The sequence below is a fragment of the Caretta caretta genome, chromosome 9 (assembly GCF_965140235.1).
Source record: "Caretta caretta isolate rCarCar2 chromosome 9, rCarCar1.hap1, whole genome shotgun sequence".
Taxonomy (NCBI): Eukaryota; Metazoa; Chordata; order Testudines; family Cheloniidae; genus Caretta; species Caretta caretta.
Window position 1 is genome coordinate 61,287,842 of NC_134214.1, and position 60,948 is coordinate 61,348,789.

The window sequence follows — 60,948 nt, forward strand, 5'->3', positions numbered from 1 at the left end:
CAAGCTGACGGGTTCAGGTTCTGCCCAGGGACAGCCTGTGCAGGACAAAGTTCACAAGGCACTGCTGGCTCAAAAACTGCATCTGACATTTCCCCATTCCAGGGATTCCAAAGATTTGTTTACCTCCCAGCTAAGATGTGACCAAACAAATGCTTCAGCTGAATGAAACAAACATTCAAAACATACACACCCCTCATTAGAGTGGGTCTGATCAGGAGATACTAGAAAAGCCACTTCCGCCCATGACATTCATCCCCTCTCTTCAAAAACAATCAGTTGTAACAGATGGAATTTCCTTCAGAAGCTATGGCATTAAGAGAGAAACTCCAAACTACTGCAGAAAAAGAAAAATGCCCCCAGCATCTCTCCAGAGCACAGGAAAGGTTAACGCTGCTAGACTGCCCTGAGCCTCTCACACAAGAGAAAAGGAGTACTAGTGGCACCTTAGAGACTAACCAATTTATTTGAGCATAAGCTTTCGTGAGCTACAGCTCACTTCATCACTTGCATCCAATGAAGTGAGCTGTAGCTCATGAAAGCTTATGCTCAAATAAATTGGTTAGTCTCTAATGTGCCACTAGTACTCCTTTTCTTTTTGCGAATACAGACTAACACGGCTGCTACTCTGAAACGTCACACAAGAGAGATTATATCTTTAGATAGAGAGAGATTTCTCTCTCTTCCCCCCTTGAGAGGTGTGTCTCATGGATTCTCTTGACAGGGAGGGATTGAAGGGAGCCCTCCAGAGGCCTTTGCTCACCTGAGTGCATGGAGGGGAGATAATCACACATCTTACACATTTAAAAGTCAAACGCAAGCTTGGTTCAATCGGCCTCAATACACCATCACCAATAATAATGACTGCCTGCAGACTGTGTGAGGCAGAGTGACATGGCTTGCTCTTCCACTGCTGGCCAGACTCTGTAGGGATCCATCATAATAAGCACTTACACAACAGCAGCACTTTATACACATTCATTCATCCTCACAACACCTTGCGAGGCAGGAAGTCTTAGCCCATTTTACAGGGGAGGAAATGAATAAAGAGAGGTAAGTATCGTTGCCTAGGGACACAGACTGAGTCAGCGACAGAGCCAATATTAGTACTCAGAAGTCCCGATTCCCAATGTCATGCTTACACTACACCCCTTATACAGAAACAGACAGTGTCAATGAAGCAGAGAAGCCAGTTTCACATAGGGTGACTAGATACCAAGTGTGAGAAATCGGAACAGAGGTGGGGGGGTAATAGGTGCCTATATAAGACAAAGCTCTGAATATCAGAACTATCCCTACAAAATTGGGACATCTGGTCACCCTAGTTTCACAGGTCCAAGCTTGTCTATGATCTGACAGTCCCTTCATTGCTACTGCTAAGACACATGAGATCTGGCAAATCTCTCTATAGGATGTTCCAGAAAGGCCATTCAACACTGAAGGGGTTTCAGCCATATCCTTTATCTAGACAAGCAAGCCAGGTTCAGATAAAATTTTGAGGAAGACGTCAAGAAGATACCTAACTGGGGTGACATTTCTAGAAGGCCAGTGAATGAGCAAGCCATAAATTCCTGGGTTACCAGAGTGGCAATTTTGTTTGCCAAACACCATACATCATCTGCAGCAAACAAGCAGGTTTTAGAAGTGGCAACAGTTGGTTTAGTTTGCAGAAAATGGTCTCAAGAGAGGTCCCCTTCCTCTGCTTTCTAATGCATGTACTGGCCCATCAGCTCAGAGATATCTGGAAAGCCCATCATGTTACCCAGAGTATCATTCAGGACAATCAGATACCTGCCAGCATCACAAATGCCCTGAAGGAGGCAAGGCTCAGCAGAGCTGGTCCCCCAGAAAGCAGCTGTAAATCAGCCTTCAAGAGATGGCAGAGTTGTAACAATCTTGAGACAGTCACAGGCCATTCACAAACTGAGCCCTGTTTCATTAAGTCTCCTTCCCCTGAAGCAGGCCACATAAGATCAACTAACTTTCACTCCATTCACAGTAACCGTGACACAGTACACCACACTGGCCAAAGAGGTGGCACCTCCAGCAACCTTCTTCACACCAGACCAGAGTGCCAGTCCACTCCCAACTTGGGAGAGGAGGGAGAAATGCAATGACAACAAATCAAGGCCATGTCTACACTTGAAAGTTACACTGGTTTAACCAAGAGACATTTTTAAACCAGCAAAACTTTTGTGCCTATACTAATCATAAGAGGAGTAGCACAGTAATATGGTGTCATGCACGACCAAAGACACAACCCTGATGAGCCCAAAACCTCACATACTTATTGGTTCTCTCTCTCCAATGAATGGTCTCATGTCACAGGTTGAGACTCCCTAAGAGATTTCTAGCTTCCAGAAAGGATTGAGCCGAACCCAGCAGGTTCCCTGCAAAAACTGGATTTTAATCTGGTGAGCTACACCAAAGATCCCAATATACTAGCTAGCCCTAATAAGAACCTGAGGCTAGCAGGAAATTCCTTCTTTCCTTAACCCAAATCCCAACCCACATGCCCCCAGGATGGGGGTCAAATTCCTTCTCTCACCCTCAAGTTATGGCAATTAGTTCAGCCCCATAAACCCCTCCAAAAGCAGTGATCTCAGCCCACCACGAACTCACTCAAAAGCAAAGAAGAGGGCACAGGTGCCAAGAATTAAGAAGAGTGTCAGGTAGAAGATGCCCTTCTGGCGGGCCATCATGATCCGACCATCGCAACAGAAGGTGTTCCTGCCTGGCAGCTTCTCCCATTTCCGCATCGCCTTCTTCCTCACCACCATCACCGACATGACTGCTCCTTCAGAGGGCGTAGGGCAACCAAGTGAAGTCCAGCTTCTGCTCCACCCTCATTGAAAAACACGGCATCATCAAGAGTCCAGCCACGGCCACTAAAGAGATCAGAGACAAGGACATTACCATGGGCTTGGATGCTATGCAGCAGTGCCCTCCAACAGCACATGGATCAAGGGAGCTGTCCAATTTACAATTAGAGGCACAACATTCTTCCCACCACCTCAAATCCAGCTCCTCCACACACAACCAGCTCTCACAGCTTAAGTCATTCTATGCAGGATATCTGCAGCTAACAGGAGTTGTCAGCCTTGCCTAATGGGGAGAGGACAGCCTTTGTAGCTCTGGAGTTCCGCCTTTATATCCACCCTCATGAGGTCATGGCACACAACAGCATATCTTTGCAGAGAAATCTTAATATCTTGCACTTTGTCTGGGTACTTATATTGCCCCATCACTAGAATACACGTGTCACACAAACATTAGTGAAGTTATATCCAACATCCCTGGGAGGTAGGGATGTATTATCCCCATTTTGCAAAGGGGACTGAGTCACAGACTAATTAAGTGACTTGCCCATGGCCATCCAGGAAATTTGTGACAGAGCCAGGAATAGAAACCAGGTCTCCTGAGTCCAAGTCCCATGCCCCTAAACATCAAACCATCCCTTCTCTCTCTTCCCTCTTTCAGCCATGGAACTCACATTACTTAACAAAAGTCACACATATAGTTAGGCTTTTGCAGATGCAGGATTAGAACCCAGGCCTCCTGACTCCCACCTTCTGGACCCTTGACAGCAGACCACAGTACTTACACTTTACAGTCTGGGATGGGGTTTCCTGGTAACATGGGTCCATTATGGCCCCTCTAAGATGACTCAGACCCTGTATCCCCATGCAACATGTTAGACCTAAATTATGTGTTAGAAACCCTAGATTCATGCAGCAAAGACCCTCCCCAAGTTCTCTTCCCATCACAACTATCCTCCTCAACTGCTAAAGATGGAGGGTGCATAGAGGGAATAAAGACAAGCATGTGCCCCATAGCTAAAGCTACTTTAGTCACAAAGATTTACACAGTGAACTCATAAGGGGTGGAACTGTGGGATTTTCTTTGGTCTATCCATTCTTCCCTCATCTACTGCTTTTCTAATTCTCTGCCAACTACAGCACTGCAGACCTCCTGAAGTTTGCAGGAGAGGAGCCTCACATCCAACCACCTTAGAAACACGGCCCCTTGGTTTGCAGGGCAGACTGGCGTTGCACCCTGGACACTCTGGGGCAGATTCATACAAATGTACAACTGAGGTTTCTAGTTAATTCAATATGAAAATACAATCAGTATAGCATCCTCCTCCTGTTTCTTAAAAATATATTACTATTTTACATCACCACCAAGTTTTTAGTTTGCAGCATTATTTTGATATTACCAATAAAAACTGCTTTGTAAAACATGTTTGGGGATGCCTCTAGCATGTGGGAGGAGATGCAGCCCTTCATTCCCTGCCTCTTGTGAGAAAGGTCTGAAAGGAGTAACTCTGAGGGGTTGCAACTTCTAGTTTCTCATCTCAATAATAAGCAGTTTCTGCACTAGACTCCTCCCTACCCAAATATCTTTCACTGCAGCAGACAATCTCTCTAAGTACATTAAGTGGCAGAGAAACAGTTAACAATGTTTACATTTAAGCTGCCATCACTAGGTTTCAGGTCCATCCCCCACCCAGATAAGGGAAGGGAACACTTCACACCTCTCCTATAGCATCAGAATAACTGTGGGCTGAGGCAGATGTCACTCGCTCATCTTGGGTTGAGAATTTGTTTTTAAATGAAAGCTAAAGATAGAGCACAATTATGTAGCTACATTACACATGGACTCGGACGTGTGCAAATCCAGGATCTGCACAAAGCCCCTTCAGCAAAGAAAAACAGAGAAAGGGAACAAACAAAAACAGCAAAACAAAAACCACAGATTTGGTGGGTGAGACAACAGAGATAGGAGCTCATGAACAGAGGAGAAGAATGTTATCCCTAGCTCACAAGGAGAGACAACCCACCATCCCACAGGGATCTCTGGACTTTTCTTCTGCACAGCCAGACAGGGTAGTACAGAGGCATCTATAGATACCGCATGCCAGGCAAGCTAGATCCAAAGGAGAGCGGCAGCACACACCTCAGCCCTCGCAGAGCCCTTCACCTGAGAAAAGGAGCACAATGGGTGGGGAGCGGAGAGTGGGGGTGGGAGCTAAATATCTTCTCCACTGGAACGGGGAACTCTAGGCCTCACACTAATGGCCTCTAAGCCCTGAGCCAAGGAGTCCGGGGACTGGGGCTCTACTGCACCCCAGGCCAGGCTGCTCCGTCTAAGGAGCCAAATCGGAACTCCCAGACCCAGCCACACCCAACTGGGTACACTTGGCTATGACCCCCCCCCACCCCACGCCTCTCCCCCCCCGAGCTAAGACCCCCCCACGCCTCTCCCCTCCCCCCCAAGCCGTGATCCCCGACTCTGTTTCTCCCCGAGCCGTGACCCCCCCACATCTTTCCCCTCCCCCCCGACCCAAGACCCCCCCACGCCTCTCCCCTCCTCCCCCGAGCCGTGATCCCCCGACTCTGCTTCCCCCCGAGCCGTGACCCCCCCACACCTTTCCCCTCCCCCCAACCCCGCCCCTCCCCTCCCCCCCGAGCCGTGACCCCCCCACACACCGCTTCCCCCCGAGCCGTGACCCCCCCACAGCTTTCCCCTCCGCCCGACCCAAGACCCCTCCCACGCCTCTCCCCTCCCCCCCGAGCCGTGATCCCCCGACTCTGCTTCCTCCCGAGACTTGACCCCCCAACTTCTCCCCCGCGAGCCGTGACCCGCCCCACGCCTCTCCCCTCCCCCCAGAGCTGTGACACCCCCCCCCCCCCCCGCGACTCCGCTCCTCCCCCGAGCCATGACGCCCCCCGCCTCCCCCTACTCCGCTCCCCGCGAGCCGTGACACCTCCCCAGGCACCAGGAGCCGCCCCACCCCGCTGCCGTCCTTCCGGCCCGCTCGGCCCCAGGGTCCCCTCACCTGGCGGCCGGTCACGCTACCGGCTCCGCAAGCCAGGCCAGGCCGAGCCGAGCCGGGCCGGGCCGCTCACTCCCTCCGGCGTCCGGACTCGGGAGAGGCCACCTCGGTGAGGTGGGGCACGACAGCGGCTACCATTGGCCCGACTCGACATGTCGCTCCGCCCCCAACCACTGGAACGCATTCCTATTGGCTGAGATGTGTGTCACTCTCTCCTCCGACCCGCTCCTACATTACTGGGTCCTAGAGAGAGAAATGCCTAGAGACGGGGGTGCGGCCCAGGGACTAGGGAGCCTGTGTACGCGGCCTAAGGGATGGGGGAGCCCAGGACACGGGTCCGGGGGTGCGACCTAGGGACTAGGAAATCGGGGGCACGGGCCCAGGGCCTGCACCCCAGGTGGTACAGCACAGGGATGGGGCCACGGGCCCAGGGGTTCAGGGATGGGGGGCACGGGGCTAGGGGGCACAGGGTCAGGGAGGCACAGCCTAGGGGATGGGGGGTGGCACAGGACTGGGCAGTGCAGCATAGGGCCTGGCAGGACGGGCCTGGTAGGGTAACCAGATGTCCTGATTTTATAGGGACAGTCCCAATACTTGAGGCTTTGTCTTATATAGGCACCTATTATCCCCCACGCCCATCCCAATTTTTCATACTTGCTGTCTGGTCACCCTAGGCCTGGGTATAGGGGCAAGTGGATGGGGGGCAGGAGTCTAGGGGTGGGGCATGGGGTCTAAGGACGGGGGCAGGCCTGGGGGCAGAGATTTTGGTCTGCATCTTCAAGGTGCCCAAAAGCCTGGGCCCAAGTTACCTATCAGGCCCCCAAAGCTGTGGGCTGAGCACCATGCCATGCCTCAGGCCCCATGCAGTCCAGAGCCATCAACTCCAGGGCCTGCAGGGAACCCCTGTCTGATAGGCTACCTTTCCCCATTGCCCTGCCTTATGAAAACAAACAGCCAATCAGAGCTGCTGCCCAGGCTGATGGACAGTCCATTCCCCCAGCAGTTGTAGCAGGCTGAGCTCCCAGCCTTTTCTGGTTCCTCCCGCTTTCCCCATCCCCATGTGTGAGGGGTGGAGATGTTGCCATTCTGTCCCTTCACCGGAGTGCTCAGGGCCTGGCCACTGAGGCTCCTACACAACCCAGCTCCCCTGGGATGGCTGATGTCCCCATTCTCCCATGTGCCCCTGCCTGATGTACTGCCCCCTTTCCCACCTCCCTTCCTTTAGGTGTTGCTGCCACCCTGCCCTTCATCAAACCCCCTGATTCCAGCTGTGTCTTACCCTATGAATCTTCTGGTGGAGCCAGTGGGCTCCTTTCTCCCATCCCCCTGTCTTCAGCACACAGTGAGATTGGAAAGGCTAAGATATGGGATCCCTGCCCACTGTGGAAAGGACCAAACACCAAGACCACCCTCCTGTATAAGACTGGCATGGGGGCAAGGATTCTACTACCCAGCTGAAGTCATACCCTGGCACCTGTGAAAACTCAGCCATAGGGCCTGAAGCTTGGTGACCGTTACAAAAAGGTTGCTGCCAAGCAGTCCTCCCCCAGCACATTCAGGACATCCATCAGTAAGCCTGAGTGACACAAACAAAAAAAGAAAGCCCATTTTCCCCTTTCTGCTTCAGAATTGTCCCCAGTGCCACAGAGAATTTAATAGATCTGAGCTAGCTTATCCACAGAGCAGACGGAAATAAAACCTCACTCTGAGCTGTGCTCACTCAACTGCTCACCACTTGGTATAGGTCACTGGTCCAGATTTTTCAGGAAATGAAGTAACCTTTGTTCTCTGCAAGATGAAACATTGCAGTTTATTCTGCTTACAGCTTCCTTGGGAGAAAATGCAGAAGCTGCAACTAGTGCCAAATGTCCACGTAGGGTTAAAATGAGTGCGGTGGCCATGAGCGCACAACTCCTGGGCTCTTTCCTCTGGTTTCCCATCTAGTTCCAGGTGTAGTTCCAGGAGCTGATAATTATCTAGAAAGCCCAAAATGGCTTTTTGGGACCTGGCTACCTCGGAGACTGCCTCACTCTCTGTGCATTAATTCCACTCAGCTTATAGACTTTAAGGCCAGAAGGAACCATCATGATCATGGAGTCTGACCTCCTGCACAGAACGTCACCCAGCCACTCTCATAATAAACCCCTAACCCCTGGCTGAGTTACTCTGAAGTCCTCAAATCATGATTTAAAGACTTCAAGTTACAGAGAATCCACCATTTACTCTAGTTCAAACCAGCAAGTGATCCCTGCCCATGTTGCAGAGGAAGACACAAACCCCAGGGTCTCTGCCAATCTGACCTGGGAGAAAATTCCTTCATGACCCCAAATATAGCAATGAGTTAGACGCTGAGCATGTGGGCAAGACCCTGCAGTCAGCCTCCTGGGAAAGAATTATCTGTAGTAACTCAGAGCCCTCTCCATCTAGTATCCCATCAGCAGCTGTTGGAGATCTTTGCCGCTAGCTGTTGCAGATTGGCTACACACCATTGTAGGCAGTCTAGTCATACCAATCCCTCCATAAACTTATCACGCTCAGTCCTGAAGCCAATTAAGGTTTTTGTCCCCACTGCTCCCCAGCTGCAGTGCTCTTGACGTCTGTGCCCCAGCTAGATGTTATGGGGTGGGCAGCAGAGCATTCTCTGTGGCAGCTCCTCAAGCGTGGGATTCATTTGCCTTTCTGATCTGCAAGGATCCTCTTTGGCAGATTTTTCAAATGTGAGGAGAAGTATTTGTTCCCTCTGACATTGTCATAAATTCAGTCTGTACCCACAATGTCCCTACCTTCGGGCTAGGGGGAGGTTTAGCACTGAGGTTAGCTTCAGGGTGGGGGGAATGGTAAGCTTTGGGGTAGGGTTAGCAATAGCTGGTAGGGGATATGGTTGAGAGCTAGTTTAGGAAATTAGAGTCAGGTTAAGGAGTATGGTGAAGGGGAGTGATGGGGTTACTGTCAGGGTTAGAGTTATGGGATTGAGTTAGATTAAATTTAGGGTTAGATTTAAGCCTAGGGCAAGATGTAATGACAGGATGAGAGTTAGGCTACAGTTTAGAGTTAGCATCAAGGGTATAGTGAGGATTAGAATTAGCATCAATATTTAGGGTTAGGGCAATTTGCGAGGCAAGAGGCAACAGGTGGGCCATGGGCTGCTGTACAGAGCTTCCGGACTAGGACAGGAGAGAGAGCGGCTGGGCTCAGGACTAACCCAAATTAACTTTGCTGTAACTTCCTGCTTTCTGTGCTAACAAAGAATTTTCTACACTGTGTTCCAAACAACTCATAAACCCTTTTGTTTTTACAATGCTGGCTGAGAGTTGCTGCTGACTGAGGAAGGGGGGGTGCATTGCTCCCCTTTGGGGGTGTGCAAGGCTTTCCCAGGTATCCTATTCAGATGGACTCACTGCAGGGAGCTCCCAGCGTGACAGCGTGAAACGGGTGCTAAAGGCTCTGAGGTTGTTCCCAGGAGGTGTTGAAGTCAAGGAGATTTGTCCCACTGAGAGTGAACCTGAGGGAGTTTCAGAGTAACAGCCGTGTTAGTCTGTATTCGCAAAAAGAAAAGGAGTACTTGTGGCACCTTAGAGACTAACCAATTTATTTGAGCATGAGCTTTAGTGAGCTACAGCTCACTTCATCGGATGCGAGGTTCCTGCCAGGGATTACCTCTATGCCAGCTTCACTGTTGGCTATGCTGTCAATGATGTATTGTGATCAGTGGAACTGCTGTTGGAGGGCTAGGATTCCCTGGAAGGACTGTTATCAAGGGGCACCCCTGGAACAGGGAGAGTTAGGCTGGGAGCAGCTCAGCCACATGGACAGATCGGTGCATTGGCACTTATCTCTTGTGTACTTCCCCATTAGCCTTAGAAGCAAAGTGATCCTGGAATGACTTCCTGTTCCTTGTCCTTTTCTGTCACTTTCAATCCAATTGCTGCTTAAATCGCTGAAACTTACACTGTTTGTTACACATTGTAACTTCTGCTCACTGTTTGCCATTCCTTATACTTGTCCATATTGTAACTCAAACTCCATTTTAAAATGCTCATTCCATTTTGTAAACCCTGCTGCAGCCTTCATTTTGCAAAACCCTGATGTAATCTTATTAGTATAGTTTAGATGTGTGAATGAGGTATGTATAGATGATGGAATCAACCTCCAGCCCCAGCCTGTCCTGATGAAATAAAGTGTAAACACCAACAGCTGAAGATGCAGACAACAGCCCTGACAAAGTAAGAGGAGTCCACCCTCAAAAGAAAAGGACAAAAGTACAATTGAAGAAACATCAAAGCCGGGTCCTAGGCTGAAAGTCATGTCTGCAATTGATAGGTGATCAATCACACTGAACGCAGAGGCAGCGTGACAAAGCAAGACCTATAGACTCTGGATTCAAACTAAAGCCTACGAAAAGGATGGATGAGATGGAAGACTTTGGAGGGTAACATTCTGCTGCCAACATGGAAGGGCATTGGTGCATGCCCAACAGAGACCCAGCTCTTCCTTGTGCCTGGCTTTCTTGGACAGTTAGCTGCAACAAGCTACGAACCCAAGCCACGAACTCAAGCTACATTCAGGACTGGTAACTATCTAGCTGCTGCAGAACATTGGATGTGTGTGTATATACATTGGTATTAGATATTAGTTATTGGTCATAAATTAAATTGTGTTATAATAAATGTGATATCTTGTCTTGTGCCCTGAAACGATCCTGTGTGGCTTTGTCTGCATAACAATTGCTGGCATATGATGGCATATATCACATTAGTAGATGTGCAGGTGAATGAGTCCCTGATGGTGTGGCTGTTGTGGTTGGGTCCTATGATGGTGTCGCTAGAGTAGATATGGGGACAGAGTAGGCAACGAGGTTTGTTACAGGGGTTGGTTTCTGAGTTAGTGTTTCTGTGGTGTGGTGTGTAGTTGCTGGTGAATATTTGCTTCAGGTTTGGGGGTGTCTGTAAACGAGGACTGGCCTGCCTCCCAAGGACTGTGAGAGTGACGGATCGTTTTCCAAGATAGGTTGTAGATCATTGATGATGTACTGGAGAGGTTTTAGCTGGGGGCTGTACGTGATGGCCAGTGGTGTTCTGTTATTTTCCTTGTTGGGCCTGTCCTGTAGTAGGTGACTTCTGGGTACCCGTCTCACTCTCTCAATCTGTTTTCTCACTTCCCCAGGTGCCTATTGTTGTTTTAAGAATGCTTGATAAAGATCCTGTAGGTGTTTATCTCTGTCTGAGGGATTGGAGCAAATGCAGTTGTATCTCAGGGCTTGGCTGTAGACAATGGATCATGTGAAGTGTCTTGGATGGAAGCTGGAGACATGTAGGTAAGTATAGAAGTCAGTAGACTTCCGGTATAGGGTGGTGTTTATGTGACCATCACTTATTTGCACTGTCGTGTCCAGAAAGTGGATCTCTTGTGTGGACTGGTCCAGGCTGAGGTTGATGGTGGGGTGGAAATTGTTGAAATCCAGGTGGAATTCTTCAAGGGCCTCCTTCCCGTGGGTCCATATAATGAAGATGTCATCAATGTAGTGCAAGTAGAGGAGGGGTGCTAGGGGACGAGAGCTGAGGAAGCGTTGTTCTAAGTTAGTCATAAAAATGTTGGCATACTGTGGGGCCATGTGGGTACCCACAGAAGTGCCACTGACTTGAAGGTATAAGTTGTCCCCAAATCTGAAATGGTTGTGGGTGTGGACAAAGTCACAAAGCTCAGCCACCAGGTGTGCTGTTGCCTCATCAGGGATACTGTTCTTGACAGCTTGTCAAGATTGTGTGGTATCCAGTGCAAAGTTTGTCATGTTGGGTGTCTTCGGAAGGCTCATGATGCACTGAACATGGTTGTTATAGTGATGTTATAGTAATTGTTACGGTAATGTTACAGTAAGGTTATAATTTCATGTATATAGTTATGAGGCTGAAAATGTATCCTCATGGCTTAAAGCAAGCCCATGCAAAAACTCTCCAAAAACAGAGGCAGTTCACACCTCATCAGGGCATGGATGGGACAAACCCAGCTCAGCCTCACAGGAACAATGGACACTGGCTTAGGCAGCAGCAAAAGAATCTGTTAGACCCTCGAGGGAGTAACCCCCTTCCTTTGGGCAGTTTGGGACTGTGATGAGGTAATGCTCACCTGATTCTGAAGCGGGCGGCAAAGCCAAGAGGAAAGAGAGGACATGATAAAAGGGAGAGACATTTTGCCATGCTCTCTCTCTTGCACCTACATCTACAGACATCACCACCACCAAGCGACTGAAACGCTGATCAAAGGGGAGACCCTGACTGAAAAGTAACCAGCCAGCCTCTGGTGAGAAGCATCTAAGTTTGTAAGGGCACTGAACATGTTAAGATCAGTTTAGAATGCATTTTGCTTTTATTTCATTTGACCAAATCTGACTTCTTGTGCTTTGACTTATAATCACTTATATCTACCTTTATAGTTAATGAATCTGTTTGTTTATTCTACGTGAAGCAGTGCATTTGGTTTGCAGTGTGTCAGAGGGTCCCCTTGGGAGAACAAGCCTGGTACAGATCAATTTCTTTGTTAAATTGATGAACTTATAGAAGCTTGCAGGGTCCAGCGGGCACAACCGGACACTGCAAGACGGAGGTTCCTAGGGTTGTTTCTGGGCCCGGAGATATTGGCTAGTGTCATTCGCTTGCAGGTAGCTGGGAGCAGCTTACATGCCAGAGGTTGTGCGTGAACAGCCCAGGAGTGGGGGCTCTCACAACAGAGCAGGGTAAGGCTGGCTCCCAGAGTCAAGGATTGGAGAGGCCTAGCAGACCACGGGTCCAGATAACACCAGAGGGGAATGTCACAACCTCGGCTTGATGACTTTAAGTGGTCTCAAGAATACTTAAGAAGGTCTCAGACTCTTTGCAGATTTCTGGGGAAGAGTCCAGGAACGCACCCCAGGCATCTAATTTACACACATCCTATATCACCCTTGCTAGTAGTGACAGCTGCTAATGAAAAGTTGCAGCAATACAATAAGACCATACCAATGGAAGAGAAGCCTCAAATGTTGGATTTATTTGGCCATAAATCATGCTCATCAGCTAAATTTGTCATGCTAAAATTGCAAGTTGTCAGGCTCCCTTGGCCAGGTACGATTTTGAGAGCTCTGAAAAAAATCAGTGTTTGCGGATAAGGTGCCTCCAGTCCGTGATGTGCTGCCATAAACCTTAACAACCGATTCCCTCCTCACCCCACGAGGTGGTCGTGGCCCACCCCTTCCCCCGGGGACTCCTGCCCCATCCAACCCCCCGCGTTCCTTGATGCCGTCCCTCCCGGAACCCCTGCCCTGTCCACCCCCCTCTGCTGACTGCCCCCAGAACCGAGCAGGAGGGTCTCGTGGGCCACCGTAGTGGGTGCCCACCCCACCTCTAAGAGCCAGAGGCACCTGCCGGGGGGCGAGGTGGGGAGTCCCAGAGGTGCTTACCTGGAACGGCTCCCGGGAAGCATCCGGCAGGTCCCTCTGGCTCCTAGGGGTGGGGGAGCATAGCTGGGGGGGAGCAGGGGGAGCGGCCACTCCCCCCACTGATCACATCAAAAGTGGCGCCTAAGGCACCGATTGGACCCCCCACGGGGAAAATTTAGTGGGTACAGAGCACCCACCAGCAGCTCCCCGCCCTGCACCCAGCCCCAGCTCACCTCCGCACCGCCTCCGGGGAGGGCTGACGCCCAGGGAGGCAGAGGCGAGCTGGGGTGGGGAGCAGTTCCCCTGCGCACCCCCTGGGTTACCTGCTGCGGCACGGGCGGCCCTCCTCGCACCCCCCTGTCCGCCCCAGTTCACCTCCGCTCCGCCTCCGCCTCCCTGGGCCTTAGCGTGAAGCCACCACCTTGCTTCTCAGCCCCCCCCCAGCTTCCCGCGCAAATAGCTGATTCGTGGGAAGGCGGGGGTGGGGGGGCGGAGAAGCAGAGCGGGGTGGCACGTTCGGGGTGGGGGCGGAGCAGAGGTGAGGTGAGCTGGGGCCAGGCGGGGAGCAGCCACTGGGTGCTCTGCACCCACCAAATTTTCCCCGGGGTGCTCCAGCCCCGGAGCACCCACGGAGTTGGCACCTAAGGCACCACTTTTGGCCGGTTGTTAAATTTAGAAGCCCTTTTAGAACCGGCTGCAAGGGACAACTGGTTCTAAAAGGGCTTCTAAATTTAACAACTGGTTCCAACAAACTGGTGCAAATCGGCTCCAGCTCACCACTGCCTCCAGTGAGGGAAGAGTTCTGTTCACCGGTGGCTGAAGGATAGATGGTCACCAAGACCAGCCTACAAGCCGCTCTAAATGTGGCAGACACCTCTTCAAGATCAGTGGCTACAGCAGTGGTGAGAAGGGCCTTGTGGCTTCAGGGATCTGGTTTCACATGGTTGAGGACTTGCCCATTGAAAGGTCAGAATTATTCAGCTCCCAGACAGATTAGAATCCTTCAACATATGAAAGGTTTAAATCCACACTTTCTCCATCCGAGGTCAACCTGTCCAGCTAATGACTGACAATACAACCTTTGACCCCCAGTGCCTAGGGTAGCCCACACTGAAAATGCCAAGGTCAGGACAGGCTGCAAAAAGGAGAGCAGATTCTCCCCAAATGGGTAGTTAACTCTGTAGTTAGATTCACCAAACAGTCACAAACTGTGCTTCTGATCCCCCACACTGGTAATCAAGAAGCTGAAAAAAAGAAAGCACACAGCCCCTTTATTGGGAGCCAGAGACTGGAATGCAATCAGCAAATAGGTCCAGTAAAGTGAGAAGTTATTTAAAAACTCTGCTCACTGTACAAAATCTTCTTCTGATCCCCAAAAGGCCAGCCACATTACCAGATCAATACTAGTTTGGATCTTACCCAAAATACTATGCTGCCAGCCAATCCTTTAGTATCTAAATTTCATGGGGTGTTTGCCCCACACTGGCCCATAAGGGGTTAATAGAGCTCTAGGGAGGCTGTGCAGGAGGCAGCCAATTAGAGATGGGCTGCAAGGAGCAGCCAATCAGGGCTGGGCTTGCCCATATAAGAAGGGATGCAGAGCAGCTTTGGTAGTTCCCTGGAGCTCAAGGAGAGAGAACTGACTGCCTTGCAGGAGGAAAAATGCTAGCGGAGAAGGTGCTGGGAAGTAGACTGAGGGGTTGGAGGGGACACAGCATGTGGCTACTGTCTACAGGGTCCCTGGGCTGGAATGCTGAGTAGTGGGTAGGCCTGGATCCCTCCATCCCCACACGCCACTGAGGAAGTGGCTGAACCGTGGACTGCTGTTCCTGCAGAAGGGGGGAGCACAGACTGTAGCACAGCCAGAGGGCTGTGTCCTGAAGAGGTTGCCATGGTCCTTGGGGTGACATGCGTCTAGGAGCAGAGATGATGGTGGGTGAGACATGCCAAGAAGAGGGTGTAGAGTTAATTTTCACGAGAGCCAGCAGGAGATGCCACAGTGGTGAGTTGCACCCCGTCACACCAATTAAAAGGATTATTAGAAAAGAATAGAATAAGATTAGTTCAATGGCCAAAGCAATCAGATACATACATATGACTTTAGAGTCCATATATCAGGTTCTTAATAGCATTGGAGAGTTTGCTGGCTTGGAAAGTCCCTCTAGAACACATCTAAAGCTTGGATGGGTCTAAGTCCTTTCTTCAAAGCTTCAGTTTGCAGAGAAGTTTCTCCAGAGGCGAGAAGCAGGATTGAAGACAAAATGGAGAAGATGCAGCTGCCTTTTTATATCCTTTGCCCCACACACAAGCTCACAGCACAGCGACATGGAAAAACTCTTGGAGTCCCCTGTCCACAGGCATGTCCTGGCATAGCCTGCTGACTCCTAGGCATAGCCCTTGGCTTCTCTCAATGAGTTCATTGTACAGCTAATTGGCATCAGCACTGTCTAGCCTGTTTGATGGCCCATCAAGGGCAATCTGTCTTGGGGTGCCACCTAGAAACACAGCACAGATGTGATAAATGGAGGGGTAGCTCCCTTTTATGTACACCCAGTCAGTTAGCTATAAAATCCCTCTTGGTAGCTGTTCTCTACTTGCTTTACCTGTAAGGGTTAACAAGTCCACTACCCACCCTCCATCCCCTCTACCTCAGAGTCCTTTACCACCAGGTTTCTGGAATGGAAACTGTGGCAGTTGGCCCTGTAAGATGTACAGACATGAAAATATTCCTTGAAATTATGTTGTTGACAACGTCTTTCTCTCCCTGTAACCAAATCTTTAAAAAAGGGAAGAAGGAGGATCCTGGGAACTACAGGCCAGTCAGCCTCACTTCAGTCCCTGGAAAAATCATGGAGCAGGTCCTCAAAGAATCAATCCTGAAGCACTTGTATGAGAGGAAAGTGATCAGGAACAGCCAGCATGGATTCACCAAGGGAAGGTCATGCCTGACTAATCTAATCGCCTTCTATGATGAGATTACTGGTTCTGTGGATGAAGGGAAAGCAGTGGATGTATTGTTTCTTGACTTTAGCAAAGCTTTTGACACGGTCTCCCACAGTATTCTTGTCAGCAAGTTAAGGAAGTATGGGCTGGATGAATGCACTACAAGGTGGGTAGAAAGCTGGCTAGATTGTCGGGCTCAACGGGTAGTTATCAATGGCTCCATGTCTAGTTGGCAGCCGGTATCAAGTGGAGTGCCCCAAGGGTCGGTCCTGGGGCCGGTTTTGTTCAATATCTTCATAAATGATCTGGAGGATGGTGTGGATTGCACTCTCAGCAAATTTGCGGATGATACTAAACTAGGAGGAGTGGTAGATACGCTGGAGGGGAGGGATAGGATACAGAAGGACCTAGACAAATTGGAGGATTGGGCCAAAAGAAATCTGATGAGGTTCAATAAGGATAAGTGCAGGGTCCTGCACTTAGGACGGAAGAACCCAATGCACAGCTACAGACTAGGGACCGAATGGCTAGGCAGCAGTTCTGCGGAAAAGGACCTAGGGGTGACAGTGGACGAGAAGCTGGATATGAGTCAGCAGTGTGCCCTTGTTGCCAAGAAGGCCAATGGCATTTTGGGATGCATAAGTAGGGGCATAGCGAGCAGATCGAGGGACGTGATCGTTCCCCTCTATTCGACATTGGTGAGGCCTCATCTGGAGTACTGTGTCCAGTTTTGGGCCCCACACTACAAGAAGGATGTGGATAAATTGGAGAGAGTCCAGCGAAGGGCAACAAAAATGATTAGGGGTCTGGAACACATGACTTATGAGGAGAGGCTGAGGGAGCTGGGATTGTTTAGCCTGCAGAAGAGAAGAATGAGGGGGGATTTGATAGCTGCTTTCAACTACCTGAAAGGGGGTTCCAAAGAGGATGGCTCTAGACTGTTCTCAATGGTATCAGATGACAGAACAAGGAGTAATGGTCTCAAGCTGCAGTGGGGGAGGTTTAGATTGGATATTAGGAAAAACTTTTTCACTAAGAGGGTGGTGAAACACTGGAATGCATTACCTAGGGAGGTGGTAGAATCTCCTTCCTTAGAAGTTTTTAAGGTCAGGCTTGACAAAGCCCTGGCTGGGATGATTTAACTGGGAATTGGTCCTGCTTCGAGCAGGGGGTTGGACTAGATGACCTTCTGGGGTCCCTTCCAACCCTTATATTCTATGATTCTATGATCTACTCACTGCTAGGTGCCCCCTCAGGGCTGGGCATGGCCTCACAGATCTCTTGCTGGGCTAGCGCCCCCAACCAACAGTCACTCCAGCAGTGTCTGCCTGGGAATTCAGCCCTCTGGCCAGGTCACTATCTTTAGTCCACCCCTGCTGGGCTCCCAACTGTCCCAAATTAAGAGTCCAAAAATGTCATCAACAGAAACAAAAATCCTTCCACCCTCTCTGGGGCTCTTCCTCAACCAACCTTCACCTCCACCTGCTGCCCCCTTGCTGGACTCAATAATGCTTGTGCACCCCCTTCCTGGGGACAGCAGGGGACCCCAGTACCACCCTGGACTCCATATTTTGCCCCAGGGCCCTGCACTGCATAACTAAGGTTGTATTGGCCTCATTAGCACTACAAAAGTAACTGTTGAGACTAGGCCACTTCCACCTTAATTGAATTAGCCTTGTTAGCACTGACCCCCCACTTGGTAAGGCAACTCCCATTTTTTCATGTGCTGTATATATCTACATTGCTTACTGTATTCTTCACTCCATGCATCTGATGAAGTGGCTTCTGCCCAAATAAAGTTGTTAGTCTCTAAGGTGCCACAAGGACTCCTCATTGTTTTTCCTTTACCCATATAACCCTGAAGCCAGGTGGAAGCTAATACAGACCCTGCTTATACCTCTATTGCAGTTTTCCCTGGGCCACTTCCTATCTCACCTTTCCTTCCCTGTGGGTCTCCCAGGCTCTTCCCCATTTTATCAGGGCTTCTCCCAGTCCTCCCTGCCTGGAGAGCTTTCCTTTTTCACTCTCTTCCCTGTCAGCTTCCTGTCCTGCTCTGAGCTTCTCCCTGTAGACTCAGGACCCTGCAGAAGCCTTCTTGCTCCCTGCCTAGTGTGACGAGTTTGGTCACAGAGACCCCCTGGGACTCTCACCTAATGTGCTGAGATTACCTCTAAGCCCGTATTCTTTGATGGCTTGGGACTCCAGAACCCTGCCTTGTTAAGCCAGACAGGCTAGCCTGCTGTAACACAGACCCAGGGTCTGAACCATACCCCCAAAGCTGCAGACTAAACTGAAAACAGGTCAGCAAGTACTCCTGTCTCCAGGACCCAGCTCCCAATGGGATCCAAACCCCAAATAAATCCATTTTACTCTGTATAAAGCTTATACAGGGTAAACTCATAAACTGTCCACCCTCTTATAACACTGATAGAGAGATATGCACAGCTGTTTGCTCCCCCAGGTATTAATCACTTACTCTGGGTTAATTAATAAGCAAAAGTGACTTTATTAAGTGTAAAAAGTAGGATTTAAGTGGTTTCAAGTAATAACAGACAGACCAAAGTAAGTTACCAAGCAAAATAAAACAAAACAGGCAAGTCTAAGCCTAATACATTTAAGAAACTGAATACAGGTAAATCTCACCCTCAGAGATGTTCCAATAAGCTTCTTTCACAGACTAGACCCCTTCTTAGTCTGGGCCCAATCCTTTCCCCTGGTACAGTTCTTCTTAGTTCCAGCTTAGGTGGTAACTAGGGGATTTCTCATGACTGGCAGCCCCCTTTGTTCTGTTCTACCCCCTTTTATAGCTTTGTCACAAGGCAGGAATCCTTTGTCTCTCTGAATCCCCAGCCCTCCTTCTAAATGGAAAAGCACCAGGTTTAAGATGGATTCCAGTTCAGGTGACATGATCACATGTCACTGTAAGACCACCTTCTTCATTACTAGTAGCTGGAAGGCCTGCAGGTAAACAAGCCCATTCACAGTTCATTGATTCTGAAGCACCCTTAATGGCTTCCACTTAACATGTTTACATCAGTAACACAAGTTTGTATGGGAGTAACAGCCATGTTAATTTGTATTTGCAAAAAGAAAAGGAGTACTTGTGGCACCTTAGAGACTAACCAATTTATTTGAGCATAAGCTTTTGTGAGCTACAGCTCACTTCATCGGATGCACCTTAGAGACTAACCAATTTATTTGAGCATAAGCTTTCGTGAGCTACAGCTCACTTCATCGGATGCATCCGATGAAGTGAGCTGTAGCTCACGAAAGCTTATGCTCAAATAAATTGGTTAGTCTCTAAGGTGCCACAAGTACTCCTTTTCTTTTTACAAGTTTGTATCTTATTCTCCTAACTCCAGACATAGAAATAATACATGCAAACAAATGGGGAGAACACACTCAGTAGATCATAAGCTTTGTAATAATACCTTACAAGAGACCTTTTGCATAAAGCAGATTTCAGTTACATTATATTCACACTCATAAGCATATTTCCATAAAGCATTATGGAGTGCAGCATCACTCCTAGCTCTCTCCCCGGCTGGGCAGTGGGCCTTACCAGCACTTGACTTAAACCTGGCTCCTTGTATACAGGAATCACCTGCTTCCTCTCAGGTGGGACTTATCCTGTCATCAGGATACACAAGTTTGTATCGGAGTAACAGCCATGTTAGTCTGTATTTGCAAAAAGAAAAGGAGTACTTGTGGCACCTTAGAGACTAACCAATTTATTTGAGCATAAGCTTTCGTGAGCTACAGCTCACTTCATCGAATGCATATGCATCCGATGAAGTGAGCTGTAGCTCACGAAAGCTCATGCTCAAATAAATTGGTTAGTCTCTAAAGTGCCACAAGTACTCCTTTTCTTTTTGCAACATTTTTATGGCTGACTTAGAACAATGCTTCCTCAGCTCTTCCCCTAGCACCCCTCCTCTACTTGTGCTACATTGATGATATCTTCATCATATGGACCTATGGGAAGAAGAAGAATTCCACCTGGATTTCAACAATTTCCACCCCACCATCAACCTCAGACTGGACCAGTCCACACAAGAGATCCACGTCCTGGACACTACGGTGTGAATAAATGATGGTCACATAAACACCACCCTATACGGAAAACCTACTGACCGCTATACTTACCTCAAGTTTCCATTCAGGACACATCACATGATCCATTGTCTACAGCCAAGCCCTAAGATACAACTGCATTTGCTCCAATCCCTCAGACAGAGACAAACATCTACAAGTTCTTTATCAAGCATTCTTAAAACTACAATACCCACCTGGAGAAGTGAAGAAACAGATTGACAGAGCGAGATGGGTACCAGAAGTCACCTACTACAGGACAGGCCCAACAAGTTAAATAACAGAACACCACCAGCCATCACGTACAGCCCCCAGCTAAAACCTCTCCAGCACATCATCAACGATCTACAACCGATCCTGGAAAATGATTCCTCACTCTCACAGACCTTGGGAGGCAGGCCAGTCCTCGCTTACAGACAGCCACCCACACCTAAAGCAAATACTCATCAGCAACTAGACACCACACCACAGAAACACTAACCCAGGAACCAATCTCTGTAATAAACCCCATTGCCCACTCTGTCCCCATAGCTACTCTAGTGACACCATCATAGGACCCAACCACATCAGCCACACCATCAGGGGCTCATTCACCTGCACATCTACTAATGCGATATATGCCATCATGTGCCAGCAATGCCCCTCTGCCATGTACATTCGCCAAACTCGACAGTCTCCACTTAAAAGGATAAATGGACACAAATCAGATCTCAGGAATGGTGACATACAAAAGCCAGTAGGAGAACACTTCAATTCCCCTGGACATACAATAGCAGATTTAAAAGTAGCCATCCTTCAACAAAAAAAAACTTCAAAAATGACTTCAAAGAGAAACTGCAGAATAAACCTGCAGAACTACAGTTCATTTGCAAACTTAACACCATTAATTTGGGTTATAATAGGGACTGAGAGTGGCTGGCTCACTTCAAAAGCAATTTTCCCTCTCTTGGTATTGATACCTCCTCATGAGTTATTGGGAGTGGACAACATCCACCCTGACTGAATTGGCCTTATCATCACTGGTTCTCCACTTGTAAGGTAACTCCCTTCTCTTCATGTGCCAGTATATTTATGCCTGTATTTGTAATTTTCACTCCATGCATCTGAAGAAGTGGGTTTTTTTACCCATGAAAGCTTATGCCCAAATAAATCTGTTAGTCTTTAAGGTGCCACCGGACTCCTCATTGTTTTTGTGGATACAGGCTAACACGGCTACCCCTCTGATACTTGTATTTTATATGTTAATTAAGAATAAGAAGAGAGGAAAACAAAATGTAGGTTTAAACAGCTTGGTTGGTGCCCCAAAAACCGGAACGTTCCAGAGGTCCTCCTGCTACCACAAAAAGAATATATATTATTCACCCCAACTTAGAAATTGTGCATTTGTTTGTGTTATGAACCAGATATACATCTCTTTATGTAAATAATCTATCTTGTTCCTAATGTAATGTCTCATATCCTATGATAAGCCTTGAAAGGTGTGATGAAGCGGGACTGTTCTTAATGTTTTCTCTGAATATTGTGGGGGTGCCTCAGTTTCCCCTATGCAGTTCTTAAGTATCTAGGTGGTGGGATAAGGGTGTATGATCATTGCAGAGCCCTAGAGGGCAGGTGTGTGCAGGGGTCTGGACACAGAGAATGGCCAACACCCTGTTTCCTGGCAAGTGATGGCCTGGCCCTTCCCCCCTGCAAGGTGAGAGCTAAAGGGTTGGAGAACAAAGGAATCAGGTGCCCTCCTGGCCCGGGAAAGGGACAAAGCCCTGAGGAGGAGGGGCTGGAGAGAGTTTCAGCTGGGGGCTGGGTGGGGACATGGAGTGAAGCACAGATGTGGTTGTCTGGCTCACTGTCCCCCAAAATGGACCCAGCTGAGGGGTCCTGTTCTCTGCACCTACAAGCTCTGTGTTTGACCATGTTCCTGTCATCTAATAAACCTTCTGTTTTATTGGCTGGCTGAGAGTCATGTCTGACTGCAAAGTTGGGGTGCAGGACCCTCTGGCTTCCCCAGGAGCCTGCCTGGGTGGACTCGCTGTGGGAAGCGCACGGAGGGGCAAAGGATGCTGAATGCTCCGAGGTCAGACCCAGGAAGGTGGAAGTTGTGTGAGCTGTTTGTCTTGCAGACAGTCTGCTCACAGAAAGGAGACTTCCCCAGAGTCCTGACTGGCTTCGTAGGGAGCAGTTCCAGAGCATTGCCCGGGAACTCCGTGACAAAAGGTATGAAATGAAAATTATTAGATATAATCAAAGAAGGTGTGGGTCGTGTCCACTAGATTTAGAAGACTTTAAGGGAGTTTGTTTTCTTGGGAAATGGTGTTGTATTCTAGAAGTTAGATATTGTATTGTATATTGTATTCTTAGAAGGAATGTTAAAAGATATAATCATCTAACTACAGGATTGTGACGGAGTGGGAATTTTCTGCAATATTTTGTATGAATACTGTGTGTGCCTCATTTTCTCCTATATGCTGTGTTGTTAATTTGGTGGTTGGGAAAAGCTGTTTATTCTCAGGCAGGCTCTGACATAGGTGTGAATGGCATCTCCCCGTCTCGGTCTGGCCCCAATGTAAATGGAGAATCCATTCAGACAATGGCAAATCCAATCACTGGGACTTTGGTACCTAGCAACCAAGGACCATGGATGGCCCACCCCTCCCCAGGAAGCCAGCTGTGTTGGATCAGCTGGATAGGGTGACCAGACAACAATGTAAAACATTGGGACAGGGGGTGAGGGGTAATAGGAGCCAATATAAGGAAAAGACCCCAAAATTGGGACTGTCCCTATAAAATCGGGACATCTGGTCACCCTACAGCTGGACAACATGGGCCTGAGGAGGGGCCAGGTGGGACTGGCCCCTGGACCTTGAACAAAGAGGACACAGAGGGACAGAGTAGGAGCCAAGGGGGGCACAGTGCTTGGCTAAGGCTCTGGACTAACCAGAATGGACCATGCTGTAACTTTCTTTTCTCCCTGCTAAGCAAGGACTTTCTATGCTGTGCTAATAAACCCGACTGTCTTTACAATGCTGGCTGAGAGTTGCTGTGAATGCTGAAGTAGGAGGAGCTTCCCCCTAGGGGTGTACATGTCTCTTTCAGGTCTTCATCCCAGTAGGACTCACTGAACAGAGCTCACGGCGGGAAGCAGGGGTGCTGAAGGTTCCGAGGTTCAGTCCAAGGAGGCAGTGAAGCCGAGTGGCTTACCCTGGAGGAAGAGCAAGACCCCTAGGGGATCTGGCACACTAAAGGGGTTCTCCCAGAGACTGTTCCAAGGCTGGGGTACAAGCACTAGTCCTGTGGCTCTGTGACTGGTATGAGTTTGGAATAATAAATGAAATTACTTTAAAAGGGAATCCCAAATTAATAGAGCAAATTATTAAATACAGTCCATTAAACAAATTAAACCCTCCGACTAAAGGAAGCACTGAAGAAATTTCTTACACGCTGACGTCATCTACTGGATATCGATGGAAGCAGCAGAAACACAGAGATGGCTGAAAGCAATTTGGCAAATGGCCACAAGAAATCAGAGGGTTAATCTCTCCAACAAGCCCTGAAATATATAAACCTGAAGTCACCATGTGAGACCCCAGAGTTGACTCAACCCATAAAGAAGCTGCAGAATTCTCCGTGCACAGGTGCCTGGAGCAGCCCTGTAGAAAGGGCTTTCCTCCATTCCAGGGTTAAGAGGATAAGATTTCATCTCAAAGATCATATTTCCCCTTCTTTCTTTAACATCAACAAATGAACGTTCTCTTGAGTAAGTCGACACTCTCTACTGAGTCCTTTCGGGGTTACCCCAGTGGTACAGGGGGAATCATTACCACCTATTTACAGTGCAAGGGAGCCTTGTCTGTGTCCACTGGGGAAACTTGCCCAAAACTACTGGTTGCTGGCACAAGTGCCCCACTCCGGGCTCTGCAAGCCGCACTCCTTCCCTCTGCAGGCTGCCAATTTGCACACCCCAGGCCTGAGTGAGTCCTTGGGGCAGAGCAGAGAGAACCTGTGGCTAAATCTATGGAGATAGTTACCGCCAGAGTTCTGCTCTGAATTGAGCACAGGTCCCTCCCAGCTGCCTGTATACCCCACTTCGTTACACACAAGCACCTGGTCTCATGACTTCTAGGCACCCACAAAGCACACAGATTGCTGCCTCCATGGAAGCAGTGTCCCGCCCCCCAGCTCACTAGCTTCCCTTCAGCACTCTCCTCAACACATAGCACTGAGTTGTGTCTATTTATTTGACAAAGCTCGCAGTAAAGATTCAAAGAGAAGCCAGTAAAAGGATTCAACACATGACTACTGATAAAAGAAAAATGTAAAATGCAATCTAAAGCCTGCGCCTATTAACAAGGCCCTTTCCCGTCTAATAAGGTATTTCTTACCCAATGGCCAGTCCATACAGCACTTGTCCAGCCAAGAGAGCTGGGATCCACTTTTCATGAGACACTCCCACTGGCAGAGCATTGCCTCTGTAATGGACACCATCTTGTCAGTTGGGGCAGTTGTGGGGAGCTGCGGACCCTCCACCTCCCCGGCGGGGGGAGGGGCCAAGAGCAGCCCCTGGCTCATATCCCGCCATTCAGGCAGATGGAGGGTCCACTGCTCCCCATAGCTTCCCAGGCTCCCTGTCCAGGATCCAGCTGCTGGCCGGGCTGTGGGGTGTTGACATAACGCTAGTGTAGACCAGGGCTCAGAGATGACTCAATCAACACTGAAAATAATCAACATCCATGGAGCAGCCAGCCCTGTGTTTACTGTCTGAACCAGGTGCAGGTATGAACATTTACAAAGACAAAGGATCCCAAGAAAAGTCTCTGATCAGGGGAAGCCCTGGGCTAAGAGACAATAGTCTGTAACTAGATGAAGGAAGAAGAAAGGGTACAAGATGTTATCCATTACAGAGGAAAGACTCTGCCAGCTGGAATGTCTCATGAAAAGTGGATCCCAGCTCTCTGGACCTGACAAGAGCTGTAGGAACTGACCATTGGGTGAAAAATCCTTGATTAGACAGGCAAGTAACTTGTTAATAAGTATAGGCTACACATTGCATTTCGTTTTCTTTTACCTGTAACCTTGCGTTTCAAATCCTTATACTGGCTTTTATTTTTAACCTTTATCTCAAGCTCTGTTAAATGCATTTCAGTTTGATTTGGACATGTTTAAGTGCCTTGTGCTAGGATGGGTGTTGAACTGAGATGAAACCCATAAGCTGGGGTGCACTGCTTCTATGAGGGACAGTGGATCAGTGTACTCTCCTGGCATCCAGAAACAAGGAGCTGGGCACTCAAGTGTAAAACAAAGTGGGGTTTGTAAATTGCTAACCTGCAGAGAGGAAGAATGGAGCTAGCAGAGCCCAGAGCAGAGTTGGGATTTCCCCTGGTGGTCACAGACAAGGTTCTCTTGTGCTGTAAGCAGTTGGTAGTAAATCACCCTGGACACCTCGGATAACCCCAAAAAGTGTCACACCCACACCTGGCCTAGATTGTAAACCCTTGTCTGGGCTGGGTCAGATGTCAATTGTTCTCACTCTCAGTTAGCTCTGAGAAACACCCACTCCCGGTAACCAATTCCATCTCTAGCATCTTCGGAACACAATATTCTATGTATCACAGAACTCTTAAAGTATGTTCCATGCATAGATCCCACAATATCCATGACAACCAGCGAGTTCTTAGCTTTCCGCAGACACCAGGCATGGCCCCTTTGGTGAAGTATTGTGAAGACCGCGATCACAGGGTAAACATGCCCATCTGGGCATGTCTAGGCAAGTCCTTGGGTATAGATTGCAACTGTGTACCCTCACCTACTGCCAATACAGTGTGCTCGGTTCACACCCTCCTTTATAAGTTTAAACAAATTGGCTTAAGAGAGACCTGAACCATAACTTTAAGCAATTGCTTTTGATATACTAAACTACTCCATTTTGAACCAATCTTTTCTAATATTTGAATATGGGCTATAACTCTAATCTCATTGGCAAATCTAGTTTGTTAGACTTCAGCTGTAAATTTAACTGGGAACTCTGCAAATCTGTATAATTAACCCCCTTTCATGCTTACAGCCAGCTCTACCCTTGTACGCGCTTGGTGGAGGGCATGAGGACACTCAGGGCATATGTGTGGCCACAATGGACACTGCTGGGAAAAAAGACCCTGGACTCAGGTGCCTAGTGGAATGTGCATATGGACAACACATGCTGAAGAACTCCAGTCACTGTCCAGGTAAGGAATTTTCCTTTCTGAAAACCAAGAAATACAGAGTTAAGGTAAATGCCCATGTAACCTTAACTTTTCCCCCTGGAGCTGGCAATAGTGACTGGGAATTATCTGCCTGCACTCCAGCTGCATTCACAGTGTTACGTGTAGCTGTACTGAATGTGGGAGGGATTAGTTTGGAGCATTTTGTCAGAGCTGTGATTATGATCTGAGGTGATCTTTGAGGGGCTGTGCCCGTCTGGGGGGAGGAGGGGTGACAGAAGGAAAGAGGTGCACATGTACCTTGGGAGATCCAGGATGCCTCATGTCAGCGCTGAGTTGTGTAGGCTGTGTCAGTAGCAGGGCACTGGGGATGGTCCCCAGTAAGGTGGGAGATGAGTGTGGACTGTGGGTTTAATGATAGGTTAATGAATGTACAGTGTTTGGCATCATGTGCATAAGGGTGAAGGGGCTGTAAAATTTAGCAGATGTGGTTTTTTTTCTGTGGAGGGTGCTAAGTGTTTGAGAGCAAGGCAGGAGTAGATTGTTTCTGTTTAGTACAATACAAAGGCAGAGTGTGAGAATGTGTGATGGGTGTATTGAGGCATCACCCAAAGGGGGCAGAGTTATGGTTGTGTGGGCATGTACCTTAAGTCTATTTTTCCTGGTGTTCATAAGTCTGAGATTTACTGAACTTGAATTCTGGAAGGGCACGAGATACAACCAGACAGACAGCTGTCACTCTGGTTAATGAATTTTTTTCCATTGAATTTCCTAGTTTGTTTTTTTTTAATGAAAGAGGAATGTTGTTTGTAGGAGTTAGCATTTAGGCAGTTGTAATTATCAGGTAGGCTTGCAGTTCAGGCATTACTATGGCTATGTGTGAGGATCCCTGGGGGCTGGAATCTGGGTCTGCTGGTCCCTGATAGACTGCTGCATCCATGACACCACCCAATACCTCTGGCACCACAGTGATCTGCAGGCTGTGAACCTTATGTCACCAAGCACCATAGGATGTGCCACCTACAGAGGACCTGATTGGTGGTGCTCCCAGGATCCCTAATTGGACCAGGTGTACTATTTAAGCCTGGCAGGGACACCAGGAAGCTGTCTGTGCAACCAGGTGGATTCCCAACCATGACAATAAAGGTTCCTTACCTATAACCAAGGCTCTTTGAGATCGATGCTGAGTATGCACGCTCATGGGATGCTCTGAATGGTAGAATTCTGATTAGCAGTAGCCACTGGAGCACTCACCCAGCTCCCTGGCCCCTCTCTTCAGTGAATGTTAAACATTCCCCAGTGAGGGTCTAAAAGAGGCGTGGAGCTCCAGCTTTCTAAGGTCCTTTCCCAGTGAGGAGGATGCTAAGGTTATGGGGAGAGGCAGACTGGGAGTCTAATTATGCAGAGTCCATCTCGAAGAGCCTCGGTTACAGATAAATAACCTTCATTTCTCCTTTGAGTGTCCTCTGCACATGACCACTCATGGGATAGATTAATAAGGAGCATTCTGGCCCAGGATGGTGGGACCACAGAGTTCTAATTAAACAAGGACTGCCTTGTCAAATTTTGCATCAGATCTAGCTTCCAAATCTAAGGAGTAATGTTTAGAAAGGTGTGAACAGAACTCCATGGTGCTATTCTACATGTCTCTACCAGAAGAACGTGTCTATAGAAAGCCATAAAGGCTGACTTTAATCTAGTCGAATGCATTCTCATCCCTTGAGGAATGGGTACCGTACCTCCTTTGATTTATAAGCTTCATAAACAGATAATCTAACCCATTGACAAAATGTTTGTACAAAAATAGCTTTCCCCTTGTCCTTCGTTCCATAACCTATAAACAATTCTGGGGACTGCCTAAATTGTTTAGTCCTGTCTAAATAAAAGGATAGAGTTCTTCTCACATCTAGCATGTGTAATTTAGTCTCCCTATTATGAGTACGAGGTTTGGGAAAGAAAACCAATAAAATTATAGACTGATTTATATGAAAATTGGAAACCACTTTTCCAATTGGAAACTCACTTTTAGGGTGAGTAAGGGACCAGGGCGTCGGCAGTCTAGCCTAGTGGAATGGCATAAGGCAGTAGTAAGTAAGCAGGGATTGGAGTAATTACCAGAACTGGGCTTGATAAGCAAGAGTCAGGGTCAGAGTCAGGCTGGGTCAGAGACCAGAGATAGCACCAGGCTGGAACCAAACACTGGAGATCAGAAAGCAAGGTGTGGTCTGGAGTCGCAGCAGGCCAGAAATCTGTGTGGTTGCCCAGACAACTTCCTGGGGAACCCTCCAGGGTTAAATAGTGGACAAGGTCAATCAGAGGACTGCAAGGTGCTGTCACTCTAGACCTTTTGGATGGTATTTCCTGTAGTGCCTAATCTCCCCAGTGCTCATTGGAAGTGCCTCTGCATGCTGCCATAATGGTGATGTGGGAACATCTGCTGTGCTGGCCCCTCTGCAGAGCTGGGTTCTGGTCCCATAGATCCTTAAAACCCATATGTCTTTATGAAAAACGGTGAATGGTGAATAGCCATTCATGTCTGTAATTCACTTATACCCCTTGCAGACATGATCACTATCAAAAATACTCTTTTGAGAGACAGATGGAATAAAGAACAGCCCCCAAAAGGTACAAAAGGAGGATTCATTAAATGGGACAGAACTAATTCAGATCCCAAGAGGGCAAAGAGTTTCTTATGGGGTGGGGGAGTATGAGTTATTAAAGCTTTTAAAAAATGTCTTAACTGTATCATTAGTAAAAATTGATTTACTCTCCACAGGTACATGGCATGCTGATATGTCTGAGAGAATAACCTTAACTGAAGATAAAGAAAGACATGCATTCTCAGGATACAACAAATACTCTACAATTAAGTGGTGCTGTAAATGGATCTTGATCACATGTAGAAATCCACAGCAAAACCCTTTTCCATTTATGAGTATAGCATTTATTTGTGGACTCTTTTCCAGAATGTAACAGTACATTCTGCACCTTTAATGAACAACTTTTCTCTAGCCCTCCCACAGTTCTATTTCCCACACAGTTAAATGAAGGGACTGAGGATCTGGACAATAGACCATCCCAGTCTGTTGTGACAAGTGCGGTAGCAGTGGCAGAGGCTCCATTAATCCTTCTGGCAGATGAATCAAGTCCAGATACCATAGTTTTCTCAGACATGCTGGCACTATTAAAAGCACTCTGGCCTTATCCTGTTGTTTGTTTATCACTCTCTGTATGAGGGGAAATGGTTACATTAAGCCCTGACACCAGTGTGTCAGAAACTCATCCAATGTTGATTCCTTGTCTCTGCCTGCTCTGGAGCAAAATTGTTGACGTTTCCTGTTGCTGCTGGAGGCAAACAGATATATTATCAGATTCCCCCATAAACTGGAGAGGTGTGTTATTACTTCTTCCTTCACAGACCATTTGTGCATTTGACATGTTAATCTGCAAGCATGTTTTGTTCCCCCATGTGATAGGGTATAAAACCCTTCATTGGACAGCAGAGGATTAAAGAGCAACTCTGGGCACAGGAGGCTCCACCCCTCCGCCCTTGCCAAGCATGCTCCAACTGGAGGTGGGGTTGAAAAGGAAGCCAACCAGCCACTGGCTCCGTTGGGCCAGACAGGGTAGGGAGAAGGACCTGGTCTGGGAGCTCTGGACCAGGATGTAGCCAGTCCCAGGCTAGGAGAAGGAATGTTGTTGAGCAGCAGCTCCTATGGGTTGGAGATGGGTAGGCAGCCTGCAAACTGGTGCTTATGTGAACACCTTGCAGCCCCCAGTGCAGGAAAAGGGGAGGTAAGAAGTAACCCCAAGAGGCTGATTTGAGGCCCCTCAGGGTGCAAGGCACCAGACAAGTCTCACAGGGCCCTGGGTCGGAACCTAGTGGAGCAGGAGGGTCCAGGTTCCCCTACCTCCCCTTTGGCTGCAACCGCTGGACGGAGCAACTGCCAGAGACTGTGACCACTACAGAGCGAATCACAAACCCATTCACATACCCCTACACCAATTTATCCTGGGTGAATGTCATGCTCTGTACACCATTTCCAAAGCCTCTTTGCCTCTAGGCATAATTTTATAGAATAAGTTCCCCCTCGCTTGTTCAGATAACATAGCACCATTGCATTGTCTGTTACTACCTGAAGTACTTTGTATTTGACTTGAGATAGGAAGGACTTTAGAGCTAGTCTTGTGGCTCTCAGTTCTACAATACTGATATGTACTTTTTTTTTTTTTTGGGTAACCAGTGAGCCCTGACTAATATTGTTTTTCAGATGAGCTCCTCAACCTAGTGTAGCTGCATCTGAGGTTTGTATCAGAGGGGTAGCCATGTTAGTCTGTATCCACAAAAACAATGAGGAGTCCGGTGGCACCTTAAAGACTAACATGTGCCAGTACATTTATGCCTGTGGTCTATAATTTTCACTCCATGTATCTGAAGAAGTGGGGGTTTTTACCCACAAAAGCTTATGCTCAAATAAATCTGTTAGTCCTTAAGGTGCCACCAGACTCCTTGTTGTTTTTCTGAGGTTTGTGTTACTGATGGTGGAGGAAAATTGAAAAGTGTACATTTCATTGCATTTTTGAGTCTGTCCCCCCCCTCCCCCCATGAGTGACATTAACACCTGCTGTGGAATTACTATTTGTGATGCATGCTACGCAAACCTGGTCTGTAATTTGTTCCTAACCAGTGCTGAAGATATCTCAGCTGAAGATGAGCATATGGTGGCACTGCTGTGTTTGACAGACCCAGCAACTGAAGAAAATGGGGAACTGACTGCTATAGAAACTGGAGGATATATAAATATTTTTATATACCTCTCCTCTGGGAGAAAAGCTCTTCCCGAAGTAGAATCTACTATGGCCCCAAAAAGTGGCTCCTCTGAGTAGGGTTTAAACACAATTTTTTCCATTTTATTTCTAATCCCAGACTGGCAAAGAGAGAACATATTTGATTTACATATATTAAAATGTCTTCCCTGATGATGCTTTTATTACCCAGTCATCTAGGAATGGGTACACATACATCCCCTGCCTTTTTAGGTACACTGCCACTACCAACAGGCATTCTGTAAACACCTGAGGAGCTATGGATAAACAAAAAAGGAGGACCTTGTACTGAAAATGAAACTCTCATACCATGAAAAGCGGGTATTTCAGATGACACTGTTTTATGGAAACATTCATCTTTTAAATCCAGAGCAACAACCCCATCCTCAAGATAAAGTGAAAGAATTACAGAAGTTATCTCTAACATGCAGAAACAAAATTTCTTTATATAAGTATTTCATTTCCTTAAATCCAAAATAGGGCAAAAGCCCCATATTTTTTTAAATTAGAAAACACCAGTAAAAACCCTCCCTCTGTGATCTTGCAGAACTGTCTCTATGGCTCCTAACTGCAGCAGAGATTGAACCTAGTTCTTTAAAAAAATGAAATGACTTTGATCTCTGCCCAGAGATGAAATGGGTGAGATGTTGTAGGCAAGGATCTTGATTGAATTGTGTAACCACATGCAATAACTTCCAGGATCCACCTGTCTAGTATTAACTCCCAGTGATAAAAACAGGGCAAACAATCCCCAAATATCTGTATCCTTTGGATCAGACAACTGAATGTCCTCCTGGTATGGAATTGGTGAACGTCTAGTCCCATGCATAGATCCTTCTTGATAAGGTGCAGAAGATGGCCACTGGGATTATCTAACCCTGTGAGGGTAACATGCCGTTCAGGCCAAAAAAAAAACAGTGATGGATTTGGTTGGAAATACTTCTGTGCATCTGGATCCAGTGGGTATGAATGAAACTGTCCAAACTTTTTCTTGGAATCCACTCTCCGATCTGCATCTCTCGTCCACTCCCAACCCTTACATGGTTCAGATAGAACTGGAGACAATAACCCCTTTCAAAAAGAAAGTTGAGAGAAGTTCTTCTCTGGAGATCCAGAAGGGATCTTAGGTGAAGGAAGTAGCAGAGAAATCCTGATCTCTTCTTCCTTCCATCTTCTGCAACAAACGAAGCAGAGGTCCTACAGACAATAGCCTCCTAACTACACAACTCCACTAAGCGTGTCCGTCAGACAAACCAATGAAATGTCAAACAGTGGTCATTTTGGAACTCTTTATTCTTTTCAATGTATCAACCCATTTTCCATGAAAAATTTAAATAGTACCCAAAGCTTACAAACCATGTTTGTTCATTGACATGTATGAGGTTTTTACAAAAGAAAGGTTTGACTAGGGTGACCAGACAACAAGTGTGAAAAATCAGGACAGAGGGTGGGGCAGTAATAGGTGTCTGTATAAGACAAAGCCCCAGATATTGGGATTGTCCCTATAAAATGGGGACATCTGGTCACCCTAGGTTTGGCACCCTGTTAAAGTGACCCTCCTCTGCTACAGCCCTACCCAGGCTGGTTGCTATGTGCACCCCGTGAAAGCAGAAATCTCATCTCAGCAGGAGAGGCTCGCAGAGCATTGATTTAGGTCACTGGAAATTCAGTTGACACAATTTGGATTCCATTAGCATCTTGCTTTTAGCCAGTTCTCCAAGCCGGACGGGGCCTTCTGGCCCCCAGTGTTTTCTCCGAGATGGGTGCAGCCTGAACGAGATGCCTGGGCCCCAAGAAATACAAAATAAGGTGGGTTTCAGAGTAGCAGCCCTGTTAGTCTGTATCCGCAAAAAGAACAGGAGGGCTTGTGGCACCTTAGAGACTAACAAATATATTAGGGCATAAGCTTTCGCGAGCTACAGCTCACTTCTGCCTGGGCCCAGAGAGGTCCCCCCAGTAGGGGCAGTTCAGCCGAGCGACCGATGCAGAGACGGTTTGCCCTTGTCCATAGGGTGCGCTGGTCCGGGGCTTCCTGGTCGGGGCTTGCCGGTCAGCGCTCCCCGGCCACAGCAGCAGCAGCGCCGCCGCCAGCTCGGCCAGCACCAGGCCCACCGCCAGCAGCCCGTCCCGGCCACACGGGGCGCACCGCGGGCAGCCGGCCGAGTCCAGGGGCGGCGGGGCTGGGAGAGGAGGGGTCACCCCGGGCCGGGGCCGCGCGCCGGCTCCCCGGGGCCTGGTCCGAGCGGTCACCGCCGGCCAGCGGAAGAGCCCGCCCAGCCGGGCCTCCCGCGCCCCCACTGCCATGGCAACAGCCAGAGCCCGCCTGCGCAGCACGGGGCGGAAGTGCCCCGGCTCGCGGCGACGGCCGGCTCCGTGAGGGGCGGAAGTGCCGCGCTTTACGACCTGCGCGCTGGTGCAGGGCCGGCTCGCGGAGCGGCCAGTACTTGTTCCTACCCACGTGTGCTGGCCGGGCGGGGAGCCGGGCTGGGCGCGCGGCGGAGGTGAGGGGCCTGGGGGGGATGGGCCCTGGTCGTCGTCCCCCCCCCCCCCCCCCCGACTTGCGCGCGGTGTCTGGGGCCAGCCCGTCCCCGCCGGGCTCTGCCGGCTCCGCCCTGCCGCGGGGAGGATGGGGAAGCCGGACTACCGGGGCCCGCCTTTGGGGGGCGGAGGGGGGAAGCCAGGCGCCCCGGGCCCTGCCTTGGGGTGGGGGGAGCCGGGCCCTAGTCCCAGCTCTGACGGAAGCATCCTTGGCAGGCCTGTGCTGTCTGTTCGGTGCCGGTTTCCCAGGTAGCTCGTCCCGCAGGACCTGGCTGTGCGATCTACACCCGTAGCCTGTGCGATCCTGTGCCAAGGAGCCCAAGCCTGAGCCCGGCTCGTGTCTCCCCAGCAGCAGCTTCCGGGCGCTGCCGATGGCCGAGGAGGATTTGTTCCGGAGCGACCACCCCGTGAGCGCCAGCGAGGATGAGGTAGGAGAGGCTCTTGCGGCCCCAGCACTGGGGCAGTGACCTCAAGGCATGGCTGCGTTTGGGTCGCTTACCCCGAGCCAGTGCCAGGCTGCTGCTGACAGGAGGGCTCAGGCTCCCCAGGCCTCCCACGGGGGGCGTTGTCCTGCCCTGAGGGGTAAATACAGCGAGCTTTATTGTCTTCTAGTGTTGTAGTAAAATTAGTGAGGTGGAATAGGGGCAGGAAGTGAGACCGCCTTGCGGGGCAGGTCACGGTGGGTATATGAAGGTGGCCGTGCAGTGCAATGGAAGAGGGTCCTGGGGGGACTTGAGAGGCAGTGGGGGCAAGGCATATGGTGGTGGTGGGGCCTCAGGCTGAGCTGAAATTTGTGTTTGGTGATGTGGGCACTGCACTGCAGGGGTCAGGCCTGTAACTGAAGGGCAGCTCTGAAGGTGCCCAGCCCGCTGCCCCCCTTGCAGCTGCTGTAGGGGCAGGGCAGAGCTCCTCTGGTGATTGAAGGGACTCCTTGTGTCCAGATGCTGAAGGCCTGTGCCACTGCCAGCTGCATTAATTTTGTCTCCTGTGTGCCAGGGGGATGACAATGCGGAGAGGCGGCATTGTCAGCTCTTGGAGGCGGTCAGCTCCCTCGCTGGAAAGAAGCGGTGAGTGTTGGGATCACACTTACCCATCACCCAGGGGCTCAGTTGTTTTGTGGGGGCTCTTAGACACTCGTGTCCAGGCTGCCATGGTTCCTACGCTGTGCTCAGGGCAACTGAAGCAGCAGTGAAGGCCCCTCGGCTCCTGAGGTGTCTGGGAGGTAGCTAGCCCCACGTGCCCCCATCACAACCGTAGACCAAGAGGGTCAGAAGGGACCGCAAGGGTCATCAAGTCTAACCCCCTGCCAAGATGCAGAAATGGGCTCCTCTCAGTGGCGCAGGAACCGGGGGGATGTGGAGCCAGGCCAGGGAGTCCAGGCAGTTGAAGGGAGCTGTGATGGTCCTTCCACCTGCCCGGAGTGTGGGGGGATCTGCCAGCAGCCCCTGGCCCGTGTCCCCACCTGGCCCAGGGCAGGTGGAGGGTCCACATCTCGGCGCCGACTCCCCACAGCTGCCTGCGCTGCTCTCGTGGACCCAGCTCGCTGGGGGCCTCGGAGCCGCAGCCGGCCATGGTAAGAGCTGGGCGAGCAACTGTGAGGAGTCGCGGGCTGGGCGGGGACACAGGCTGGGGACTGCTCGGGCTCCACACACTGCAGGGCAGGTGGAGGGTCCACTGCAGCTCCCCACAGCTGCCTGCCCAGCTCTTATCATGGGCAGGCTGTGGCTCTGAGGTAGAACCCCTGGCCAGAGGGCAGTCTGGGTCCGTCCACCTGCCCTGGGCAGGGAGCCCAGGACACAGACAGGGGGCTTCTTTTGCCTCTTACTCCCCCAGGCAGTGGGAGGGGGCTCCCTGGCCCCATTCAGGCTTCTGGCTTGGCCGGGGTGGAGCCTCAGGGGGGCCCCCTAGGCTAATTTCCCTCTAAGCTGCACCGCTGTGCAGCAGACTATCAAGGGCCACACCAGGGAAAGAGGCACCCCTCCCCCGGCTGCTGTGGCAAGAGAGGACTGCGGGGGGAGTCCTCTCTCCCCTGGGCAGCCTGTACCCCAAACCCCTCATCCTCAGCCCCATCCTAGAGCCCGCACCCTCAGCCAGAGCCCTCACCTCCTCAGCCCCAGCCCTGAGCCCCCTCCAACACTCCGAACCCCTCAGCCCTTCCCCCGCCACACATCACCTCCATATTGGTACACCTAACAAAATTAATTCTGCACATGGAACATTGCCCACACGCACACGCTTTTGGGAGAGGCATTGCATGGGCAGGGGTGCTGGTGGACTGCACTCAAGAGGTCCCTAAACATTCTGCCTCCTCTCTTCTAGGCGGAAGCTGGCTGAACGCACAGAGGCGAGCGTGCAGGTGTCCGAGTTCAACCTCAGCTGTGAAGGTAAGCTCCTTCTCGGGAGGGGAGGGGAAGAGAGGGGATGGGATGAGCCTTTCTCCAAGCTGTTTCTGCAGCTCCCAGACAGGGGCTCCCCCTGCATAACTGGGTCACTTCATCCCTACTCCAGGGTGGTAGTGTGGGAAGCTGCAATGGGCTGTGTGGGGGGAGGGTGTAGGAACCCAGCAGGTGGTTCCCTGTTGGCGCCCTCTGCTGGGAGCTCCGTGACATCCTGCCTGCATTGACTGCACTGGTTCCTGCAGGCATCGGGGAGAAGCTGGTCCTGCCTGAGCTGCTGGGGTCCATCCGGGCTTCGTCCTCCCTGGGCATCGTGAAGAAGCAATTGAATAGAGTCAAGCAGAAAAAGTCCCTGGAGCTGCCACTCAGCAAAGAGGAGTCAGAGCGGGTAAGACTCTGTCTGTCCGTCCATCCATCAGGGCTCGTGGGAGGTCACTGATGGACCTGAGCCGGGAGTGCCTGAGGTGATGGGGGTAGGTCAAGGGCAGAGCAGGGTGGGAGCGAGTTGGGAGTGGAGCAGGGAGCAGCCATGGAGATAAGCACTGATGTTTGGTCTCAGTCCTGTGTGACTGAGCTGTGAGTGCCTCTCCCTATCTGGGTTACTTGCTGGGTTTCCTTGCTATCCAGACCTTGGGGTCTGGTGTCTTTGTAGACCTGGGGCCTATTGTGTCCTCACAGACTGTCTCTTGGGACTGCAGGTTGTGAGGGAAGCTGCCTACAATAAGACCTCGAAGGCTGTTGCCAAGTGGGAGCAGGTGGTTCAGCAGAACCGACGAGCGGAACAGTTGGTTTTCCCCCTGAAGCAGGAGCAGATGGGGGTTGCACCCATCGAGGAGGTGTTGACCGGCTGGAAGGTGGGTGCTTTTGCATGGCATGTATGGGAGGGGCGGAGGGGGGTGCAGCATTGGCACAGGTGTCTAGGCCCCTTTGGGGGTGGTTTGTGCCTGATCCCAACCCGAGGACGCTGGTGGAGCAGGAGTGCATCAGGCTTCTGAGCACTGGGCGAGCCCAGGCCCAGCCTTGTTGTGGCAGGCGGGGCTGAGCTTCACACCAGGTAGCTGAGAGCCACGGTGAGAATGAGGGGCAGTGCCTGCTCCGGCACGCAGGGGGTGTGTGTCTGTGCTCTCACGTTAGCTCGGCGGGGCCATGGCAAGCCATGCAGCTTCCGGGGGAAGGTTCAGCGTGAGGCTGGGCGCACACAGAGCTGGGCTACTTGGAGCTGACCTCCCCGTGTCCTGCCCTGCATTCCACACTGGTAGCCAATGCACAGCACTTTGCGGTGAGGACAGACACGCATGGTGAAGGGTGCGGGGGAGTGGTGTGTGGCCATCCCGAGCTCTGCTGGCTTGCTCTTTGCCCCCAGATCTGAGTAGTCCCCTTCCTCTCAACCTTCCCAGGGCCAAACAGATTCCAAACTGTCCAGGGGCCTCGCTCAGGAAGGAGGGAGCAGGTCAGAGCTGTCCTTTCCCCCTGCAGCTCCCTTCTCTCCTTGCTAAGTTCCTGACCTCAACCCAGGGTCCTGACACCAGAGTCTCAGCTGAATACTGCACAGCTGCTCTCGGCGCCTGCTGGGATGCAACAGGAAAGCGGGAGGGGGCTGCCTTGTTAAAGTCCCCAGCCCCCCAGCTCTGCCTTCTTCCCACCCAGAGAGACCCCCTCCCTAGCCAGATTTCTGCTCTTTCCCTCAAGATCTGCAGTGCTGGAGCTCTCCAGTGATGAGGGACCCTTCCACTGGGGCAGGGTCCTCTCTCCCCACAAACAGCGGGACCATTACAGCCCTTCCACAAACATTCCCCCTGTGCAGAGTGCAAGTTGAGGCAGGAGGTTGCTCCAGCAGTCCCAGTCCCAAGTGAGGTAAATGCATGGGGAACCCAGAGCTATCTCTGGGTAGGGCTCAGCACTGGGGCCTAACAGTCCCCAGTCCAGAGGGAAGCACGTGCTGTAACTGCCCTTCCAGCAGCGCAAGGGCTGGAGGGGTTCTCTGGGCCTGGCCTTGCCGACCAGTCCAAGGGAAATGCAAAGGCTTCGCTGACCACTGCAAGCTTGCTCGTAAAATTTTTCCCCCAAAGAAGGGAGCTTAGGGCTGTAAAAGTGAGAGCTGAGAAATGGGTCTGCAGTGTGCATGGAGAGTCTGGCTCTCTGGGGGCACCCACAGCAAGAGGCCCAGGTAGGTCCCAGTGATGTGATGGGCTCTGAGGAGCCTCTTTCAGATGAGGTGGGAAATCAGCCCTTTGCTCCCCCCAGTAGGTCCTAGGGCTTTCTCTCAGGGGGGTCACCTGGGAGTCCTCTCTAGACTCTGCCACGGGGAATCCCTCCCATTCAGTCCCCACATTTCCCTTGTGGTTTTGGTTGGTTTTGGCCACTTCTTGTCCTGAGCAGCTGTGCATGTTGCTGTGCACGTTAGCAGTGGCTGCGTAGTGCCACAGAGATGGCTGTGTTCGGGTGCTGGCTGTTGGCCGAGATGAAAGGTGTCCTGTGAATTCTGAGCACACGTGCCTGGGTGGCTGACAAAGGCTGTCAGATGGGCATTCTGCATCCCGTCTTCCCCCCGTGTTCCCTGGGCCGTAGGGGTTTCCTCTGGGCCACTGGCTGGGGAGTGCTGGGTTGGAGGGGTTGGACTGGGGACTGAGCCAGGGTTGCTGGGGTTTTTGTAAGTCACCTCTACCTCTCTGACTATGGCCAAGTCTAGCCTTTCTCTAGCCTTCAGGGCACTGCTGGGTAGTGCCCTGTGGTGGTAGAGGAGGCTTTCTAGCTGTGCGTGGTATTCTGGGGGTGCCCACCCCATGTGCTGGCTGGGGGTGGCTGGTCCGCGCATCAGGCCTGGCTTGATCTCAGCCCCTGGCTGATGTTGAATTTTCACCAAAAGCCTTGTAAAAGTGACAGGTTCTTGCTGTTGTGCCCCCTTTGCCCGAGCAGACTGGCCTCAGGAAGTTCCCAGACCCAGTCCCCACCCACCTAACCCCCATCACCTGGGGGTCCTGATCCTGCACCCTGAAATCCCCACAACAGTGGGGACCAGGTGGGGCAGAAGGATTGGGAGCAATTAATGGGGATGTCTCCCTTACCCTTCTGTGAAAATTGCCCAGCGACCCATAGTACACTCGTCTGGGTGCCCCCTGCTGCCGGAGCCATGTGCTCGATTGGTCCCCCCTCTGGGAGCTATGGTGAAATGGCCCCCACTCCTTTGGATTATTTTGAGGGTGAGGAGCTGGCTGAGGCTGGGGGCTCCCACGTGACTAGCAGCCCTCACTGAGCTGGGGCAACTAAGACTGGCTGGTGGCTCCCCTTGCTAACCTCGGGGCCCGCAGGAAGAGGGGAATCCTTCCCTCCCTCTGGGCCTGCTAGGGGGAGTGGGTGGGATTGCCAGAGCCCATGGCCAGGGAGATCCCAATGAGGTTGCCCCCGCATGCCTAGCATGTGCTCACTTGCTGCCCTCCTTGTCCCAAAGGCCCGAACACCGCTGGAGCAGGAGATCTTCAGTCTTCTCCATAAGACGCAGCAGCCGGTGATGGACCCGCTGCTGACGCCTCTGGAAGAGGCCTCGCTGCGGGCAATGAGCCTGGAGGAGGTGAGTGGGTAGTGCCCTCCCTGTCCATGCCCCCCTGGGTGCAGGCCCCCCTTGGAGCTGGCCGTCACCCCGTGCTGTGTGTTTCAGGCTCAGCTACGCCGGGCAGAGCTGCAGAAGGCCCGTGCTCTGCAGTCCTACTATGAGGCCAAGGCCCGTCGAGAGAAGAAGATCAAGAGCAAGAAGTAAGGAGCCGTCCACACAGGTGTTAGTGTGTGGGAAGGTTGGGGGACCTGCGAGGAGCCCTGGGTTCAACTTGCCCTGGAGCCCAGGTGCAGGGCGGGTTAGCAATAAGCTGGGGTGAGCTGTCTCACTTCCTGCTGTGGGAGGGCAGCTCAGCTGGCGCCTGCACCTTCTGACTGCTCTGCTCTCACTGCACAGGTACCACCGAGTGCTGCAGAAGGGCAGGAGTCGCAAGGCCCTGAAGGAGTTTGAGGTGCTGCGGAAGCTAGACCCCGAGGCTGCCCTGACAAAGCTGGAGGAGATGGAGAGAAGCAGGATTGAGGTGATGCCTCAGGGACCCTCTGCACCCTGAGATCCCCCAGCTGCCCAGAGAAGCCCTTGCTGATGCCTCTCTCTGCTTCCTCCCTCCCTAGGAGAGGATGAGCCTCAAGCACCAGAACAAGGGGAAATGGGCCCGCTCCAGGGCCATTATGGCCAAGTACAACTTGGAGGTGAGAAGCTGTTGGGGGAAGGGTGGCTCTGTGTTGAGGGCAGTGTGGGTGCTCTGCTGGGCCTGGCTGTGAACGTGTTTCCATCTCCCCACAGGCCCGCAAGGCCATGCAGGAGCAGCTGTCCAGAAACAAGGAGCTGACCCAGAAAGTGCCTATGGAGCCAGAGGGCGAAGAGGAGGGCGACATGGCTGGGGAAGACCTCCTCCCGGACTCCATCAATGAAGTGCAGCCCAGCACGGACGGAGCCAACCCTTGGATGTTGGGGAAACCCAGCAGTGAAGTAAAGGACTCTGGGACGCAGGAGGACCCCAAGGACCCTAGAGAGTCTGCTGCCCCAGAGGATGCTGGGAACGAGGGAGAGGAGATGTCAGAGGATGAGATTTTGTTACAAGACTTTGAGCAAAGACGATGCACACGGCAACAACAGACAGGGAGCCCAGAGCCTGAGGGTGAGCAGGCTGGGGCCAGATGTCATGGGCCCGGAGCACCATTGTGGGCACTCTGGGGCCTGGTGTGGTGGGAAGACAGGAGTCAGGTTTGGAGCCTCCTGCCACCATCTGTCAGGAGCTGGTTGGGCTGGAAGAGAGGCTGTGTGAACCCCTTGCTACCCTGCTGCTCTGAGGGGAGCAGCATCTCACCCATCAGCCCGATGGTCCCCCCTCACCCTCCTTCGTGCCTGTTATATCCACAGTGGGTAGCAGTGCCTTCACCCAGTGCTCTCTGCAGGTGCTGGCGAAGCGGAGGAGGCACGCTTGTTTGATGAGCTGCTGTCGAATGTGCAGACGGGTCCTGGAGTGGAACAACCTGCCCAGGGGCCAGAGGGGCCGCTGCTGTCGGAGCAGCTGGGCAGGCGGCGCACGCTGGAGGAGATAGATGCTTTGGGCCAGGAGGAGGGGGCAGAAGAGCAGGAGCGGCCCTGGCCCACCGGGACACTGCAGGAGTCAGAGGAAGAGGGCAGTGCTGGGGGTGGCCGCACGGTCAGGAAGGCACCTAAGCAGAAGATGATCAACCTGCAGGCTGTTCTGGCTGGGGAGTCCCACGTGATCCAGTGTCCTGCCCAGCCAATCTCTGTGCAGGACGAGGTGAGCTGCGCTCCGTGCTGCCTACTGCCATAAGGAGTGGGGATGGTGCAGGCAGGTGCCATGGGTGTGATCTCTGTCTTGGAGAGGGAGGCAGGCGGGTGCCATGGGTGCTAATCTGTCTCAGGGAGGGGGCAGGTGGGTGCCCTGGGTCTGAGCCGTCTCAGGCACGGGGAGGGGGGTAGGCGGGTGCCACGGGTGCTAATCTCTGTCTTGGGAAGGGGGGTAAGCGGGTCCTTATCTCTGTCTCTGGCAGGAGGAGGAGGCTGCAGACCAGAGGCTGGTGATCAAGGAGGCATTTGCGGGGGATGACGTCATTGCTGACTTCCTGCGGGAGAAGCACAAGGTGGAGCAGGCAGGGAAGCCGCAGGCTGTGGACCTGGTCCTACCCGGATGGGGCGAGTGGGGCGGCACGGGGCTGCGGCCTAGCGCCAGGAAGAGGAAGCGGTATGTGCAGGCAAGGCCAGGGCATGGGGTGTCTCACCCCTCACCGGAGCCTTGCGGCCTAATCTGTCTCGTTGTCTCTCAGGTTCCTCATCAAGCCCGTGCCAGGGCCACCCAGGAGAGATCGGCACCTGCCCCATGTCATCATCAGCCAGCAGCGCAATGTCTTGGCTGCAGCACACCAGGTGAGGGGAGCCCCACCCGCCCTGGTGGCAGGCCCCGCGCCTTGGGGCCCCACCCATTCAGAGGCCAGCTTCCCTCCCATCCCCCAATGAGTCCCTGAATAGGAAGTCGTTGTTCAGCCCTCAGACAGACCAAAGGGCACTGTAGGGACAAAGAGAACCACAGTGGCTCCAGTGCACAGGCTTAGAGTAGGTCGGGCAGGCGCTTTGGCCAGCAAGGAGGTTGTTTCAGGAATCACTTCCCTCCCAGGACCAACCTCCATGGGCCCTGGCCTCGGCTGACTGCGTAGGGGTGCCAGGGTTCCAGCTGCAGCAGGCAGGCGCAGCACTGACACCGTGGCTTCCGTGCAGCAACCAGCATCACAGCTGGGCTCTCCTCTGCCTCGGCTTGGGGCTGGATCCCCACCAGCCCTGAATGCTGGGGTAGTGGGGGCCTGGAGTGAGGATCCAGCCTATGCGGATCTCTAGCAACCCCATTAGTGTGCCCTAGCGGGACCAGCCACCCCCAGTCTGGTGCCAGGACAGGGTGCTGACCCTGTCTGTATCCTCCTCTGGCAGGTCAACGAGGTCCCTTTCCCCTTCGACCGCCGCCAGCAGTTTGAGCGGAGCATGCGGGCGCCGGTGGGGCCCACGTGGAACACACAGCAAGCTTTCCAGAAGCTGACAGCCCCCCGCATCCTCACCCAGCCAGGCCACATCATCCAGCCCATATCTGCCGAGGACGCCAGCCCCCAGAGCACTGTGCCCACCCGCGGAGGCAGCACTGCCCTGCCGCCCACGCCCCAGCGTTCCAGGCACCACCAGCACCCCCACAAGAAGGCTCGCTAGGCCAGAGGGGCCATGCTGCTTGTGGCAGCACAGAGACTGAGGGTGGCTGTGAAGTGCGTGGCCAGGCCCTGGTAGGGCTAGGAACTGCTCGGTGAGCAGGTGGGCCGGGCTGGCCCTAAGTGAGGGCAGAGGATACCATGCCATGTTCCTGCCCTAGAGGCAGGGGCACTTTCCTGCGCCCACACAGTGTGCTGCATTCATCTGGAACCAGAGCTCCTTCCCCAATAAATGCTCTGGCGGAAGGCTTCTCTGTGCTGTCTCTGCGCCTCACCCCTACCCCTGGGCCCTTCCAGGCAGGCTGCAGGGGGGTGGGAATTGAACTAGTCTGTTGTAGGAAAGCAGTGCTTGGCTGCTAGCAGCAAGGGTGTCTCACCCAATGCTGCTCCCTCCTTTCCCAAGCGAGGGCTGGGTTTGGCTGGGCTCAGCTGCTCTAGCTGATGCTGTGTTACATCCCCTCCTGCAGACAGGACAGTTGGATTTTCTGGTGGGAGCAGAGCAGGAGTACTAGGGAAAGGGTGGGCAGTCCCTCCTGGCATGGAGGCAGGCTAGGATTTGGGAATGGAGACAGAGTGCTCTGGCTCACTTGGTAACCTGGGTGCAAGCAAACAATATGCATGAGAATACAGCTAAATGTAAATGTGCACAGCTGGGAACAGAGAGTGTCAGCCATGTGTACAGGGTGGGCCACTCTGTCCTGGGAAGCAGAGACTCTGAAAAAGATTTGGGAGTCGTGTTGGATAATCAGCTGAACACAAGCTCCCCACATGTGGCCAAAAAAGCAAATGCGATCCTGGGATGCATGAACTGGGAATCTCGAGTGGGAGCAGAGAGGTTATTTTACCTCTGTCTTTGGCACTGGTGTGACGGCTACTGGAATCCTGTGTCCTGTTCTGATGCCCACAACTCCAGCAGGACGGTGATCAATTGGAGAGGGGTCAAAGAGCCATGAGAACGATTAAAGGATTAGAAAACCTGCTGTGGAGTGACAGGCTCCAAGAGCTCAGTCTGTTTAGCTTCACACAGAGAAGGTGAAGGTGTGACTTGGTCATAGCTGATAAGTACCTACACAGGGAACAAATCTTTGATAGTGGGCTCTCCAGGTTAGCACACCAGTGTAGCACAATGCAGTGGCTGGAAGCTGAAGTTAGGTCAATTCTGCCTTGAAATAAGGTGTACATTTTTACTGGTGAGAGTAATTAACCCTTGGAACAATTTACCCAGGGCTGTGGTGGATCCTCCCTCAGTGACCATTTTTAAATCTAGACTAGCTGTGTTTCTAACAGATCTGTTCTGGGAATTATCTGGGGGCAGTTCTCTGGATGATCACACTGGTCCTTTCTGGCCTTAGATTGTGTGAATCGGGGGGAGGGAGCGCAGACCTCCCCTCTATGCAGCCCAGTCTCCCTGCTCTAACCTGCCATGCTTGCAGCTCCTGCTCATCCTTGCACTATCCCACCCCATTCTTTCTTATCACAGCACTGCATGTGCCCTGGCTTGCCCCTAAACAGCCAGTGCGCAGGGACTTGGGAGGCAGCTGTCCTGCATTCCTTGCTGGGGGACGAGTGGGAGAAGTGCAGAGCAGGCAGCGTTCACACCCCCCCATCCCTTCTTCTCCATCAGAGCTCTGGGCTTTTCTCCACACATAAGTATTCTGTGAGCTAAAATAGCTTCATAGAATCATAGAATATCAGGGTTGGAAGAGACCTGAGAAGGTCATCTAGTCCAACACCCTGCTCAAAGCAGGACCAACACCAACTAAATCATCCCAGCCAGGGCTTTGTCAAGCCGGGCCTTAAAAACCTCTAAGGATGGAGATTCCACCATCTCTCTGCGTAACCCATTCCAGTGCTTCACCACCCTAGTGGAAAGGTGTTTCCTAATATTGAACCTCAACCTCCCCCACTGCAACTTGAGACCATTGCTGCTTGTTTTGTCATCTGCCACCACTGAGAACAGCTGAGCTCCATCCTCTTTGGAACCCCCCTTCAGGTAGTTGAAGGCTGCTCTCAAATCCCCCTTCACTCTTCTCTTCTGCCAACTAAAGAACCCCAGTTCCCTCAGCCTATCTGCGTAAGTCATGTGCCCCTGCCTTCACCATGGCCACTGGCTGGGGCAGCACAGTCCTGTGGGGTCAGAGCCTCGTGCCCCACTGTCCCCCATGACTGGGTAGCCTTTGTTTCTAGCGAACCTTTTCAACATGAGGCAAGACCCTTAGTGTGAGGAGCAGGCCAAGTGCACTCCATGGGATCCTCCCCTCCCCAGGGGCCAGAAGGATGCTCCTCTCTGGCCTCCTTGACTGGGTGTGGTCCCTTGTGCTCTCCCCCTGTCCTTGCCTTGTGGCTCTTCCCCAGCTGGGGCGGTGGGCACCCAGTGACTCTCTTGGTGCTGCTGTTGGGAAAATATTGATCAGAGCAACCTTCCAAAGGCCTTGGACCCATATGTCCTGGCTGGGAGGGGGAGCTGGCTCTGAGGGGGGCTGGGCTGGGCCAGTCATGCATGCCACATGGGCAGCTGCGGAGAAAGTTTCTTACCCTGTTCCTCTCTGCTGCTGGCAGAGGAAATCTGGCTCTACAGCATCAAACCACTGGGAGCATCCCTCTGTTTAAAAAGTATTGGAATGGCAGGGGAGGTGGTGGTGCTCAGCAGCAGTTGGGGGGAGGCAGTCCTGGGTTGCATGCGTGTTACACTTTGCCCTCCACATGCAGCGCAGGGGGGTAGTCATGGTTCTTAAGGATAGGGTCACTAGGAGCCCTTGCTTGAGCGTAGGGGTTGGGAAATGCATGGAAATATGAACAGCCATCAGTGTGGAGGATGCAAGCTTAGAGCCCTTGATTGCCCGGCTTCCAGCCCAAACTCGTTTCCTGAAGCCAAAAGGGAGTTGTGCAAGCATCTGTCTGTGGAATATGGCCCATTGTGGTAATGCTGGGGGATAGGGAAGCTAAACCATCCCGAGTGTGGGGTGTAGCACAGGGGCTGGGGTGTTGGAGAAGGGCACCTCTAGCAGCAGCACTCATCTCTTTTGCCTGGCTTCGCTTGTTAGTACAAATGTACCGGAGGAACAGCCACCTTAGGGCAATCAGAGCCCAGCTCTGCAGATACCGTGCCAAGGTCTGCGCTGCCTGGAGCCTTCTTCCAGACGGTGTCTCAAGAGACACCTCAGGCTGATCCCACCTGCCCCTTGTCTGTGCTCAGCCACAGGATGAGATACCACTGGTAGCACCCTCAGGCCCAGCTTCAGGGCAGCAGACAGGGAGAGCGCTGCCACCATGCAGCCAGGGGCCCTCGGCACAGCCTCCTCAAGGGGCATTGAGGGCAGACTCTGCTGATTGCCAGCCTTGTCCTGGGGGCTTTGCAGTGTGTGCTCCCTGCCTGCACCCCTCAGCCCATCCGCTGCAGTAGGAGCCAGGCCCTGGCCATCCCTGCACACTGGCTGCATGCCTTGTCTGGTGCAGAGTGCTAGCCCACTGCCATGCACAAGTGGGGCCCTTCACATGCTAGCTCTTACCCCTGCGCTGCTGAAGTTGAAGGCTTAGCTGCAACTTTAAGGGTGGGGCTAGGAGGGAAGGTCATTTTATCCAGTGCCATGCAGCAAGGTGACCTGACCTCCCAGACGCCACTATACCCCTCTCCCAGGGTGGGTCTGCCCTGCTCATGCCAGGGACCCCTCCTCGGTGCCCTACCCTTGCCGGGCTATTGTCCACTCGTTCTGCTGCCTCCTCTAGCACAGGCAAGTGCTGCACCCTCCACAGTGGGGTCTACAGCCATTTCAGACCCCCCACTACACACCCACACTCACCAACACACAGTGTGCCTCTCTGACACAGACACCCCCCAGAGCACCACACACACAGAGCGCCTCTCTCTGTCTCACACACACACAGTGTGCCTCTCCCCCCCCCCCACACAGCGTGGCTCTCTGATGGACACCCCGCAGACCTACACACACACAGCTTCCGCAGCGCACCTCCCCACACACAGCGTGCCTCTCTCTCTCTCACACACACAGAGCAAACCCACCCCCACCCCGCGTGCCTCTCTCTCTCACACACACACACAGCGCACCTCTTCTCCCCCACACACACACACGCAGCGTGCCTCTCTGACAGACACCCCACAGAGCAACACACACAGCATCCACAGCACACACCCCCACACAGCGTGCCTCTCTCTCACACACACAGCGCAAACCCACCCCCACCCCGCGTGCCTCTCTCTCTCTCTCTCTCTCTCTCTCTCACACACACACACACACGCAGCCCCGCCTTCCTCTCTGCTTCCCCGCCCCTTCCTTCCGAGCCCCGCGCGGCTGCTGCTGCGCTCGGTGCCTGCTGGGCTGCGCCGGCGGAGCTTCGTGGGCTGGTCTCTCACTTTCTGCTCTTCCTGGTACGTCCCTTAGCTGGCCCCAGCCCTGCAAAGCCTCGCTCGCCTGGAGCCAGAGGCTGCTGCCCCTGGAGTGGGCCGCTGGCTCCCTTCCTCCTCGCTCAGCTCTCCGCGGCAGGCCTGCCTGGCTCTGATGCCTAGCTCCTGCCCTTAGCGGTAGGCACAGGCTGTGTGAGGAGTGTCGCACGTACTATACCGGGAGGGCAAGCAGCCACCACTGCACTCCCCAGAACCAAACCTTGTTCCCATTAGACGAGCGCCTTCGGGGCTCTATTGTGCCAGGTGCTACAGAGACCTGGGCAGTGCCCACCCCAGCCGAGATCAGAGTCCTGTTCGGCCAAGCACGGCCCAGACACAGGGAGAGACTGCCCCTGCCCCAGCCGAGATCAGAGCCCTGTTGTGCCAGCGACTACAGGGGCAATCACAAGAGCTCACCATCTACAGACTAGGCAGAGGGGAAACTTGACCAAGGTCACACAGCAGGTCACCGGCAGAACCACAAACAGAACTCAGGAGTCCTGACTGCAAACCCGATGCCCATCCCACTGGACCACACTGCCTTCTGGCACCAGGGGGTGGGAACGCTCCTACTTCACAGCACAAGCTGGTGGCTAGCTGAGGGGGTCAGGAAGAAACGTCCCAGGGGGCAGATTATCCTATAACCACTCGCATCAGGGCATTTTGCACCTTCCTCACAAGCAACTGGCCCTAGCCACTGTTGGAAACAGGACTGGGCTGGGAAGAGCCTGCTCTGCTCCCGCTCAGCAACCCCCATCTTTCTAACAGAGGGTACCATTAATTCCCTGCCCTGGGAAATTGGCAGGGGAGGAACCCTGCTGCGATTACCTGCCCCCTCCCCCCCCCCCCCCCCCAAGCACTATGCAGGGATGAGGTGCTGGGCCATGTGTCCTGATCAGGTGCATACTTTGGTGGGGGAAGGGTTCACTAGCAGGGAGCCTGGGCTCTGGCCGAGGTAGGGATGTGAGAGAAGAGTCTGACTGCTCAGCTTGTCACCACAGAGCTGTGTGGTGACACATGGCACTGCGTGTAGCACAGCACCATTAGCAATAAGCTTCATGCTAGCTTTGGTGGAGTTCAGGAGGCTGGAGGGTTGGTGGCATTGGCTGGACTGGCCCTGGCAAGCAGCTCCATGGCCCACTGGCTGCACCCTTCAAACGCTTCCCCTAGTTCACCAGCTGCATTTGCCCATGATTAAGGGAGGCCCATTGGCTCCTGGCTTTATCTGTGCAACCAGCCTGCCTGCCTCCCTGACACAACGCCCCATCCCAGATTTAGAGTGATCATCTCTCCCCAATTCCCATGGTAACATTTCTCTGGCTCAGTGAGCTCCAGGTGTCCTCTGCCACCACAGCACGGCCCTTCTCCCACCATCAGGCTGCTCACCTCCTCTGAAGCTTTTCTGGCTCTTTTGTAAACCAAGGTTTCCTGAGCAGCCTCCCCACAACATGCAACACGCCCCTCTATCCCCTGAGTCTGGCCCGGCCCAGCCCAGAACAGGCTTTCCTCACAGCAGCCTCACCCCTTCATCTTAGGCCCTCTTTCTGCCACTGACACACCTGCCTTAGCTGGGCTGTCTGTAAAGACTCAGCCTTTGAAGGAGACACTAACCCGAGTCTGGGGGTGTGTCCAGAGAGGCAACAATTCCAGAGCAATTGTTAAGACTGGGGAGGTGAGAGCCCTGGTATCCCGGCCCCAGTATTCCCTGCCAGGAAAATAAGAGCTTCTTCTCTGAATGTTATGTATGTGAACCCCACTGATGGGGTGTGCACCTCATACAAGACCTTCCAGCCAGCAGCGTCTGTGGGGGAGCAACCCCAGCGAGTAAGAATCCAGTGTTGCCTGCCCCCTTCCAGGAACAGACCCTTCTGTCGGAAGTACTTCTGGCTTGTTTACCAAGCATACCACACCGCTTGGCAGCTGGTCTGCCCTCTTGGCAACGCACACTCACTTTAGCCATGTACCAACTGCAGGGTGCTGAGGATCCTCTTTTTCACCTCCTGGCTGAGCACAGGACCTCAGGCGCCAAGCCCTGCTCTGCATATGAGGGCCTCACACTGGCTACCAACAGATGCTCCAGATGCCTCTTCTGCTTGGGAACAGGCCATATCCCACAGAGCTGCTACGTCTGCTGAGTCGTCTCTAGCAAACGCTAGCAGGCAATCAGCAATGGGTTGTTGGACTCAGGGCACAAGGAGGCCCCCAAGCAAGACTCCCCCTCAGCTGGAGTGCACCAGTCCCTTTGTGTGCTGGAGAGACAGGGCTCCAGCCCACATGCTGAGCCTCTGGTCTCCTGCAGGCAGGAAGCCTGACACTATCTGAAGGCTGATCAATGTCTCCGGGGACCTAGCGCTGCAGCCTCATTGCTGACTGCACCCCCTCAGTGCTGACTTCCCACAACCAGCAGGAACCTTGCTCCCAGCACAACCCCTGGCACCAGCTTTCCCCTCAGAGCCAGGCAGGAAGAATAGAAAGGAGCCATGAGGCCCACACCTCCCCTTGCTGCTGAGGCCCCAGCAGGGCAGTAGCCACCCCTGTTCAGGAGCTTCTGGATGCACTAATGCTCACCACCTCAGTGTGGTTGCCTTTAGCATAAGAATGTAACATAAGAACGGCCATACTGGGTCAGACCAGTATCCTGTCCTCTGACACTGGCCAATGGCAGGTGCCGCAAAGGGAATGAACAGACAGGTTATCATCAAATGATCCATGCCCTGTCACCCAATCCCAGCTCAGCTTCTGGCAAACAGAGGCTAGGGACACCATTCCTGCCCATCCTGGCTAATAGCCATTGATGGACCTATCTTCCATGAATTTATCGAGGTCCCTTTTGAACCCCGTTATAGTATTGGCCTTCACAACACCCTCTGGCAAGGAGTTCCAGAGGTTGACTGTGTTGCATGAAAAAATACTTTCTTGTGTTTGTTTTAAACCTGCTTCCTATTAATTTCATTTGGTGGCCCCTTGTTCTTGTATTATGAGGAGTAAATAACACTTATTTACTCTCTCTATACCACTCATGATTTTATAGACCTCTATCATATCCCCCCTTAGTCACCTCTTTTCCAAGCTGAAAAGTCCCAGTCTTATTAGTCTCTCCTCATACAGAAGCCGTTCCATATCCCTAATAATTTTTGTTGCCCTTTTCTGAACCTTTTCCAATTCCAATATATCCTTTTTGAGATGGGGAGACCACATCTGCGTGCAGTATTCAAGGTGTGGGCGTACCATGGATTTATATAGAGGCAATCTGATATTTTCTGTCTTATTATCTATCCCTTTCTTGATGATTCCCAACATTCTGTTTGCTTTTTTGACTGCCGCTGCACATTGCGTGGATGATTTCACAGAACTATCCACAATGACTCCAAGATCTCTTTCTTGAGTGGTAACAGCTAATTTAGACCCCATCATTGTATAGGTATAGTTAGGATTATGTTTTCCAATGTGCATTACTTTGCATTTATCAACATTAAATTTCATCTGCCATTTTGTTGCCCAGTCACCCAGTTTTGTGAGATCCCTTTGTAGCTCTTCGCAGTCGGCCTGGGACTTAACTATCTTGAGTAGTTTTGTATCATCTGCAACTTTTGCCACCTCCCTGTTTACCCCTTTTTCCAGATCATTTATGAATATGTTAAATAGGACTGGGCCCAGTACAGATCCCTGGGGGACACCACTATTTCCCTTTCTCCATTGTGAAAACTGATCATTCATTCCCACCCTTTGTTTCCTATCTTTTAACCAGTTACCAATCCATGAGAAAACCTCTCTTATCCCATGACTGTTTATTTTCTTAAAGGCCTTTGGTGATGGACCTTGTCAAAGGCTTTCCGAAAATCTAAAAACCCTATATCCACTGGATCACCTTTGTCCGCATGCTTGTTGACCCCCTCAAAGAATTCTAGTAGATTGGTGAGGCATGATTTCCCTTTACAATAACCATGTTGACTATTTCCCAACAAATTATGTTCATCTATCTATCTGTCTGACAATTCTGTTCTTTACAATAGTTTTAACCAATTTGCCCGTTACTGAAGTGAGGCTTCAACATCACAGGCCCAAGCCCTTAGCAAGGGCTCCAATGTCACAGCCCCAGGATGGGAGACTGATGGCCTCCAGAGCTGCCTGTGGCAGTGTTCCTAGCATGGCTGAGGTGCCCCACTTCCTGTCATCAAGTGCCAGGCCCTGTCTGGTGCCATGGGATCAGTACCTGCTAAAGTCCCTGCGACACTCAGGAGAAAGTTAATTCTACCATGGGATCTGCCTTACTGTCTGCGGACATCTCAGAGCTGAGCCAGGGACCCTCCCCAGCACCACCTAGCAACTCCCGCCCCCCATGACTACAGAGGCCTATGATCCTGCCCTCTCCCATCCACCTTCCACATCCCTCTGCAGCAGCCCTTCTCATGAGACACTGCTGAGGGCAGAGGTAGCCGCCGTCCTCCAGCCAAGAGACATCAAAGAGGTAATGCAGGAATCTAGGGGCAAGGGTTCATGTTGTTTCCTCATCCCAAAGGGAAGGAGGGCTGTGCCCTTAATGGACTTGAGGTTTCTACACAGACCCATCCAATGCCTGTAATTCAGGACAGTGATGCCCCTCCATCATCCCTTTCCTAGCCTCCGTGATTGGGTCCAGCTGTTGGCCTCCAGGCCAGAACATAAGCAGCCAAGTCTAGTGGTTGGAGCTGAAGTCAGAGAGTCAAGCCAAGGGTCAGAGTCCAGAGGCAAGGACCAGGAACAAGACAGGAGCCAGGTCCCAAGAGAGAAGCCAAGGAGAGTCCAGTTGTGCAGATAACTTTCTGTGCTGCTCTTTGGGTTTAAATAGGAAGCCCTGACCAATCAGCAGTCCCAGTGTTCCTCCAATTAGGGCACAGGAAAGACTTCCCTGAGGTAGCTTCAGGTTTCATGTCTCCCCCCTCAGTCAGTTAGCAGCAAGCTGGTTGGTGGGAGCAGGGTGGTGCTAGCAAACATCAATCCCTGTGGACCCCCAGGTTTTGAGATGTGGGGCCATGACACTGGGATCCTGTTTTCACATAGGCTCTCATCCAGCTCCTACAAAGTGCCTACACCAACAGTGCCAACACAGAGCATGGACCTTTGGTTTCCATTATGTCTTCAGAGCCTCTAGCACTGCCTGGCAGTGGTGGCAGCTTGCTTCAGACTTCTGGGGGTGCACAGCTAACTATTCCCAGAGGACTGATTTTGTCATGGGAGATCCCTTCTGGATGCCTAATCAGCTTTAATCACCCTGAGCTGTTTCAGACTCTAGGCCTGCACATCAATGACAAGAAATCCACCCTGGTTCTTTCCAGAACTCTTGGGGTCATAGTGCCCATCCTTGAGTCCAGACAAGAATTTACCATGATGGGGCATCCACTGTACACTGGCAGAGAAGGGGTTAAAAGCAGCCAATAGGAGAGGGGCTGGGAAGAGCAGCCAATCGGGCCCAGTAGGCCCACATAAGAAGAGCCTCAAGGCAGAGCAGTGTCAATAGCTGTCTGGAACTTGAGGAGGGAGTACTGTGTCTGGAGAAGGTGGTAACCCTGTTGCACCTTGGACAGAGCAGTGTAGACAGGAGCTTGGGGAAAAGAGAAGGAGCTCTAGAAGGGCTGCAGGCATGGGCAAGTGGCCCAGGGAAATGCAGTGATAGTAGAGGCAAAGGGGCACAGTTAAGTGACTGCTGTTCAGTGTGTCCCTGGGCTGGGACCCAAAGTAGGAGGTGGGCCTGGGTTCCCCTCCCGCCCGCCATTTGCCATGGGGGAAGTGGCAGGATAATTGACTACAGTTGTCACTGGGGAACTAAATTCCCTCTAAGCTATGTGGCTGCTCAGCAGCCTATTAAGTGCTGTGCAGGCACTCAGGGCTGTGGCAGGGAGAGGTACCCCTCCCCACGGCCCTGACCCTAGAGCTGCCATGGTGGGGAGAGGTACCCCTCCCCCACAGCCCAGGGGGAGTCCTCTCTCTCTGTTGTAGCCCAAGGGCAGTCTGTACCCCAAATCCCTCATCCCTGGCCCCACCCCAGAGCCTGCACTGCCAGCTGGAGCCCTCACCCCCCTGCACCCCAACCTTCTGCCCCAGCTCTGAGCCCCTCATCCCTAGCCCCACCCCAGAGCAGACCTCTCACCCCCCTGGCACTCCAACCCTCTCCCACACTCCAAACCCCTTCGCCCCTCCCCTGCTACATCTCTTCCATATTGGTGCACATAACAAAATTCATTCTGCATGGGGGTGGGAAAAATTAGAGGGAACGCTGCTGGGGAAGCATCAGGACTACGAGTTAAACACGGCCAGTGGCTGGAGGGCTGAGCCGCGATGAGGACACTGCAGTTCCTGACACTGTGAGGGGGATGCAGGCAGACTGCGGAGAAGGTGTGATAAGGTGCAGTAGTGTCAGCCTTGAGCCACTCCCCAGAATGACCAGGAGGCGGCACCAGTCTGGTAGTAAGTGATGTGCTCTGTGACACGTGCCTCTCCCAAGACAGGGTCCAGGCACCTGTCATCCCCAGAGGTCTCAAGAAGGGCAGACAAGACACAGCCATAGTGTTGTGCAGTCCCTTCTGGGGTGAGGCTGTTCTGGTTCACAGACCTGTTATAGCTGTCTATACAGTCTCCTGTTCCACTCCTCAGTATCCTGGCCCAGTATCTTGCAGATCCTTCACCCTGACCCCAGCTCCCTGCCCCTGGCAGCATGAATACTAGCCGGCAATCATAAATGTGTCCAATTGTGTTATGAACTGGCATGCCGGTCCCTTCCCCAGGGACCAGGACCCCCTCTACTAGGGCCAAAGCAGCTTCACTGATGTGCCCAGCGGTGTTCCTCTGACTGAAATCTGCAGAGCTGCAACATGGAGCTCAGTCCACACCTTCACCCAGCACTACTCTCTGGATGTGGCCTCTAGGTGAGACCACAATTCAGGGCAGCTGTTCTACAGTCTTTCTTTGGCTAGGACTCTTTGGCCCCTCCTCCTCCTCCTGGTCTGGGAACTGCTAGCTAAGCACCAGGAGTGGAGTTAACATAGACAGTATGTGCCAAAAAGTGAGTGGTAACTTACCTACACTAATGATGGCTTTCTGAGATGTTTGGATCCTACATATTGCCTTCCTCTTCTGCTCCTTCAGAGTTCAGCTCTTTCTCTCTTGGCTTTTGCATACATGAGCAAATAGAGTGGTCACTGGTGCTTAGAGCTTCTTTCCCTTTGTCTCCTGCAGCAGGTGTGTGAGGACAGGCAGGCGCATGGACAGCCCAGAAGAGACTGCTGGCCAAAATGTTCCAAACCGATGTGCACAAGTGGGATGTACCTGGGCAAACATCATGAGGACTCAGTGACTGTGGGTCAGGACCTGCTGTTACTACCCCAAGGGGACTTGTGAGTCCTGTGCAGCTGGTGTGCCTGTGAGGACATGACAAGGCCTTTATCTGCGCATTTGTAGGAGACTGCAGAGAATCCTGCCCTTCAGTCTCCACTACAGGGAGCTCCCCTACCCTAGCTGAGCTAAACCAAAGCAAAGGACAGCAGAGATGCTGTTTTGGATCAGAAACTTGTCAGACTCCAAAGAAAGTCTGCAGCTGCAGGTCAGGAAGAACCTCCAGCCAGTATTGCACAGGCCCCCCAAATGGCAGCTTGTGACAGTTTGTTCTTCGGACCCCTTCAGCAATTGCAAGTGTACAAAACTAAAGTCACTCAGACAAGGGAAAGCTCAGAATTCCCACCCGGAGAGTGGCAGCCTTCAGAGAAATGAGAACCCTCCTCCACAGTACCCCCGCTTAGCAAACCAGGTTCCACTTCCCTTCTCAGAGCCTTGGCCTCCTGGCAGACAGGAAGATGAAAACTAGTTTGCTCTAGAATGGCATTGCAGCCTCTGTGGAGCAGTGCTGGCTGGGATTCCCTCTTGGAATCTGGCATGGGTAGAGCCCAGCTGGTATCCCAGCACCAGGATGGAGACCCTCTCCATAGACATGCCAGCAAGCTCTGTTCCAAACCAAGTCAGGATGTGGGTGGAGACATAGGTTCTAGAATATCCCACCATTTCCCTGACCTGAATGCCAGCTCTAGATCATGTTATATTGCCTTGGCAGAGAGCTGAGAAGTTCATCTGCATTTGGGAAGGCTCCTCAGTCCACGTGGATCCAAGCCCCTTCCACCACCCTACAGAAACCCTCCAGCATTCCTGGAGTTTTGCTCATTTACACCAGTAAGTGTACTGGCCACTGAAAGAGACTTGACCTGTGAATTTGCCTTCTGGCTTATTTAAGAGTCCTGAGCAAGCGGTGCCCCTCCTCACTGAGACAGCCAACTCCTCATTCAGGAGAGGAAGAGACTCTTTCCCCACCCCCACCCCCTTCAAACACGCAATTGCCTGACCAATGCTGAAGAACCCCTGCTCCTGGATGCATCAGGGTCCAGGGGAATGCACTGAACTGGTGTGAGACCTTTCTGCAAGGATACACTGAAAGGGCAGTGATGCAGAAATTGCACCTCTGCACCCAGACTGCTCACTGGGGGAGTCCTACAAGGGTCAGTTCTCTTTCCAGGCCTATTTAGCATTTACAGGCAGCTCCATCTGTACTTCACCATCTATGGCAGTAAATATTGCCCAGCAGTCATGCAGCCCCCCAGGATGCAGGCTGCTTCCTCTTTTAACCTATTTTTGTCATCGTTGGAGGAACTGGCAGCAATGTCGTCTCCTCTGGCTAAAGGTGTATACCCACCACTGTATCACGTCCATCCTCACTTTAGGAGTGCTCTAGATTCCTCACTTATGCGAAGTGCTCATCTACCAGTGTCTGCAAGTAACATCCTGCCATCTCTGGCTAGCAAAGTGCTCCTGTCCCAGCCTAGTGGATGGGGATCTGGCCTCAGTAATGCCTTTGCTACCTCCTGGCTGGCTGTAGCAATGTGATACACCTGGACGTGAAGCCACAAGCTGTCAGGAAACTCCAGCTTGTATAGAATGCTGCAATGTGTCTCCTCAGCAACACAGATTTCTGCAAGCGCATCAGACCTGCCCTTCGCTCTCTCCACTGGCCTCCCGTCGGGTATCTTGTCAAAATCAAGATATCGGTCCCCCTTCTCAAGGTGTTCCAAAGCCCGTGCCCAGGTTACTTTACGGATCCCCTAAAGCTCCAGGCAGAGCACCATGGTTGCAGCACCACTCCTCAGCTCCCACCTCCGCAAGGCAAGACTTGTCAGAGCAGGGGACAGAGCTTTCTCTGGGACTGGTCACACACTGGAATGAATTCCCCCTGCAAACCTCATCACCTTCCATTGCAAGTGCAAGTCACACTCCTTCCACCTGCCTTCTATAATTGCATCACAAAGGACAGGGATTAATACTTGTTTAATAATATTAATAAAAAATCCACAGGTAACTTTCCCCTGCAGAGAGAAAATAAGGAGAGAACCACATCTGATGACTGTTTAGTTGCATCCCTTAATGCACAGTTGGAAGGTGCTCAGACACCATGGTGATGGGCATGATATAAGAACCTGTTTAGACTAGAAGCTGTACACACCTCCTTGGGAGGAAATCTGCCAGGTCAGCACTATTGTGACAGGGAGTCTTCTGTGCAAGAACATACTTTCTCTGCTGGAAACTGGATGTCCTAACACCTCACTAGTTTCCCACTGGGTAAACACCTGTTTTAGATCACCAAGCTGTCCTCTCAGCAGGGAATTCCCTGCTCTAGAGCACTGTCCTTACTGTGGCACGGTCAGGCCTTGTTCATCTCTTGTGCCAGCCAGTGCTGACATGCTCTCCCTGCCAGGCTGCTGGCTGCAGAGGAGATTGCAGCAGCAATGTTGGGTGCTGTATGATAAGTCAGATTATTTCTGTTGTGAAATTCGGAGGGTAAAGGAGCTTCTGTAATTAGAGAGCAAACGAAAAGCAACCCTTTGCACCATTACATAAGTCTCCTCTTGCATGTGGTAACCCCCAGAGAGAAGCGGATCTATTAATGCACATGCCTTCCTCTAGATGCACAAGCACAGAGCGTCCCCTGAGAGAACTGCAGTCGGCTGCAGTTCGCTCTTACTGGCCTACTTTCCAGGCTACGTCAAAACCAGGTTTACAGAGCAGAGGAGCCTCCGTGAAAGAGGCTAGTACTTCCCATACCAGCAAGGAGCATGTGCTAATGGCAGGCATGGTGGTGCACACACAGCCAGGCACTGAGTCCTGGCCAGCCTGCAGACCAGGTGAAGGATGAAGAGGCTAGTGAAGTTTGGCTGCTGTGAAGTGAGTGGGAGAATCACAATGGCGGGTCTGTTGCATCTGACTGATCTCAAGTGACCATGAGCTCAGGGGAGGACTCAGTTTGGTCTGAGCAGGAGATTGGCCAGGCAGCCAGTGGAGGAACCTGTGCTTAGAGAGAGGACTGGTGTGTACAGGGGAAGGTCCTGCAGGAAGAGCCTCTGAAATTCTCCAGGAATAAAGAAGCTACTGCAGCTCGAGTGGTTCTTCTGTGCTACAGGGCCGGGAGCAGGTGTTTTCCTCTGACTTTGGCTGGGGAGAGAAACTGGGACAACCGATTTAGCAATGGAATTCCCTCCCAGCACTGCAGCTGTGTACCTGCACCTCTGGTTGGTGACAGATTTCAGCTTGATGAAGAAATTGCAGGGTAGAATCTCTGGCTTGCATCAGAGTAGATGGCCCCTCCAGACCGTCAGATCTTGGAATTTGTGAACCTCTGAGTCAAAGTTCAGACACAGGAAGCAAAAGTGGTGAGGCATCAGGAGGGTATGGTCATGACAGGACCAGGCCCCTGCGTATGAAGATAAAAACTAGAATTACTTCATCTGTGAGAGAGCACTGCAGAGACCTATGCAATAAAGGAGAGTCCAGAGAAGGCCTATTTGACCTGTCTCAAAAGACAAAGCTTTGGATGAAATGAAAAAGCAGCACGTTTAAAACTGACAAAAGGAAATCTGTGGTTTTTTTGTGTTTTATTTTTTGCATGGACTATAAATAACTTGTAGACTATGCTGCCATGGGGTGTTACTGAGGCAAACATCTCAGTAAGAGTGAGAAGAAGCGCAAGGATTTATGTGAATTCCCAAACAATAACAGGGCAAGTCTATGAGAGGGATGCTGTTTGGGGCAGTGGCTCTCTCCATGTTCCACCCAGGGGAAGCAGGTGGGGATTTCAGTATTTAAGGTTACTATGTAGGGAAAAGAATCAGCCTTGCATAGTCCCCCTTCTATGCCTGCCCTGGTCTCCTATGCCCCCAATCAGCCTACCCTCATCCCCTGGACAAGCTTGCACATTAGGGCTGCCCATGGGTCACCTACTTGACCTTAATCCTGTCCCTTCATAACCTGGCAGTCTCCTTCCTCCCCAGAGCCTCCCTCTTCTAGGTTTTCCTCCCCTCATTGTGGCCCATTAATTTTTTTAAATTATGTTTTTGCTTGTCAGGCAGGGGTAGGGGCCCTCTGCTGGGAGTTTCTAAATTGCTTCACAATATTCCTTGGGACCCTCTCCTCAGCAGGGCCACAACCCCAGACCCCTCTGGTCCCCTAGGTCCCTCTCCTCAGCAAGGCCGCCCCCGGCTCCCCTCCCCCAATGCTCTTCTCAGCAGAGCGACCACCCTGTCCTTTTCATTATTTACCACTTCTCCAAATTTTCTCATTTGCAAACTTTATCAGTGATGATTTTGCTTTTGTTCTATGTCACTGATGAAAATGTTACATCGCATTGGGCCAAGAACTGATCCCTGTGGGACCCCACTGAAAACAGACACGCTTGATGACTATTCCCCGGTCACAGTTACATTTTGACACCTATCAGTTAGCCAGTTTTAATCCATTTAATATGTGCCATGTGAATTTTACTGTGTGGTTTCAAGTCAAATGCCTTATGGCAGTCTAAGTCTATTACATCAACTATTACCTTTATCAACCAAACTTGCAATCTCATCAAAAATGACATCAAGTTAGTTTTGACAGGATCTATTTCCCATAAACTCGTGTTGATTTGCATTAATTACATTATCCTCCTTTTGTTCATTATTAATCGAGTTCCATATCAGCCGCTCCATTATCTTGCCTGCTATCAATGTTAGGCAGACAGGCTTAGAACTACTTGTGTCATCCCGTTTAACCTTTTTAAATATTGGCATGACATTAGTTTTCTTCCTGTCTTCTGGAACTTCCTCAGTGTTCCAAGACTTATTGAAAATCAACATTAACGGTCCAGTGAGCTCCTCAGAAAGCTTTTTTTAAAATGCTTGGATGCAAGTCATATGGACCTGCTGATTTAAAAATGTGTAATATTAGTAGCTTTTGTTTAGCATCCTCCAGAGATACTAGTGGAAAGGAAAGAATATAATGTCATCGCCATATAAAACTGCCATGTTTGTTTTACCCCAAATACAGAACAGAAATATTTAATCAACACCTCTGCCTTTTCTTCCTTATAATTGCTAATTCTACTATTTCCATCTAGTAATGGACCAATACCATTGTCAGGATTCTTCCCCCCCCCTTCCTTAACTCTACTGGCCAAAGGTTTCTCCTTGTGTCCCCTTGGCTTCCCTTTTCAGTTTTTTACAATTCCTAACTTCTGGTTAATGTGTTACTATCAATGTCCCCTTTCTTCCATTTGAGACAGAGGAGGTATGTTGGGGCATAGGATAGGTGAGAAGGCAGGGAGGGAAGCAGGGTGTGGTGTGTGTTGGCACGGGGACAGAAGCAGGCCCCTGGAAAACAAAGGGGGCAGAGTAGGCTGGGGGATAGCAGGCTGGGGGAAGCATCACCAATCCCACTCATTCAAAAACAATGAGTTAAGCTACAAAAATCAGGAGCTGGGCTTAAAAAAAAAAAAAGAGAGACTTAAAAAGAAAACAATACACATGGGTTCTTTTTCTTTGCCTTCTGGCTTCCAAGTCTTCAGGTTTTCAAGCACTTCTCCACATGCAGGAGGGCTAGAAATGTGCTAGTTTTTAACTAAAAGCTGAGATTCTCATATAATCACAGGACTCCAAGAGGTGGGGCTTTAAAAACACCAAATATTGCAAGATTTATTATCATGGGAGGGGGCAACACTGGTGGTAGGTTGCACCATGGGGTAGCAGAGGGGCCAGATGATGCTCAAGACTACAAGAAGCAGAACAGATACTAGCAGGCTGCAGAATTCATCAGTCTCTGCTTTCTAGGTCATAGAATACTTGAATAAAAATAGTTAACTGCAAGCTCTCATCACTGTAATACAAAGAACAACATGTGGTACCAGGAGCAGCGGGATTTGACATGTACACAGCCAGGATGGATGGATGGATGGCTGAAACCAGCCCCAGAATTAAGGTTTGGAGGCCAAAAAAAGTGGGGGAATCTTGGAAGCATTTCAAAAAGAAGTGGTTCTTTTATATGACTACAGTGGATGGAAATACAATAAGTAATGCTAGGAAAGAGGTCTTGTTAGTAACTGTAGCTGGTGCAGAGACCCTAGATATTTATTACACACACACACACACAAGTTAAAAAAAATGTAAAAGTTGTGAAGTCAAGCACTCAAGTCAGGAAATGCCAAAATGAAGGTTGCTCATGCA

General features: G+C 51.5%; 2 protein-coding genes and 2 long non-coding RNA genes across 8 annotated transcripts in view; 3 read left to right on the forward strand and 1 right to left on the reverse strand.

Moving 5' to 3' along the window:
* ZDHHC9 (zDHHC palmitoyltransferase 9) overlaps positions 1 to 5,983 on the reverse strand; it is a 38,702-nt gene extending 32,719 nt beyond the window's left edge. For 2 of the 5 annotated variants that reach the window (XM_075132360.1, XM_075132356.1), the window contains exons 1-2: positions 5,840 to 5,983; positions 2,620 to 2,885 (exon numbers count right to left, since the gene is read on the reverse strand). In XM_075132360.1, the coding sequence (XP_074988461.1) occupies positions 2,620 to 2,786 (167 nt within the window). In that variant the 5' untranslated portion in view covers positions 2,787 to 2,885; positions 5,840 to 5,983. Of the gene's footprint in view, positions 1 to 2,619; positions 2,886 to 3,601; positions 3,622 to 4,840; positions 4,981 to 5,839 lie in introns of those variants that run through there. The other 3 variants (XM_075132357.1, XM_075132358.1, XM_075132359.1) reach the window with 3 other exon arrangements.
* A 20,117-nt stretch (positions 5,984 to 26,100) lies between these two features.
* LOC125642668 (uncharacterized) lies at positions 26,101 to 29,677 on the forward strand. Its single transcript, XR_007358464.2, has 2 exons — positions 26,101 to 26,497; positions 29,250 to 29,677. It is a non-coding gene; the product is annotated as an uncharacterized LOC125642668 (long non-coding RNA).
* A 3,978-nt stretch (positions 29,678 to 33,655) lies between these two features.
* Positions 33,656 to 43,248, forward strand: UTP14A (UTP14A small subunit processome component). The gene is made up of 15 exons (XM_048864373.2): positions 33,656 to 33,801; positions 34,191 to 34,266; positions 34,835 to 34,905; positions 36,158 to 36,222; positions 36,480 to 36,622; positions 36,933 to 37,088; positions 39,683 to 39,802; positions 39,890 to 39,984; positions 40,181 to 40,304; positions 40,396 to 40,473; positions 40,568 to 40,922; positions 41,200 to 41,555; positions 41,809 to 41,999; positions 42,082 to 42,181; positions 42,737 to 43,248. The coding sequence occupies exons 2-15, from the start codon at positions 34,210 to 34,212 to the stop codon at positions 43,004 to 43,006; spliced, it is 2,181 nt and encodes a 726-aa protein (XP_048720330.1). The 5' UTR covers positions 33,656 to 33,801; positions 34,191 to 34,209; the 3' UTR covers positions 43,007 to 43,248.
* Positions 43,249 to 47,304: 4,056 nt separating this feature from the next.
* On the forward strand, positions 47,305 to 58,328 carry LOC142073209 (uncharacterized). Its single transcript, XR_012669950.1, has 2 exons — positions 47,305 to 47,389; positions 54,617 to 58,328. It is a non-coding gene; the product is annotated as an uncharacterized LOC142073209 (long non-coding RNA).
* Positions 58,329 to 60,948: the final 2,620 nt, after the last annotated feature.

Bases quoted from the DNA above. Each gene is read 5' to 3' on its own strand.
- UTP14A (XM_048864373.2), top strand. From the start codon at position 34,210: ATGGCCGAGGAGGATTTGTTCCGGAGCGACCACCCCGTGAGCGCCAGC. The intron at 34,906-36,157 runs GTGAGTGTTGGG...CCTCTCTTCTAG, and splicing joins TCCCTCGCTGGAAAGAAGCG to GCGGAAGCTGGCTGAACGCA. The intron at 36,623-36,932 runs GTAAGACTCTGT...TTGGGACTGCAG, and splicing joins GCAAAGAGGAGTCAGAGCGG to GTTGTGAGGGAAGCTGCCTA.